Here is a 61,735-nt window from a genome sequence, read left to right on the forward strand (position 1 = left end):
TGACAGTCTACTGGCTATATCAGCAAACTTTGACTCAATTTGTAGAGTTCAGCATTCTGAACATTTCCGTTCATGCCAGATTTCTCTATTTATAACGGTTTTCAAAATAATAGACACAACTTGCATGTTACCCCTATATTTTAATTTCAGCCAAGTCGGCCATCTTTGTAATCGGGATCAACCGGGATGCTTGTTGTTATTCGTAAAAGATCTTAAAACAATTATACAAATACCTTTACAAGTAATGTTACCTGTTAGCAATCATTTCTGCTGTTACTACATATTTCTCATCGCCAGCGAGATCGTCCCTACCAGGAACATATAACCTTATATTATGATCTTCTCCTTCTAAAATGTGCACCATATCTTTCATAAACTGGATATCTCGTTCTGTATTACCATAAACAACGAAAGCATCGTACCTGTCACTTTCTTCAAAATAGAAAGAAAATAAAATGTTTCATTTAACAGTACTAATAAAAAGTAATATGTTTTATTACGGCATACTCTAATAAGAAAAGCATTTAAACGAAACAAAAAAGGCCTCATGATTTTCCCAGATACAATTTCCACAATTTCAGTACTATGCAAGGGCCATGAAGAGAGGCGAAAGACACCAGAAGGACATTCAAACGTATAAGTTAAAAACAAATTGATAACGCCATGGCTAAAAAAGAAAAAAGACCAATAGACAAACAATAGTACACAATGCACAAGTTGAACATAGACAATCAAAGTCTGAGCAACACGAACCCAATTAAATTGACGTTTTAGGGAAATCAATGATAAATACTTAAATGCTCTATTTTTAGGTATGTCAGCCATTTTGGTCGACAGGCTGTAAAATGGGAGATTTTTTATGAAATAGACACGCCAATGGTCATTGTGGCCATGTAATTTCAGAGAAGATTTTTGTGAAAGATACCGACGAGGTCAACTGGCAACTCAAACGACGGACGTCAAGTGATGGGAATAGATTATTCTGCGTTTTAGGCCAGGTGAGGTAAAAGCACAATACAAACATCTTTTCATTTCTTTTTAAACATTTCAGATATAATTTTTCATCGTCTTTTTGCTACAGAAACACTTTTTTCCTCATTTGATAGTCATTTTATCCAGGATATAATTAAAATGATACTACGTCTTACCTGGTACCTTTGGTTTTGGTGGCAATGGAGCACGAGCTGGTTGTTTAGAATGCTCTACATCTCTTCCTGAAATATTGACAAATCCGTCAATAAGACAATTGATATATGAAAAAATATATCAGAAACACGGGTAATTAAACCTTCCCCTTTATACCAATAATTACAAAATTTTGTCATGCCAAAAAAAGTAGAATATATTTTGGCCAAATGTTCCAAAAAATAAAAAGAATGAAGTGATAATTACTTTTAAAATTTGTTATTTGTAATATTTGTAATGGTGACCAAAACTTTTCATAAGTGTATTATACCTTGAATACTGTTAAACAACAGTGCAACCCTTACCATGAGGTAACGTATTTGTTATGAGCTCTACACCATAGGTATTTGGGTACAGGAATATTTTTGTAGCCTTCCCCCTTTTTTCCAAAAATCCGGTCCCATCCCCCATTAATTTCGATTATTTTTGTGTTTTACTGTATAATGTGAACATATATATACTAGAAATAACTTGTGTTTGTTATTTCCTATCAACTCCAAGTTTACTATTCACAGCGGTCACTGGTATTTTATATAGAGTATACTAGTATTTAAGTTTTTATATTCAATCAAATTTCTTTGAGCCAAAAAGTGTGGGGACATGGAGGAAAATCCGCCACACTTTCAATATTGGGAGAGGGGCAACACTATGTTTTGATAGTATGATAATAACCACCCTTGACAATCCTATGCCAGTATCATTTATATCGTGCTTCGTAATGCCCACGTCACACTGTCCCGATTTTTATGCCGATGGCAACACGATTATGGAAATTTTCAAAATCGGGACTGATCGTATCCAGATCGGACTATTCGTAGTGCCATCTTTAACCATCGTAGAACCATCGGCCACTTTTTCTAGCCTTCGGGGACAACTTCGGGAAGGGTTCTAAATTTTTTAACATGTTAAAAAATTCCCGAAGGTGCGTCCGATGTTGAGGGTTCGTATTCAGTTCGTATCACCATCCTCACCATCGTAATGTCACCGGGAATGCATCTTTGAACATCGTATTGCATTCGTGTTTCCATCGTTTCCATCGGGCAGTTTTGACATTACGATGTCTACACGAATGAATCACGAAGCTACCCGAAGGTCTTACAATGGCAACACGACTTCGTAAAGACCTCGTAATCCCGTCGTGTTGCCATCGAATAAAAGTACGAAGATGGAACTACGACGGCAATGAATTCAGTTAAATGTAAGTTAATTTTCGCACTAAAATACAATTAAAGTGTCATGCGCGATATGCACTGGTCAGTCTAATACGACAGTTAAGAAAGACGTTCACAAAACATGGAGCTCATATCATATGATTCAAAAGATTTTAACCACATTTGGTATATTGTTCCTCCTTGTAATGATCTGACCTTTTTTACGTTCAAGGCCAAAGGTCAAGGTCATGCAGATTGACTTGTTTTTTTCTCCTTGAAATAGCATAATACACAGGAAATTGGTTGCTCATTTTTTTACCTGCTTGTTCTAAAGACAATATTAAAGGTATTTCCAGTTACTGAATGTTTTTGTTGATTTCTAAAAAAATAGTTTATATATCAAATATGCATATTCAATTTACCATTTTCTGCATGTGTCATATACAAATATAGTGTCCATATTTGTCCCCAATATGTTACATACGAGGGGATGCCACGCTCGGCATTGCCTGGTTTGAACTGTAAAATGTGTGCACTAGTCTGAATAATCACCCATAATTATGCCCATATTTACTGATCTGTCTTAAAGGTAAGGTAATGGGTTCGTTGATCCCTTTTATTCAAAAAGAGCTCTTTCCAGGAGAATATCATAATAATAGAGACAAAAGGAAGGATGTTGGGGAAAGCAACAAATGCGGCAAAATATGACATATAGAAAACAAAACGGTTATGGAGTAAACATTCGTGTGACGACAACTCAGACGATACATAAAAAATCAGAATAATGAAGAAAAAGTTGGTTTCCCTATATACGTGTACCTGTAGTGTTGGTGTACGAGGCGCGTTTATGATTTTCATTATGTTACTTGATATGAAAAATTGACAAAAAATAATATTTTACTTGTAAAAGTAAATCCTGAGCCTGTAATAGCTGCTCTTCTTGTTCCATTTGAATAAATAGAAACAACGCTGTCGCCTTTCTTGTTCTCATAGAATCATATGATATGAGCTCCATGTTTTGTGAACGTCTTTCTTAACTGTCGTATTAGACTGACCAGTGCATATCGCGCATGGCACTTTAAATGTATTTTAGTGCGAAAATTAACTTGCATTTAGCTGAATTCATTGCCGTCGTAGTTCCATCTTGTCGCCTTCGTACTTTTATTCGATGGCAACACGACGTGATTACGAGGTCTTTACGAAGTCGTGTTGCCATTGTAAGACCTTCGGGTAGCTTCGTGATTCATTCGTGTAGACATCGTAATGTCAAAACTGCCCGATGGAAACGATGGAAACACGAATGCAATACGATGTTCAAAGATGCATTCCCGGTGACATTACGATGGTGAGGATGGTGATACGAACTGAATACGAACCATCAACATCGGACGCACCTTTGGGAATTTTTAACATGTTAAAAAATTTAGAACCCTTCCCGAAGTTGTCCCCGAAGGCTAGAAAAAGTGGCCGATGGTTCTACGATGGTTAAAGATGGCACTACGAATAGCCCGATCTGGATACGATCAGTCCCGATTTTGAAAATTTCCATAATCGTGTTGCCATCGGCATAAAAATCGGGACAGTGTGACGCGGGCATTAAGATTGCATAGACTTTAAATATAAAAATAACTTCAATTTAAGTACACATATAACATTCGTTTATGTGATACCAATCTTCTTGTTTATTTCTAATTTAATCTATTAACTAAGTTTGCTTAGTGTAAAATTTAAATGGCACATGTACTTCCTTAATGGTATACATGTAACAAAAGAAATATAGGACACAATCAAATTTATACGACTTCCTGAAAACATGTCGTTTGGAACTTCCTGGATAAAAAAACATATTAAATTGGAGGATAAGATTTTGGATATTAAATTTTAATATTAACATTGAACAAAAAATAATTAAGAATGAATTTTATTAGTTCACCTTATCATAAACCGAGACATACAGAATCAGTCCACCATATTTGACCTACACTAGTAAATCGGAAATACTTTCGATTTTATGTAAAACTTGAAGTGGCTAGGCATTTAGGGTAATGATGTGAATTAAATTGCACTCGGTTGGATTCAGGATAGGCTAAGGATAAATATGATGCAAATATACGCATTATATGTTATAGATATCTTATAAAACCTATGCTTTCATACACAATTAATATCTAATCGGGGTGAATATTGTACAGACAATTATAAGCTATTTTTTGTAGATAACATATTTTCTCTTCTTAACTTCTACATTTTTTGTTGTTGGGTTGATATCTGTTTGGCATATATATGATATACTTTCATTAATATATATATATATATATCTAACTGTCATCGACCAACGATTGTTCAACTTAAGTTACATACAACAAAAATATATAACTATTTATATATGAGCCTTAATTGTTGCTAATCAGCTTAATAACTGACATTTCATATGTACAGAAAACAATCACCAACAAGTGAAAACTCAAAGAAAAACGCTTACTACTTCTGCTATTTAAAACTAATGAAGAATTCGAATAATACAGCAGACTAGGAAGTAATATACACTTATTTGATTTTCTTTAATGTGTATGAGTAGTGTGTTTGTGTTTTTGTGTGTGTGTTGTAGTTCAATATAGAAATAATACGTACTTATACTTTTTTCGCTATCCAACACAACATCTGGTCTCTGTATCTCTACAAGATACTTTAACAAGGTGTCAACTGTTGGGGACATCTTTAGTCTGGTACTCCAGTCGTTAAGAAGAGCGGTAGTTGGACTTTCATGTTGTTCAAATTTTCTCATTTCCTTTGTCATGTATCCCGTTCTTTCTGCAAGTCCATACCAGTCATTACTATATTCTCCTAAAACAAACCCTTCTACATCAAGACGTTGTGACAATTGCTTTGTCGATGTCGCTCTCAATATTTTGAGCGGAACGTCTTCACAATACGCTATCAAGTTCTGAATTATTCTTTCATCATCTGAAATTGGTTCATCAGCCATTTTAATAAGATCTTGAAATAGAAAAGTTCACAGTAACCAACTTCCAGATGAAAAACGGAACTATTGTAAAAGTCTTCCGGTTTAGTTAAATATGGTTACCTCAGTGGAAATCCAAGTTATATCCGATATATATTTATCAATACGAATTTAAAGTTTTCATTACGTTATATGTCTATATTTAGTTTTGTATGCCAGGTATACGCAGAAAATTCAGTTTAAACATGTTTGGAATTAATGAGTCGAACGATTTCACTGAATATGTTTGCTCGCAACCTCCATGTTACTTTAGATGATTATTCGACATTGATTTGAAGCTGTTACAATGAAAATTAGAAAAATGAAATACGTGTATTTCAACTAAAAAGTCTTTTCTAGTACAAAAGTCAAGAATAAAAGATGGAAGAATTTGTCGGAAGTATTTCAAAAACGTGGGCGCTCATAAAATGATGAAACGGAAATAAATTCCAAATATGGGTAAAAGTCTCTTTAGTATAGGTCGCTGAAAGACACAGTTCATTCATAAAAAATATACATGTATATCCTTAATTGTTTTCTTGTTTACACAAACATTACAAATAGTTACAAACATCCTTCATAAAATTACAACAGTTGTTAAACTATTTTACTTTTCTACATTTCCTAAAACGTTTTCCTTGTTCTGGTCAATAGAAGCGGAAAATCTACAACGTGTTAAATCTGTAACTCCGGTCGACGAACTCGTACGATTATTATTGTGCCAATATCAAATGTGACTAATAATGACCTAGCTACGCAACTGGTGATTTTCTGAAAATAGCCAAATAATCGTTCCCGGCTTGCTGATGCTGAATTTAGTAAAATATTATGCTTTTGTTTTAACCTCTGAAACTAGAAAGGCATTTTTACCATGAAAATTCGATGGTACAATGGAAACGATTTGATTTTTGATTTTTTGTGTTTTAACGCTACTTTTCAGACAATTTCGTGGCGGCCAGGTTTTATTGATGGAGAAAGCCGGACTACCCGGAGAAAACCACCAACCTTTGATAGGAAACCTCAGAAGCCTTGGCAATTAAGATTGGAGTCGAGGGCACCCGCAACAGCGGGGTTCGAACTCACAACCTCAGTGTTGACTGTCATGGCTAGTGATTACAGTAAAAACTATACTTAGACCGCTTCGCATCATGTGATCAGAAATAACTTTATTTTCAATTGTGATAAATAAGGGACGACATCAAAAGTTCAATGAAGGATAAAAAACTTAATTCACATAGTTTTTTCACTGACCCCCCCCCTTTCCACACCCCCTCTTAACTTAATTTGAGAAAAATTGATTTACCTATGTGGATATATGTAAAAATCAATGTCGGATAAGCAAATCTTGCAGCCGTTCAACCCCCCACCCCAAGTAACTGCTTACACTTTAGGACAAATTGAGAACACCCCCGTTATATTTTTTTTTATTTTTCTCTCTTTTTTTTTTAGCTCACCTTGTCACATGTGTGATTTTTTTCATCACATGGCCCTAAATGACAAATTTTACTCTTTTGTTTTTATTTTTGCCTTTTTATCTTGAAAACTTTAAAAGATACAGAGAAACATTAAATTGCAAAAATGTTCAGAAAGATAAGTTATACAAATTACAAATTGTCGAAACCGTCAACCAACTCATAATTGGAGTAATTGCCCTTTGATGATGATTTTTACCAATTTTTTGCGTTTTTTGCCTTATATCTAAAAACATCTTACAACAGATGGAAAATTAACTCAAATAAGCAAAAACGAGCGCCAAGACAAAATCTATAATTAAATAAATATAAAAGAATTCGTCTGGCGTCTCCAATGTGTGTTATTGCCCATGAACAGGGGCGGATCCAGGATTTCTGGTTAGGGGGCGCAATTTTTTAAAGTAGAATTATTGAAATATTCTTCAAAATTGGTGAAATTTAGAAATCGAAGTATAGTGTGGTAAAATTAGCGAGAAATTAAAGTTTCAAGCTGAAACTGCCTCAATCCCGCACCTGACAACAAACTATAATCATCGTATAAATTTACAAGAAATATGTGAGCTTATATTCATTGAGACTACCCCCATATAGTTCCCAGAAAACGGGACTGAAGATAATAAGCTTATAGAGACAGGTCTCAATCTGGAGTACACAAGCTGACCCTCCATATAAAAAAATCTAGCGAATGTTATGTCAATGGTTGCTTGGAAAACTGGTGTTGCATTCATATATATTAACTTCAGGGGGAACATGCAATAATGACGTACTTGTAATAGATTTGTATGCTTTCTAGTGGATCATCCGGACCAAATAACAAGCGACTGACTGACGGATGGACGGACAGAGGTAAAACAATATGTCCCTGTTCCGCGGAGAACCACCAAGTTATGATGGTAAGGTCTCCTACAAATCTACAACAATCTCCTAACTTACGCACTAAGGGATTCATATTGCATATATGAGTGAGTTTATAAAGCTACAGTTATAAAGCTGCAGCCCCACAAACAGAAGCTGAAGATCATGCGAACATTTTATTTTGATTCTGTGTTTCTGTGCAAACCAATCTACAATTAAGACACCAGCACTTGTTGTAAAATTATCTATATAGCAATATCAGGTAATATCTTTTAAAACTAGACCTTGAAAGACATGGTGCTGGTAGTTGTGACATAAAGAAATACAGGAACACCACAAACATATATTATTTTGCACATGGTCTTGATGTGTCTATAGTTAAGCCATTTGTACATGGTTTCAATAATGTGAAATTTAACTGCCTTAATTAAGAATTACTTTAACACCCCATAACACCAGCCCTGCAAACTTGGTTAAGACGATGGAAATGTGAAGAGTTGACAGATATAGACGGGCGGACCGATGGACGCAAAGTGAGACGAGACAGATCACAATTGCTCACCTGACCAATATTTACTAGTATTATATTTTGCAAACGAAAATTTCTACTATTACCAGCGATTTTGAATTGTCCTTTCATAATATCTGTTTTTTTTTTACTTTTGATTTTCGGAGGTCGTGCCAGACTTTACTGTATTCTCCACAAACAACTAAAATCAGAATGAGATGCATTTACGAAGTGTTTATTTTCTTTGGATCCCAAGTATGTGATACGGTAATAATTCGGCTAAATTTTAGGTTGCAAGTGAGAAATAAATATAGACACAGGGATACAAATTAATAAACTAACCTTTCGCTTGAGACAGTATTTCTATCTTTCATTACGAATATTATGAAAGAATCCCACCTGCCGACTGTTTTCCTGACCGTGCCATAATGGAATTGTGAAAGTGAGTAAGGAATGTATTGGTTACATCTTCTGACATCAGACTCGGATTTTTCTTGAACTGAATTTTAATGTGCGTATTGTTATGCGTTTACTTTACTACATTGGTTAGAGGTATAGGGGGAGGGTTGAGATCTCACAAACATGTTTAACCCCGCCGCATTTTTGCGCCTGTCCCAAGTCAGGAGCCTTTGGCCTTTGTTAGTCTTGTATTATTTTAATTTTAGTTTCTTGTGTACAATTTGGAAATTAGTATGGCGTTCATTATCACTGGACTAGTATATATTTGTTTAGGGGCCAGCTGAAGGACGCCTCCGGGTGCGGGAATTTCTCGCTACATTGAAGACCTGTTGGTGACCCTCTGCTGTTGTTTTTTTTATTTGGGCGGGTTGTTGTCTCTTTGACACATTCCCCATTTCCATTTTCAATTTTATTTTTATTGGAACTTCATTTAACAAAGAAATTGATTTTAAAAATCGCAAATACAAGGTAGCATATGTTTTTACTTTAACTGCTAAAAACCTATTAAAGTTGTCTTCAAACGCAGCTCGATCCGCGTTTGACACCTTCCTTTGAAATAATTTATAGAACTTTAATAAATCATAGGTCAGTTGATAAGTAATCACGTTGATTCTGTTAAACTGACTGTTTTCTATACTTTGAATGTTAAAAAAAGATGGAATGGTCTCTTCTGATACTTAAACCAGATGCTCCGCAGGGCGCAGCTTTATACGACCGCAGAGGTTGAACCCTGAATGGTTGGGGCAAGTATGGACACAACATTCAAGCTGGATTCAGCTCTAAATTTGGATTGTGATGAAATAGTTGACACAGCATAGGTTTCTGACACAGAATGAATGTGGTCTAATGAACTTAAAATATTGTTTTTGCCTTTGAGCAATTCACTATGCTGTTGAATATTAATCCTCTCAAAAACATGTTTGAAGAAATTTTCTTTTTATTTATGAAATCTGAAATGAGAAAAATTTAACCCCCCCCCCCATTTTTTTTTTTCACATCCCCCTTTCCCTTTTTCTAAAACTGATTTCAATTCAAATTTCTAATGGAGTTTGCAACAATAACTACTCATTTACATACATCATAAAATATTAAAATGTAAAATAAAGTGCTTGTTATCACTGAATGGTAAAGATTGTTTTAATTTATCAGTTGGTAGTAAAAGTGAATATACATTGTATATTGTATAAAACAATAATTTAAGTTGATTCAACTACTATTCTGGACAAAGAAAGATAACTCCAATTGAAAATTTCTTGCTATTGCACAATATTGTGCAATTAGATATTTCTTGCTATTGCGCAATACTGTGCAATTGAAAATATTTGCTATTGCACAATACTGTGAAATTGAAGATTTCTTGCTATTGCGAAATACTGTGCAATTGAAAATTTCTTGTTATTGCACAATACTGTGCAATTGAAGATTTCTTGCTATTGCTGAATACTGTGCAATTGAAAATTTCTTGCTATTGCACAATACTTAATATAATAATTTTGGATCCTGATTTGAACCAACTTGAAAACTGGGCCAATAATCAAAAATCTAAGTACATTTTTAGATTCAGCATATCAAAGAACCCCAAGGATTCAATTTTTGTTAAAATCAAACTAAGTTTAATTTTGGACCCTTTGGACCTTAATGTAGACCAATTTGAAAACGGGACCCAAAACTAAGAATCTACATACACAGTTAAATTCGGCATATCAAAGAACCCCAATTATTCAATTTTTGATGAAATCAAACAAAGTTCAATTTTGGACCCTTTGGGCCCCTTATTCCTAATCTGTTGGGACCAAAACTCCCAAAATCAAACCCAACCTTCCTTTTATGGTCACAAACCTTGTGTTTAAAATTTCATAGATTTCTATTTACTTATACTAAAGTTATGATGCGAAAACCAAGAATAACGCTTATTTGGACCCCTTTTTGGCCCCTAGTTCCTAAACTGTTGGGATCTCAACTCCCAAAATCAATCCCAACCTTCCTTTGTGGTCATAAACCTTGTGTTTTATTTTCATTGATTTCTTTTCACTTATACTAAAGTTATTGTGCGAAAACCAAAAATAATGCTTATTTGGGCCCTTTTTTGGCCCCTAATTCCTAAACTGTTGGAACCAAAACACCCAAAATCAATCCCAACTTTTCTTTTGTGGTCATAAACCTTGTGTCAAAATTTCATAGATTTCTATTTATCTAAACTAAAGTTATAGTGCGAAAACCAAGAAAATGCTTATTTGGGCCCTTTTTGGCCCCTAGTTCCTAAAATGTTGGGACCAAAACTCCCAAAATCAATCCCAACCTTCCTTTTATGGTCATAAACCTTGTGTTAAAATTTCATAGATTTCTATTCACTTTTACTAAAGTTAGAGTGCGAAAACTAAAAGTATTCGGACGACGACGACGACGCAAGACGACGACGACGCCAACGTGATAGCAATATACGACGAAAAATTAAAATTTTTGCGGTCGTATAAAAATTGAAGACAACCCATGCTTTGCAAATTTTAGGGGGGCGCATGCCCGCGCCTAAATCCGCCCCTGATGAATGACGATTGTTATTGTACTTTTGAGGTTATGCATTACATGGTATAAAATAAAAGAGATACACAAACAATTCAAATCACAAACATGATAAGCAAGGCATTTTTAACATGTCACATTTCGCTTATATAGAAGGTAGGCTGTCACTCTTTATATTAAATTATTTCCGATGAAGTATCCGTGATCTTTTATTAAGGATAATTTAGTTCATGTAATAAAACAAGATGGATAAATCGCAGAAAAGTGTTCTCAATTTTTTTTTTCGTAAAAAGACTATGTCGTCGGCTACGGCAAGTGCAGAGGATGATGCACAGATCCTCGGACATGTTTCATCTGAAATTGAGCCTAGCGGAGCGATGGCTTCCACAACTGACTAACAACATAACTGACAACTAAACCACCATATCCTGATATCGTTTCCTTTGACATGAAAGACGACGTGAAAAAAAACTAATCTGTAATAGAGTGTGATCATTCCTAGGCTTATCAGTAAATTCCAGTTTCTATCTAGATCCACATATTAATTTTATTTTCAATAAAAGAACAAAGTTCCTATGTCTCCTGCATTGCACATATTTTATGTAACCAAGGAACAAGGGCAATAACTAATAAAAAATAATGTTTTTCCTTTTCCTTTTAAGTTTAATGGAGAAATAAAAGCTTCAGAGAAAATACAATGGGATTTCAGTTATAATTTATATTTCAAAATGTCAAAGCTTAGGACTTGTTTCGAAATTGTCATTGCTGATGATATAACAATCTGCATGGCAAGAATTGTACACATGAGAGTGCAAACAAGACCGGATGGACGGACACCAGGTATTTCGATGATGTCCCGCGTTAATGGGATCACTTCAGTTCCTATATTCCGAAGTGCCGCTGTGATGGTGCCGTTTTTTGAGAAATGCTAGGAAAGGGGATCACTTCAGTTCCTTTATACAGAAGTGCCGCTGTGATGGGGCCGTTTATGAGATGTCAAATATAAGATTGGTAGGAAACTTTTACATCAAATAAATAAACTATGAATTGCATTCAATTCGAGAATTTCGAGAAAAGCATTAATATATTGTTTGAAATATAATTTTATGAATTGGTGGGTATTTTGAAATTAAACAAACATCTAACCAATGACGGATTCTAGGGGAGTACATGTGCTTACAGGAACAATGTCTGAAAAAATACAATTTTCTGCATAAAATAGTCAAAAAAAAAAAATTTCGCCTCGCTCCGCTCAGCGAAGGCATCCACATCATTTTAACCCTGGCTACGCCACTGGTATTGTATTATGAAAATTATTGATGTTGTAATGTTTTTGCGCTTTGGGGTCCATAATTTGAAATAAAATCTTCCTATTCTTCTTCTTCTTTTTGAAATTACGGAGTATTTGTAATGAGACAGATATTTTTTACCAATACAGAATTGCTAACATCCATGTCATTTGAACTTTAGTGGATAGTTGTCTCATTGGAAAATCTTTTTCAGCATCATTATTTTTCCCCACGTGACTGTATGTGCCATTTCAGATACAACGGTGCGAGTCGTTTGAGCGGTTTTAATATTTTTATATAAAGTTATACATTTTTTTAAGATCCTTTCTGTTTTTTTTCACGGCTTATTGTATTCATTTTCTTCAAAATATCTCGTTTAAAGATTCAAACCATACTTACCAAATCCTACATCAACATACCAGTACCCCAAACCATGGTCCATTGAAACGTTTACTGTTCAACAGTTGTTATAAGGAACCGTTTCTAGTAACATCGAAAAAATAAGTTTCAAAGATTTGTATGGTTATTGCACTTTCTCTAATAAAGTGAACAAATCTATTTTGAACAACTATTTTACAAGAACTGACGACGCAAACTGGTCAAAAGGCAGCCTTTTATTTATTTCTGTGAACAAGTATTTATATAAATATCGCGCTTATTTTAAAATGTTAATTAATCATAGCATAATTAATCTACGTGTTTTCTACTGTGGTGACACTTACGGAGACCTGTATTTATAATAACATGTAATCTTGACATTTCCCGGTAGGTTATGAAGACATCACTGAACAATTTATTAAAGTTGTTTTCTCTACAATGTTGTAAAATACAATTTACTATTTCACCAAATCAAACAATACTTTTGATTGGTCTAAAAAACACAAGGTGTATAACTTTGTCATAATATGGAGCTTAGCAAGTTACATGTAGCCAATGATAGAAGACATGTATATATGTTTTTGTTTATTGTTGTTAATATGTTAAGTTATGTGCGTTTTACATATGACAAGCATATTTCAATCATTCGATCGGTTAGTTCTGGAGGCTTGTCAATTATGTTATTATATATATGTCTTTAACTATTAGAGTTCATTTACATTTCTTTTACGGTGCCTTGTACAAGTTTCTTTGTTATAATTGGAAGAAAACAGTTAGTGCGATGTTCATTAGTCCTAACGTACTAGGTGGGTAGTATTTCTTCGTTCATCAAAGTGTTAGAAAAAAGGTTGAACGAATACATATATTAGTGTTCTCTGTGTAGGCAGCAATTGCTTACCATGTCTACCATATCGGGTTTATTTGGCATATTCGTGTTTCAAATTATAATTTGCTTCAACAATAATGTTTATACAACTATAATTGGTTTTATCAAGATCTCTATAATCAACTGCAACTTTCAAGGTCACTGCTACTTTTACTAGACTGAAGTTAAGACATAATAAATTTGGGTTCCATATGTTGTCTTGCACTGTTTGTCCAACTTTCACTAAACGATCCCATATACCCATATTGAAGTTAAGGTTATTAGGTCAAATGTCAAGGTCACAAAAATAATTGCCAAATTTAGTTTCCTGATGTTATGCTTTGAATGTTTGTCCTAATGTGTATCAAGCTTTAATAAACATGATAAATAATGGGCAAATAAGATGAAAATACAATTGATTTTTAGGTCACTGGATAAATAATCGACAACTGATAAACTGAAATTTAGACAAAATTTGATTTCAGATCACTTTTTGATCACAGGTTATCCAAACTTATCTTGATAATTCCCATTTCGAAAGAAACGAGGCCCTATTGATTTTGCAGAAGCAGGTCTTGGTTATTTGTTCCTAAAATAAAAAATAATAAATTGCTCCACCAAGTGCAGCTACACACGACTGCACAGAGATCCAACCTTTAAAATTTTATGCAATACACTATGCTGTTGCATATTTACCCCAACCCCCAAAAAATAAATGGTATCCCCCTCCCCAATTTCTTTTTACCCCCCAATACCCCTCCAAATTTTTTTCACATCCCCCACCCTTGTTCCACAAATTTTTTCTTTCCTTCAAGTTATGGTCATTATTTCAATTTAAATTTCCATTGGAGATGCAACCATAATTACCCATTCAAATACATCTTTTAATTTAAAAGTCTTATACATGAAAATTAATACATCAGCATAAATTTAATAGTTACTTTTTAAAAGTAAATTGACAGCTAACCACCTCAAGAAAATACAATATTTCTCTATACATCATTTTAAAGCAGTTTAAGGGAGGTAATCCAACATATTATGTTTGGATTACTTTTGGATTACCTCCCTTACACTGCTTTAAAATTATCTTAATAGTCCATTAACCAAGAAACCCTTGCTTTCCCCCTTTTTTTGCCCATAATTACTAAACTGTTAGAACCATAACCCCCAAAATCAATCCCAACCTTCCTTTAGTGGTTATAAACCTTGTGTTAAAATTTTATTGATTCCTATTGACTTATACTAAAGCTTTTATCCATAAATCATCTGTCTTCGGAAAGACGATGAGGACGACGTGATACCAATATACGACCAAATTTTTTTCAATTTTTGCGGTTGTATAAAAACATGCCCAAGTATATCAAAAGTAAGATGGTGTGAAGAAATGTCCAAGTGTTAAATGGAGGAAGAGCATTAGACAGATTGGGATCTTTAGGGATTTGTACTAGAAATAAAACATTTTTACATCAAGTACATGCAAAAAATGATGTCTGCTGTCAATGTATATCTAACAAGAGAGCAAAAACTGCCCATCTGTTAGTCATTTAATTGCTTCTGCTACCTGAACTTTTGACTGTGGGGTGACCTAAATATTATTATGGAGCATTTTCACCCCAAGGTGAAACATCCAAACTTCCATAAGTCATTGGACAATTTTTATGAAAATGAACAGTTGGTAGATCTCAACTTCTTAACATGCCTATTTTTTAAGATGTTCTCTATCTTTTTAGCAGTTTTCAAGATTGGACAAAAAAAAAATATCCCCATGTTCTTTTTAATTTTTGCAAAACTCAATTGATGATACTGGATGCCAAGTGAGATGGAAAGCCAAAAGGGCAAGGTGAGCTGAAAAGCAGAATTACCATTTTTCATGAACATGAGACAGCTTATAGTTTGATAAGGAATAGTGAAATAACTCAAGTGTGCTACAACATATAGATAGGCAACAGTATACCAAAACTTTAAGTTAAGTGACAGTGTTTACAATTATTTGAACTTGACTATCAAACAATATCAAGTTTAAGAGCAACCCAATCTCTTTTTTGTGCATACCCAGATAATATTATAACATTTTCTTTTATATTCTATGTATTATTATATAATTATAGATTTATAATATCCTATAGACAGAAGAACAAAACTTACAAACATCATCTTTTTTATAATTCTGAATTATTTACAATCAAAGATTAGGATTTGACTTTTCTTAGATTTTTACCATCATGTCCTGTTTGCTGTTGCTAATCAGATTTTTTAGAGTCCTTAGATAATTTAATCATACAAATTTTGATGACAATAATTGTCACATTTATAAAAGTTCTAAAATACTTCTTTCCTACAGATCATATCTGTGAAGCATTTGAACCCTATGAGCTCAAACAGCTTCTGTGAAATTGAATATATTAATAATGATTTCAAAGGGTTGGTACTGTGAGCATTCAATTTTCAATGAACACCTGTATACAAGAAAATACAAAATAAATGTAGCACTTTTATTTTATCTATTAAACAATAATGAGATGAACAATGTTGTTATTGAACTGATGCTAAATAGTCTTTGACCTCTGGTGGGTTCAAACGTCGAAATCCATCTTTATTACAGATTCCTATTTCAATATTATCCTCAGTCATTTGTCCTTCAAAACTTTCCTTCAAGGTCAAAATAGCTGTGTGGATTGCATCTTCAAGTTCTAAATTATCACTGTATCTGTAAATTCAAGAAAGGTTATACTTAGTAAGAAATTTTTTATTAAAAAGTACATTATCATGGGCCAAACCTGTTCATGGCAATAATTTTTCATAATTTCTTGTGCCAAACCTATCAGTTAGGTTTATTTTGGAAATTTTATACAATAAAATTTAAGCAATGGGCTTTCTTTATTAATTGTCAAAAAAACAACAATACCATAGTTAAAATTCCCCCTTTTACAGTCTTCCTTTACAGTATGCTGCCTGGAACAGGTATATCTCCATCAAATTGAAAGTCTTATAGTATGAACTAAAAAAAAGGTTGCATTCAAATGGTTAAAGAAGATGGCAACATAGAATTGTACTTTGAAAAATATCAACATTTCTTGCCATCACAATTTTTCATTTTACTATTCACATTCAAGTGCTACAATTGCTTTTCAAGGGCAACTTGCTTTGTATGAACACCAACATATTGATAAACCAATTTCTGTTTCATTTCTGCTACAACCAACTCTCTGCATTAGAAATATGTCATTGTGTATTTATCAAGGATAGCTAATGCTCACTATATAACTTTAAGTACATATTTAGAAACAATAAAGAAATGACAAATAATAAGGAAACTAGATGTGTCAAGTCTGTATAACTGTGATTTTCAACAATTTTCAAAGTTGTAAACTCTTATTTTTGGCAAAAATTAACGGAGAGGAACAAAACTTAAACTTGATCTGTAACTCATCATGAGTAACTTACATACCAAAAATCAGCCCAATATCTGAAAGCGTTTAGAAAAAAAGTCTGTATAATTGTGATTTTAAACAATTTTCAAAGATGAAAACCCTTAATTTTGGCAAAAATTAATGGAGAGGAACAAAACTTAAACTTGATCTGTAACTCATCATGAGTAACTCACATACCAAAAATCAGCCCAATATCTGAAAGTGTTTAGAAAAAAAGTCTGTATAACTGTTATTTTCAACAATTTATCAAAGTCCAAAGCCGTAATTTTAACAAAAATTAGCAAAGCAGAACAAAACTTAAACTTGACCTGTATCTCATCATGGTTACCTTACATACCAAAAATCAGCCCAATATCTGAAAGCGTTTAGAAAAAAAGTCTGTATAATTGTGATTTTCAACAATTTTCAAAGATGTAAACCCTTAATTTTGGCAAAAATTAATGGAGAGGAACAAAACTTAAACTCGATCTGTAACTCATCATGGTTAACTCACAAACCAAAAATCAGCCCAATATCTGAAGGCATTTAGAAAAAAACTCTGTATAACTTATTTTCAACAATTTATCAAAGTCAAAAGCCCGTAATTTCAACAAAAATTAGCAAAGCAGATCAAAACTTAAACTTGACCTGTATCTCATCATGGTTAACTCACAAACAAAAAATCAGCCTAATATCTGAAGGCGTTTAGAAAAAAACTCTGTATAACTGTAATTTACAACAATTTATCAAAGTCCAAAGCCTGTAATTTCAACAAAAATTAGCGGAGCGGAACGAAACTTGATCTGTAACTCATCATGGTGAACTCACAAACCAAAAATCAGCCAAATGTCTGAAGGCATTTAGAAAAAATCTCCGTATAATGGTTTGTTGCGGAATGATGGAATTTCTGAATTTTGGAAAAAACGGAATTTCAGACAAGGGTAAAACTATATGGCACCGACAACTTTGTTGAGGGGCCATAAAAAATATTTTACTGCATTCCTACTACTCAACTCTAAAAGTGAAGATTTTTTTATGGTAAATTAGCAACATGTAGCAGAATCCAACACTGAAACAATCAAGGTATAGCCCATGTCCAAAAGACCTTGATTGTCAAACTTATGAAACAGTAGGTTACCTTTTCTCTAAGAAAGTTTTCCCATTTACAAAATTCTTTCCCATTGCAGTTGCTTTCCAGGCAAAATAAGCTCCCTGAAATAATATAATAATGAATACACATAAATGTTGTTTAATTGCAATATGTATTGCCATATACATTTTTGAAAAACTGTTGTATTTATGAAATCAATTGATTTGGTAAATTATTTATATTGAATATATAAGGTTTTTGAAAAGAAAGACATATGGCACCCATTTCCATTTGAGTATCTTGCATTTGGAATACTAAGAAAAATGAGAGACCTATGAAAACATAACAAATCTCAAAATTTTAATGTTTCACCAACTCCATTACTTCTAAGAAAAGTCTTTGCCATGTAGTCCTTCATTTACTTTTCCATCACTTTAACAAACAGTTAGTTCATACTACTGAATGGTTTCATTTTAAAATCTAATTCACGTATTATTTTTATAACTATATATATCCATCAAATGGTCCAGATTAGTATGAAGGCTCCATCAAATGGTCCAGATTAGTATGAAGGCTCCATCAAATGGTCCAGATTAGTATGAAGGCTTTTTATCTTAAGTCTTTTAGTATTTGATTGCATTCAAATGATCATTTACAATTGATTCAAAGTTTTTGCATTAACTCGGGTTTAAATATCCAAATCTTATTTTTTGCCAAAATTTTACAACATGCAAGGCGTCTGATGAACTGATGAATTTGTTATGGCAACTGATTAAAGCAGATTTTTTTTACTTTCTTATAATTTGAATGGACCATAGAAAAATCTTATTACTAATGATTAACATATAAATAGACATACATATCTGAAGTCTCTTACATCGACATCATTTGTTCCCTGGTTGATAGTTGTTTTATTGGCAATCATACTACATTAATATTATTTATACATATTATTAAAACAATATTTCTTCTAATAAACGTTGCTTGATTGTTGATTGTCTGAAGTACAATAAAAGAGAACCTATTAGAAAAGCTGTGGGTGACTTACTGATGGATCACACTGATAAAGGTATGGTCTTTCCTCATCTTCATCCCAACCAGCAAGTAAAAGTGAAACACCAAATGGTCGCACTCCACTGAAAATATATATGTATGAATGATTTCAGTATAAAGTATACAAAGAAATGTTGTATTATTTTTAGCTCTTTCATAATTGTATTTTTTTTTAGAATGATGGAGAGAGCTTTGAATATAGAATAAACCAAATGCATATTATTGCCATAAATGTCATAACTAAGATTTAATCACCAATCTTGAGAGTAATTTTTCCAAACAGTACAATGTCAAGTCAGAATAAACATTTTGTTTAGCAAATAAATACTGTATTCACCATGGAATTTATGTTTTACTTTTATATTATTTCATAATTTAACTTCATTTTAAGAATTCGATTGAAGTTAAAAATTCTACCTTGAGATTTTGATAAAATAATGCTGTTCAAAAAATAATATCCCTATCACATGCATGACAAGGTATTACAATTTCTCATCACAGTTGTAAAGTTAGAAATTGTGTAGAATGCACTAAAAAATGAGAATCAAATAACTAATTTATCAAAATGATATTAGAATTTTCAGCAGTTCCTATCACATTTAAACTGCATATCATGTATGTAGAATGCACTAAATATTGAGAATCAACTTTCCAACTATTTTTATCAAAACAAAATGACAATGTTCAGCAGTCCATATCACATTAAACTACATATTTTAGTTAAGCAGATTATAAAAAATAAATCTAATTTTGATAAATTGAAAAACATGTATATTTAACTTGTTTTAAAACATAAGTAATTTAAAATTTTAATCCATTTATGTGTACTAAAATAGTTTCAATTCACTAATGAAAAAGCAAATGACAAGCATAATCAAAGTTGTTATAAACACTGACGGGTAAATATTGCATTCATTTTGATGTAATAACCAAGCAATATGGAAGGCAAACCTATGAAAACTACAAGTATGGACAAAGGAAGATAACTCAAATTCTAAATATTATAAATCTGAACATATAAGACAATTCATCCTGTTGATATTTTAGAAGTATGGTCTTACACATACACCTAATTGTCAGACTGAATATATATTTCATTGATAAATTTCATAAATGTTCATGCTGAGGATGTATCAAGTGTTGCGCTCTATGCACTATGTTTTGCAGTGATAAGATCTGGAAAATTGATAACTATCAAGCCAGTCACATAATGGTTTTGAGTGCATTAATAATGCAATCTTGAATCTCCCTTCCAAAACAGAAAAGTAGATACATTTAAGTTTCAGATCATAACTTAAATATATGTATATCTTTGAATACCCTGATTGTGTATATTCCTGCATGACATTAGCTATTTTATGTACAATCTGTGCTGTGGGTATTTGTTCTTGATAAGCCAACTGATACTGCTGAGCCAACTTCCTAGCTGCTTTTAATAAGACCCTGAAAATACAAAATACACATTGAAATGTTTGTTGAATTGACCATTAAAAATCTGTAAAGATTCATCAGATTAATTACTATCATGACAACAGTCGCTTTGCTTTAACTGGTTTAAAAAAAAACAGTTGGACTCAAAAGTCAGAATATCTTTATTCTAATCATTATTTTTCAGTCTGTTTTTTTTTCTCATTTTATGAATTCTAGAGTATCTACATTAGAGGAACTGATTCTCTCTTTCCTATCTAAGACCATTAATAATGACTTATACAGCAACAGAATGAACCCTATTCCATCCCCTTATTAATATAACTGCCTCCAGTCTAGGAAATAATGGAAAAATTTCTGGTTTATATTTCATACTTTATAATGTGTATGGAATAAGGATGCATGTCTTCTACAAACCTGAAATCAGGTCCCATCCCACTGTATACCATGCCTACATTTCTAGTTATCATTTCTATTTTGTGTATACTGTTTTCATCATATAATATGGATTTCTGCTTCTTCTCGGTAGCTAACACCACTCCATTTGTTGCTAAAATAAAATTCATAAATTATTTTTACATATTTATACATTTAGTGAGTATATCATATAAACATCTGTGATGTAAATAATACTTTGACACACATGGGTGTCACTTGACTTCTGAATGAACAGTGATGACTACCTCACATAAGTATTTTTCTTCAAATTATTTTGTATGAAAGCTTTGAAAGTAAGCATTGTGATCATTACAATCACTGTTCATGGAAAGTAATGAAAAGGAATTAAACCCTTGATTTATAAATAGAGCTACATTGTAATACCAGAAAATAATAAAGAAAAACAATTCCCTTCCAATGAATTTATTTTCAAGATAAATAATCACTTTTGTATGAAAAATATGACACTTACCTTTAATACCTACAGATGGTGCTCCAGCTGCAACAGCTGCCAATGCATATTCTATCTGTACCAGTTTCCCTGAGGGACTGTAAATAAATATGTATTACAAAAAATATAAATAATGTTTGAAGAAAATCTTTGAAAATATTACATAACACACTGAACCAAGGTTATATATATCAATAATCAATTTAAAGCCACTCAATCACTCCTGATTTAGAGTAATTTCATGCCATTTGATTGGCTGATATTGTCCTAATAAATTTCAGTACAACTTTTTATTACGTCAATTGGAATTATCTCCCTCACAATATTGACCTAATAACAAAAAAAGGTTTTTTGAGTTGCTATAAAGTCCTATTATTTCTTTTTTTTTCAGTTTTATATTAAATATTAAAAGTATATTTGGTTTAAATTGTCCTAAAATTGAATTTGAATAAAGTAAGTAGTTATACTATATAACAAAATCGGGATCAATTCGTTACACAGTGTGCAGTTGTTCTAGTACGGAATTTATCGGGTCAATAAAATTCATATCAGGTTTGGCTTTGTCTAACCCGATGGCAATATGATTTTATTTACCTGATAAATTTTCGTATTAGGACAATAACATTATCAGATCCATGCATTAATAGTGTTTATTGTTAATTTTTAAATTTTTGTAATTTGGATACACATGTAGACCTTATTATATATTATAAATCAATTATGAAAATTTGAGTCAAATCGGTGAACATGAATTTGACAGCTAATGCCCCTTTAACTTGTTTAGTATATCAATAATCATTTGAACTTTGCCAAACAAAATATCATTTGTATATTCCAATAATGTTTAGTTCAGCCTTAGGGCTTTCCAAAGTAGCCGGTAGACGGCAGATTTCCGCCATTTACGCCGGCTTCAAGTGCCGGCTACTTCACTGACAAAAATGAAAAAGAAAAAAGAAAAAATATCTTTTTCAAAAGTTTACAGGCAGCCGAGAGACGTATTGTCGCAAAGTCCAATAATGATTAACAAAGATGAAAAGTCAGTGTTAACCTTGGGCTAAATATAGTTCACATGAATTCAGGTCACTGATTGGTTGTCTATTTAAAGTCAGAATGCATCGTTTCTTTTCAAAGATAACAAGAGAGACGTTCCTTCGATAATTGACTAGTTGGTTTTGGCTTTTGGAATGTGAAGACAAACAATTAGGATGACAATTTTATGTTATGGAATAATATCAGTCAAATAAAAAAAAGTGCAGTAGATCATGTTGTTCAGAATCTGGAAAACAGTATCTTTTGTAGTTCATTTTTCAAAGCATGTGGTGTTCAGAGAACCAAGGTCAAAAACAAAAGACTGTGGAATATTGTCGACTCGACCACAAATAAATAATATTTCCAAATGATGTATGTATCCGACTTCTTGAACAGTTTAAAAAAAAAAGAGAAAATCAGAGGATATATCAATTTTCTGTCAATGCTTGAGAAATAATTTTATGATTTAAATACGTGTAATAGTCTTTGGAGAAAAAAAGGGGGTCATTTGTTTGCAAATGCACGTACATTGTAGTTGTGCAAAATAAATCGATCAAGATTTCTAACAAATTGGATTATGATATAAATAAAACTCCTTTAAAAGCAAATGAATTTTAAGCATTGAAGGTAAAGAAAATAAAAAACAAACCATTACATAAAAAAAAAAAAATTAAATTTCATTTTTCCCTACAGTAAACTTGTTAATATTAATAGTGTTCAACGCGTTTAAAAATTTATTCAACACAAAACCTATTAAAAAGGTTCGAACATGATTTGTGAATGGAATGTGATTTACCTAGCGCATGCAATGGAATCATTCAATATCGACGATTCATGCTGATTCATGTGGATCTCATTGGGGTGTGAATCCGGGTCCGTCCGCCCTGATTTCGCTCTAGTTCCGTTTCGCCCTGAGACCGTTCGCCCTGATACCTGTTCGCCCTGATTTTTATTTTTTATTATAGTGTTGTGTTGTGTGTACTTAATTGAATATGTTGAAGTCAGTCTACAATTTCGCCGAATATTTATGATTTTTATTTTTTAGTATAGTGTTGTGTGTATTTAATTAAATATGTTGAAGTCAGTCTACAATTTCGCCGAATATTTACGATGTATTATGTTGTCTACAGCTAGCTGCTACTAGGTTATAAGTTCATGCCTAACAATTTGTACATCAGTGTTTTTATCCATCCAAGCTGACTATTTTATTTGAGAAAAATGTTATTTTCATTATTAATTCATCAAAGGCAATTCATATACCTATCAGTGATATCAAAGATTTCAAATCATACCTAATCAGCAATAAAAATTCAATCAACAGTAATTAAAAGTAATTATAAAATAAAGTGTAACAATGCAGCCAAGAATTTAATTTAATTAATATTCTGTATTTAACTGTTAATAGATATACATAAATCTTAATATATATAAATATATATTTCTTTCATTAATGTAACATATACATATCATAAATGAAAATAGGGCGAACAAACCCAGGGCGAACAGATTATTTCAATAAAAATATGCATTTTTCCCAATAAAAAACGGTAGAGGTAGTTTTGAAAAAAGACAACAATATCACTGGACACAGGAAATTACATGCGCTATTCTGGCAATGAGAAGCAGGATCCGGAATCAGACCCCATGCCCCTACACTCCACCAAACAAGTCTACAAGACCCCATTCATGGCAAATTATAATACTCTATCAGTATAAAGCACTGAATTGTCAAATGTTAAGACTACAAGGGGAAAGGCTGTCGATTTTATATAAAATGTCCATAACTTATAAGTGTAGTATAAAAGCGACAAAAGGGTTCATAATCCTAATACGAGCATAATGTATGATGTATAAATTTCATGACGATGACAATGCAGAACTGAAGTCAACAAGAATACATCACTGTCATTCGTTTTACTGAAGAATTACATTAGACCCCATGAAGTTGTATTCGTCTACGTAAACAATACACTTTTAAACAGACATTTTTGGAAACATATTCTTATCAATAATTCTCACAATACCTAAAAGTTGTGAGGGAAAAACTGTATCGCTCAGACATTGCTGTATTTTGTTGGGAGACCGGCAGAAATGAAAGCAAATCGTCGATTGGACCAATTAAGAAAATTGACCAATCAACAGAAGTCTTCTTTCGGCTTTAGAGGAAATACTGGTTCAATTTTAATTAACTTATCGTCGTTCGGATCCAGTAGAAATAAATATGAGCTTGCTATCACGGCTTCATCTTTCAGTTCAAAGACTTGAGCTGTATTTACAAAAACTAACAGCAACGTACATAAATAACCAAAGTAAGAATTTAAAAAAAATCCTGATTGGTCTTTGCAATCTCCTTTGATAACAATTAAGACAGTGAGAAAATTCACCAAGGAAAGAGCCTAGAGGCCGTTTCGGCCTTGTTTGATTCGTCCTTGGTCGTTTCGGCCATGAAATAATATTTTGCTGTATTAAGCCTTTGAGCAGTTCTCATGAAACTTTGGTGAAAGTTTTATATTTATTTACCGTAAATAAGTATTTTTATAAATTGGTTTACTAACTTACATGACTTAATTTTGGCCCTTAAAATCTGAAATATTTTCACTATATAAATATTAATGTAGTGGAAACTTGATTACAAATTACAATATATGTGAACTGTCCTATTGTTTCAGTTAAAAAAAAAATATTTTAACAATTGCGTCTGACATTAGCTTTGTAATAACTAATTGTGATGTCATAATGAAGGAAAATTTCGTAAAATCCTGTTAATTTGCAGTATTCTGCAAATTTGATGACAGTTTTCTGCAAAATTAGCACTGGTGCCACCTTTTGCCCACAAATATTTTAGCTGAAATATTTAGTAAAATTGAGAAAAGAAATGGGGAATGTGTCAAAGTGTGAACAACCCGACCATAGAGCAGACAACAACCTGACCATAGAGCAGACAACAGCCGAAGGCCACCAATGGGTCTTCAATGTAGCAAGAAACCCCTACCTTGGCGTCCTTCAGCTGGCCCCTTAAAAAATATGTATACAAGTACAGTGATAATGGACGTCATACTAAACTCTGAATTATACACAAGAAACTAAAATTAAAAATCATACAAGACTAACAAAGGTCAGAGGCTTCTGACTTAAAAAAGGCACAAAATTGCGGCGGGTTAAACATGTTTATGAGATCTCCCCCTCCCCCTCCCCCTATACCTCTAGCCAATGTAGAAAAGTAAACGCATAACAATACACACATTAAAATTCAGTTCAAGAGAAGTCTGAGTCCTATGTCAGAAGATGAATCAAAAGAAAATAAATAAAATGACCATTATACATAAATAATAACAGACTACTAGCAGTTAACTGACATGCCAGCTCCAGACCTCAATTAAACTGATTGAAAGATTATGTCTTCATCATATGAATATCAGGCACAATCCCTTCCGTTAGTGGTTTAGTATCATACTATCATAAAATATATGAGAAGAACATAACTGGTGTCATGCCAACAAATGTTTTTTAAATCAATGTTTTTAGTTCCGATGCAAAGACCCTATAAGTGAATTAATATTAAAGCCAAAATATGCAATCTTTAATGACCTAACAACAGTATCGTAACTATATCCCTTCTTAATAAGTCTTTTTAAAGGTTTTTTAAGCTTTTGAGGTGAATACTGACATTTTTGTGCTTTGTAAAGAATATTACTATGAAAGATTTGATGTGAAATACCTGAACGTATAAGCTTGTTGAGTTATATTTACGAATTATTTCCTTATACCAATGATAAAATTAAGTAAATATTTTGACTAGTTTGTGATAATGAAAAACCATGGTGTAATAATTTTTCAGTAATACATAAATTTCTCTCGCTAAAATCTAATACGTTGTTACAAACACAAGCGAATCGTACTACAAAGTGAGATATATAAACACCATGAGATGGTGACAAAGGAACATCACCATCTAAAAATGGATAATTAACGATAGGAAATGAAAAATCATCTCTTTTATCATAAATTTTTGTATTAAGCTTCCCGTTAATGATATAGATATCAAGATCGTGGAAAGGCAGTGGTCATTGTTAGTATTAGCTTTATTTAAAGTAAGTTGAACAGGATAAATTTCTTTAGTATACATACTGAAGTTGTCATTATTAAGAGCCAATATATCATCCAAATACATTTGTATCTAAAAGTATTGTTAAATTTTTGTATCAAATGTTGTTTCGATGGGTCTTTGCTAATTTTAGTAATAAATTGTAACTCATAACAATACAAAAACAGGTCCGCTATAAGTGGTGCACAGTTAGTCCCCATTGGAATTCCAATAACTTGACAATATACAGATTCTCCATAGTGAACAAAGATGTTATCAAGTAAAAATTCAAGCGCATATATAGTATCAAAGCATGTCCAATTGACATAGTTCTTTTGTTTATTGCTACTAAAAAATGACCTAAAAGAGTTTGAACATACATTGTATGTACTCGCATTCTGACTTTTTAAATGCCCAGTTAATAAGGGATGTGAATTTTTTCTTAATAAGAATATGAGGCAAAGTGGTATATAGGGTAGAAAAATCAAAACTTTGAACAGATTTAAAATCACCAATATATGCATGCTATTTATCAAGTACTTCCAGTGAGTTTTTGACACTCAAAAAAAAAATTAATTCCACTATTTTCAAAGGTCTTATTTGAACAATTTATTATCAGGGTTTTGATTGTACCAAGTGTACTAGTAAGTAGAATAGACAATTTAGTTGTGGAACAATGGCTTGAAGATGAAATAAATCTATATTTGTAAGGTTTTTTGTGTAGCTTTGGAAGCCAGTACATAGTTGGGATTTTCATTGTATTTGGTTATGCTTGTAAAGAAGTAGCTAAAAGTTTGTGTTTGTTGCAGATGTCGTTTTCTGAAAATGAAGTCAGTTGGAATGTTGGTGAATTGGTGATTTCCTTTTGCAGAACCTCAATATAATATTTACGTCAAACAATAATGATGATATTATTAGAAGCTTTATCAGCCGGGACAAAAACAAATTTCTTACTTTTCAATAAATAGTTCAATGGTCAAGAGGTGGGGCCACATACAAAATCGTTAATGAGATGGAAAAGTAAATCTTTTCCTATTTTAAGCTAATGTATTTATTTAATAATTTATACATGTTATTTATATGAAGCAAATATACAACTTCTGTTTTATACTTTTAAATATCATACATTTTGCAATGCATACAATGTACCTATTAGATTTACTTTAATAACTGAAGTTAGAAAATAACACCTTTACTGGACCGTTTATTTTGGTTCCTGGCTTCACTCCTTTCTGATATGATATTGTGGGGTTATTGAAGTTATTTGTTGAAAAAGTGAAGGGCATATCTTGCACTCAAAGTGCAACTGTTTATTTAGTTTTCTACACACAGTTTATTTTCGAAATAATTTTGATCCTTTGTGTTCTGTTAATATATTATGTATATCAGTATATTTATATGATTTCTACTTTCAGCACATTTTGGCTTAGCTCTAGATACACCTCCAACAAATGAAAGACTAGACAATGGCAACACTCAGCAAAGGTCGATTTTGGATCAAATTTTTTCTCCAATAGATTATGCAGTACCTAAATTTAGACGATCTCGTGAACGTAGAATGACAAGACAGTTTGGTAAACATCAAATGGAAAGATATATTGATATCAAGAAAAGTTTAATCATGTGTCTTGAATGTGGTCATTGGCATGAAAAGAGAACAATTTGTGGTAAGTTGTGAAGGTAACGCAAGAAGAGGAATACTCTGGATTTATTTATTTTTGTGGGTATCATTATTTTTGGATTGAGTAAAACCTGCATATTTCATGGATATTTAATTTTGTGGATTTGAAAAAAATCTGTATACAAGACTATAAGAAGTTTGTTATTTGTTGTGCATTTAATTTTGTGTTCACCTGTAACAACGAAACCCATGAAAAATGGTATCCCATGAATACTAATAAATCCACAGTCAAATGACAGTAGATGTTTTATTTATTCATGTTGTTCATGACACAATTAAAAAAGAAAAAATAGCATCACTTTTATTTCTGTTTTTCATCTCAAAATTACAGTGTGGTCTTCTGCTACCTCAAAGCAAAAGCTTACTTGAGACACCTAGCATCTGTTTAAGTTGAAGTTTTGAGAGATGGCCTTGCCACTGCCATGCAGATTAGAAACAAAAGAATGAAAACAAACATTTTGAAAACTATGGAGCACCTTAAATTAATGCAAGATAATTTTCAATGACCTGGGCATAAAATACTGTATCAACATGATCAATAGAGCAAATAATTTGGATGGACTGTTTAACAAACATACAGACCAAAATTTGAAGTGGAATGTATATGTATTTCAATAATATAAGTATGCCATATATATAGCAGTAAAATTATGAGATACAACAAGTATAGTGCCACTTTCCACAACAGTCAAACAGCATATCAGACAAACTCTGTCAATGTAATGAAAAAAGAAGCAATATGGTGTAGGATTTATCTGACAAAATCCCTACATGCTCTTGCTAAGATGAAATGAGTAATCAATTATAAATTTTATCCTGTATGTTAAGGATAATATATATCCTGTTGCTTTTTTCAGGTAGTTGTTATGAAAGAGTTAGAGAAGAAACAAAAGAGATGAAAAAAGAATTGGGTGAGGCCATGGAGTATACACCTGATCAGAAAGAAGTCATGTTTGTTTACGATGGTGAAGATAAACCACCTACATTCGAAGGAAAACATATTGTGGAAATGAAAAAGCCTAGACCCAAGTGGTTTGCAGATGCTCTGTTGACAAAAGTGAAACCATCAAATAATTAAAAATAGATCAAATTTTTATTATGTTTTACTTACGCATTTACCTATCTGACTTGGAGATTTTATTTCCACTATACTTCATACTTGCTATATATTTTATACATGTATGTCTGTCCCTTAATATTCATATTCATTAGGAGTGTCTGCATATTTTATTTTCTGCCAAACATTGTCTAAATGATTAACTTTCTTCTGGCTGTGATTAATTTATGTTCATAGTTCTGAATGACCTATTTATGTTCAAAACAAAAAACCAAATGATATTTTTATGATATTATAATCACAGCATATTGTTCTAGAATAACCTTCATCAGGTACGCTCATGTCCAAAAGTTTGGATAAAGCCTCAGGGTAGTTGATGCTTCTCTTTTAAGCACACAGTTTTGCGGATTAAATCAACCTAATATACCAATCTCTGGTAACAAGACCACTGGACGTTAAGTAACCAACAATCAATCAATCAATCAAATAACAAGTTGTGATTAACTTTGCATGATGGGAAACAGATTTTCTCACTGTGTTGAAGATCCATTGGTGACCTTTGGCTCTTTTCTGTCCTTTGGTCGGGTTGTTGTCTCTTTGAAACATTCCATAGTGCCATTCTCAATTGTATTTACCAATTAATGTTACTACAGTACCAGTATACATAAAGTTATCAACTGACTGAACAGTTCTAAATGTAGGTCAAAAGAATCATTTCAAGGTTCAATGATAATGCTTACTTATTTGCTAGTTTAATCTCAGGTTCACTGTGTACTTTGATATATATAGGTCAGAGCTATAGTGTGACCTAGATCTCATGATTAATGGTTGTCAGAGGTTTTACCTTAAGTAATATGTAATCAATACAAATTTCTAGTTTGGGATAATACTGAGGTATTCAAAAACATAGGTTATAATCATGGTTCAACCATTTATTAACTGATCAGTATAAAAATGTAAAACCTTTATAGAATTGATTTGAAGTGCTACAATGTATGTGTAGCATTAAACAAAAATAATTGTCTTTTTGTCAAGCCTGCGACTTTTGTGGCTTAAAGCTGAACATAGGGATAGTGATCCAACGGCTACAGTTAACTTCTTAAAAGCTTTATATTTTAGAAGGGAGGTGGAAGACCTGGATGCTTCATTAATTGTATATAGGTACGTCTTGTATTACAACTCCAGTTTCTGGTGCATGTCAAAACATGGAGGGAAACAAAAAAGTGCATTTTTTTGTGATTTTTTTTCTGAACTCAATTTTTATGCCCCACCTACGATAGTAGAGGGGCATTATGTTTTCTGGTCTGTGCGTCCGTTCGTTCGTTCGTCCGTCTGTCTGTTCGTTCGTCCGTCTGTCCCGCTTCAGGTTAAAGTTTTTGGTCAAGGTAGTTTTTGATGAAGCTGAAGTCCAATCAACTTGAAACTTAGTACACATGTTCCTTATGATATGATCTTTCTAATTTTAAAGCCAAATTAAACTTTTGACCCCAATTTCACGGTCCACTGAACATAGAAAATGAAAGTGCATGTTTCAGGTTAAAGTTTTTGGTCAAGGTAGTTTTTGATGAAGTTGAAGTCCAATCAACTTGAAACTTAGTACAAATGTTCCCTATGATATTATCTTTCTAATTTTAATGCCTAATTATATTTTTTATCCAATTTCACGGTCCATTGAACATGGAAAATGATAGTGGGAGTGGGGCATCCGTGTACTTTGGACACATTCTTGTTTCTGTTTGATTATAGGTTTATGCTGAATTGAAACATATATATAGACTTTAAAAAAATCTTGCCTCTTTTGGGGGATATCAATCCAGGAAAATTGAAGGATATCATGTTTACTGGAAGTGCTGCGGCCTAGTAAAAACAGCAAACAGAAAGAAGAAAATAAATTGTTTTGATTTCAGGATTACGTAACTTTTTATTCTTCGTGGCTTGACCCACTTTTTTTTCAATTAAATCACAACTTCACATTAGTACATACATGATATGAACATGAAAAACATTTTCTATGTAGCATTTTTTATTTTTTTTTTTTCAAAGATCAGCTGTTTTGCATGTAAGCCTATGGAGCAGTCAATTACAAGACTGCAACCTATAGATGCCTTATGTTAAGAACTTTCCATCTATCACATGTCCATTGTCCTTGGCCTCATTTTCATGGTTCAGTGACTACTAGAAAAAAATTTCAAGATTTTTTGTAATTTTATTTTCTCTCTTATTGTGAGCAAAAAGATCGCTATATTTTATTGTGGGTACCTTTCTAGGTGTAGGTCCTCATGCCCGTCAGACACTTCACTTGACCTCAACCTCATTTCAGGAATCAGTGAACAAGGTTAATTTTTGGTGGTTGAATCTATCTCAGATACTATAAGCAATAGGTGTAGTATATTTGGTGTATGGAAGAATTGTCAGGTGTACATGTCCAACTGGCAGGTATCATCTGACTGTGACCTCCTTTTCATGGATCAGTGGTTATAGTTTAATTTTTTGTTTGTTCTGTTTTTGGAAAGATTGGAACTTGTTCTAAATCTTTCCTTAGGCACTGGCCTCCCTAACAACATGACAGGTTAGCTACTATTACTGCATGTATTCACACTGAAATATAGTTCTCATGTATGTGCACATAATGCACATATAAACTGTGTAAAAATGGGTATATTTGTGGAGCAGTTCATTCAAGAATGTATGTAATTACGGTGTGTTGATGTGCAGGCTTTTTAATAGCATTTAGATACGTTAATTGAGTATTGATACTAGTTTGATTGACAACTGTCATTATCACCAAACAATCAGGAACAAAGATGGACCTTAAATTACAATGCCCACCTCCTAAACTGTCAATTAAATTGACCACATTACTTATCAACATCAGTGTTACATAATTGTACAGACCCAATAAACATCTCAATACACAAAAATTTGACCTCAATTCAATACACAAATGTATATATTAGATTTTGATATATAAGGATGATAGATTTATTTATTGCTTATTACTTTTGGTCTACATTACATAAAGTGATTCTGTAAATTATGTTTGAAAGATAAAGATTTATTAAGGATTAACAGATCATGAAATAAAAATATATAAAAGGTATTCAAGTAAGACCTATAATTTACTTGATAAATTTCCAATAATTATCTGTAATAAATTAACAATTTAGGTTAGTTCACTATTTTTTTTATCAGAAATTGGCTTGAAACAGTTTTAAAATTTTAAAAAATTTATTTATAACAGAAACCATTTTTTATAAATTCATTCCCCATCAATCATTATGTCTATCTTAGTCATTTGAATTTTTATAAGAAGTGAATATATATTTTTGCTTTCAAGCAAAATGTGCATTTCAATAAAATAAGTTTTTTAATTTGTTAACGTTGAAAAAGTACATTTTCAATGCCCTGTGCTGAATAAATACTTTATAAATTGATCAAAAGGAACTCTACAACGGTGTCTTCCTAGAATGCCAACATTTTATATGTTACCTATTCCTTGAATGCCAACAAAAATATTTCGATAGATGTTTATATAATAACAATAGGTGTTTTTATAAGTATTTAACTGTTTCAACTAACAAAATGCTCCAAAACAACATTTTTAGATTATATTTGTTGACACTTTAAAGTTCTTAGCTGTTGGTCTAGAACTTATGTCTTACAAGGAATTGGCAAAATTTACTAGAAGAATTTTTGATTTGCATTTTTTTTTTTTTTTAAACATTTTCAAAACAGGCAACATTATTTGGAGAAGATATAAACTGCAGTTTAAATAAAATTGTGCAAATTAAGAGATCCATATTATTTAATTTGAGCTCATTTTATCTTCATACTGAAAAAAAACACTTTTATTCCTGCTAGAACCCTGCTGTTTATGCAATTTTCAGCAATACTGTTTTATTAATGTTCTTTTGTCCCCACCATACCTTATTATGAAATTATTCAAACTACTCTTCCAAGCTTTCCACAGGTGCTGTCCAGCACTTTGATTCCTATACTGTATGTAATAGGTCTACTATATTTGGTGTATGGAATGATTGTTAGATGTCAAAATGGTGGTTGTTATCTGACCTTGACCTCAGTTTCATGGTTCAGTGGTTTTGAATTTTGGTCTTTTTTTCTCATACTTTATGCAATAGGTCAACTATATTTAGTGATATGGAAATATTGTTAGCTGTATATGTCTGTCTGGCAGGTATCAGCTGACCTTGACCTTATTTTGATGATTCATTGGTCACTGTTAAGTTTTCTTGGTTAAGTCTGTTTCTTCAAAACTATGAGCAATAGGTCAACTATATTAAGTGTATCGAATGATTGTAAGGTGTACATGTATTTTTCATTTGGATTATCTGACCCGACCTCATTTTCTTGGATCATGTGCAAGTTAATGTGATTGTTGTAGTAAAGCTTTATATTAAGGACTATCAACATCTTTACTAACTATCTTTAGTAAGTGTTAGTAAAGAAGTCGAGACATTTCTGTGTTTGCACTGTTGTTTCTATGTTGTGCTGTCTTGTAGGTCTCACATAAATCTACCCTTTACCACATTTTTTTCAAAATTGCATTACTTCCTTAGCATGCATTGATAAAAATTATTCATGTGGCAAACTGTCTGGTAATAACCTAAAATACATGCATACCTTTCACTAGCATGGCAGATGGAGAAAGCAATAATAAAATTTTAACATTTTATTCAGGTTAAATGACTAGATCAATATATGTCATTAGGCCTTCTACATAAAATATCTCTTTAACAATTGAAGAAAAAAAGGTTAAACAATGCACTTTTTAATTATGAGCACCCATACTTCACAACTACTCAAATTCCACTTCACACATTTCTCAAAAACAAAAAAACTGTCCATTACAAAATAAAGGTAATTTAGTGGAGATATCGTCATAAAATATCATACTTTCCCATTTGAATCCTTGTAATTCATTATTATTGTAGTAAAGTATAAATACACATTAAATAGTATGTCTTGATCTTAAATAATTAAAAGGACAGATAATTTTAATTTCAAATGATGAACAAGGTTTGTCAGAATAAGAGTTAGAAATGTTCATTTGTGAAAAAATTATCATTTTGTGACAATAATTTAAAGCCAACCAGATACATGTAAACATGTATATTATTGGTTACTGTAAATACTTGGCTGCTTATATCATTCTGCAGACAGGAAAATTCATAAGTAAAAGAACACATTAAACTAATCTCAATATACTTCTTACAAATAGATATTTAATTAACTCTGAACAAAAATTCATAACGGGTCCTGCGGACTCCTGTGTGTCGCCTACAATTGCTGCTGTCAGTGTAAAAGTGTAATGTTGTATTAAAAAGTGAGTCCATTTATCAGTAAAATACAATATTTACAAAAAAAATCCAACTTTTCTTTTTCTTGGTCTTGAGGACACACTTCTGTCCAAGTTTCATAACAATCAATGAAGGTAAAAAAATAATCATTTGAACTTAAATTTTTGCAGAGCTAATTGATGTAAAATTACTGAAATATTGTTCGTTAAGCTGAGGACCCTGCAAGCTTCTGTCCAAGTTTCATAAAAATCCATGAATGTTTGACAAAGTCATTGATGTTTAAATAAATCTTTACACCACAGACTGAAATTAAAATGTTGATTCTACTGACACCCACAACAGAATCTAGGATTGCTAAGTTTTGCTTTCATAAAATAAATTTCACAGGCTACACAAATATAGAACCTGACATGTAGCTATACCTAGGTTTGGCATACAAGTTAAATCTGAGGAAAAAGTCATCTACACAATTTTACCTTATACTTTGAAATGACTGAGAGTTAATTTTTTTAACCATTTTAAAACAGTGATTACTACTGCACAAAATTGTACTTCTGTTTGTTACTGGCCTTATATTTATGTACAGGATAACATTATTTTATATATATTTTTGAATAGTCAAAAGTAGCAGTGTGTAGCTTTTTAAGATAAAATTGACACAAAATCAGGATCTGGCAAATAATGAAAGCACAAAATAGCATAAATTAAAAAAAAACAATAATATAGATCCACCATTCAATATTTCATTAAGAAAATGAATGAACACTTTAGGCTTTCATCAAATTTAAATCCAATGGAATATATAGGTTTAGACATAATGGAATTTGAGTTTTTAGTTAATTCCTTTAGCCACCATGTTTTTACTTTTTAATTTTATTGGACTAACTGAATTGGAAGATGCAATACAAGCAAGTCTGAGGAGAGATCCCTAGTAGATCTGATTAGTTAAGGCTTTAAAAAAAATCAAAATTGTCCTGAAAAAAACAACTTTTTCTAAAGTTTAGGTCAGTATAACAATATGATTTGGTTGAGCTTGAAGAAAGTTGTGTACATTGACCTCCAACATGGTAACAAATGTCAATATAACCAGATAAATTTGGCTGACTGTGAAAGAATAGATGCACATTGACTGCCAATATGTATATGGTGACAAAAGGGGAAATAACCCCAACTTAAATTTCATCTGACAATCAAAAACTATCAATTTTTCAATACTCAGAAAAAATTATATAAATGCATTGCAATATATTCATAAAATAAATTAAATGCTTAATACATACATGTAGGTACATTTGTGTGTAAGTCAAAACAAGTTTATATGGTGGTAACTGATTGAATACAAATAAATTATGTACTAAGTTATTTGTATTTAATCATGTTAATTATAATTAGTTGGCATACACAAATTAATAAATAAATGTAAAGTAAAACTGCAACTAAAAACATAAAACATAAAACACAGCACTTAAGAATTCATAAAATACTAACAGTTATTCATAAAATACTAACAGTTTCAGACACACACACATTTGATATATTCAGGTAACAGGACATCATTTTAACTCTTTTCAAACAATCAGATATTGCTTAATTATTTTTTATAATAGGGAAAAAAAAAACAGATTTTGTTTATATATAAAAACAATTACAACAACTTCTGTTCATCATCTTAATAGCTAATTTTAGAAATATTGCTTAAATTTTTTCTTAAAGATTAATCTAAATAAAAAAATTTAATCACCTTTTTCTCTACTGGAACTTTAAAAGCAATTTCCCAAACAGTTTTAAAATCTAGGTTTATTTTTTGTTGCTTTCCTGAAGATATTAAACCGTAAATCTTAATATTTAAACATTTCTCATGGTAAATTCAAGGTATGAAATTCATTAATTATTGTGATATTTTAAATTTCTGCCTTCTAAATATTTCAAAATTATATTTTGAGACACAAAAATAGCAGAATAAATTGTGTCTGTAAATTAGAAAATTATTGCAATGTTTTCAATATATAATAATGTGAAAAATGGAACATTGTCAGGTTCACAGTCATAAAAACTAAAATACATAATTTCAGTATTGATTTTCCTTAAGAAATTTTTGCAATTACATTAATTAGATCTCCAAATTTTATCAGTTATCAGTTATTTTAATAATAAATATATTATAATTACTACACACATTTAATTCTGAATTATAATATTTAACTCTAAATATACATGTAATAAAGGTAAAACCATGTGTTTAGTTTTCTTAATGCATTTACCCTATCATCAGACATCTAAAATAAAGGATTTCTAACTTATGGATTTCTATGAATGACTTTCAGCAGTTTATATAGCGAAGTACATGTATTAAAATATACAATTAATTGAAAATATAAACAATTCTAACACAATGTCACTACACATGTGTAGTTATGTACATAAATGTCAAAAATGAATGTAGCATATAAAGATCATGCAGATAAAAAAATAAAATTAATGCCAGAATTTACAGCAGTCTACAAATAAAATAAGTACAACCATTCCCAAAAAATAATTTTAAAATATGGTATAAATATTCAAAGCAATTCATTTTGAAAGAGGTTTACAATAATGGTAAGACACAGGGTACAAAGTCAGTAAAAATTGAATTTCATGTGAAGGTAAACAATTTTATTTTTTTATGTGTGTTCAATTTTGAAAGTCATGAGTGTACTGTCAGTCAGTCACAACTTGTTGGTATCATTTAAATTTGATGTATCTTTTTTTTTTATGGAATACATATTTTGTTATTGTCACCTTTTAGTTGAATTTATAGAAATTATAAAATTTCAGTTGAAACATTTTGTCATGTTTGTGCAATGTGTCAATACATTTTTTTTTGTAAATCCTGTGAAAATCATTATCCCATTTAATTGATCCTAGTTCATAGAAATTCTGATGTTTTAATTGTTAATCTATCCAGCAGCTTAAAGGATTTTTTTCTGTGTTGAAAATTAAAAAAAAGATATTTAAGGAATATAACAGTGAATAATTCCTTAAATTGAAATGATTTCAACATTAATACATTTTCTAAAAAGCATTTGTTGAAGCGGTCAAAAAGCATTTGTTGAAGCGGTCAGAAAATAAATTAATAACAAATAAAGTTGAAATGTATAAAGTTTTAGAGTCACCCTTCCTCTCCAAAACCATTAAAAAAACTATTTTTTTCTTAAATTTATTTCAATTTATTTGACCATTATTTAACCATATTCTGATGCATATGTTGTACTGATCGAAGTATGAGTAAGTACATGTATATAATATATGTATATCTTACATGTCAGGGGATCTACTTTTTGTAAGGAGAACCAATGTTAAAATAAGAATCAAATTTGACAAACTGAACAACAAATAATCTTCAAATATAAAATATATGGTCTATTTTCTAATAACAGTAGAGTTACCTCCACTATTATAAAATCTTATTCTATCTTGCCTACATGTACTTATCTATTTTAACAGTTGTAAAATGTTCTATGAGTAATGACGCTTAAAATCCTTGTTAAATTTTTCAAAGCTCTTGAACCAAGAAATATGAGTCATGAAAATTTCATATTTTGGCACATTGTCTCTTTCTCTTCAAGATGCATATCTGTACTCCATATTAATGGCTGTATGTTTATAATTACCATGTAAAGGTATTAAACACATTTTTTTTATATATATAAAATAAACTTTAACTCTCTGACATATATTATAATCTTTAGGTAAAATTTTACATTAAAACAGAATACTCAGATGGATATTAAATTTCTTTTTCTCTTTGTAGAGTTTCCCCCAAAAAACAACCAATAAGAACAATAAAATAATGAATCAAAACTTAACTTAACGCTATTGTATAATAACCAAAAAGTAACAGTTTTGAATGTTTTATCATATTTTGATTTCTTTAAACGGCTGATTCATATGTTACAGATGTCCTTTTAGGATGCTGTGCTGGTAATGGAATAGGAATTTCTTTATTTGGACTTTGAGGGCTCATAGGAGATGGTGAGCTTGAACCTTTAGACAGAAAACTACCATTTCCTGGGCTTGAAGGAGTATTTGGTTCTGATCCTGATCTTGATCTTTTAAAAGAAATTTTTTGTGGAGAAATTGAGAGTTTTCCTAATGATGTTGGACTTAATGGAGATTGTGGTGATGTGACACTTAGACTTCGTAACCTTGAAAACAATTTCCTGGGACGAGAAGGCTTGGAACCTGAGAGACCATGATGTGAGTGTCTACGACTGCTATTAGAATCTGGTGTACTGGTTACAGAACTTGGTGATTTTGTTGTTAAAGGACTTCCTGTCAAGGGAATATTTTCCAAATTGTCATGGTAAGTTCTTCCTAATTCATAAGCAACTATTGAAGCATGATCTAGTTTTCCTGGTGCTTTTGCCATTTTCTTCTTTATTTCTGAATCTCGTATCTGTCTCTGGTCTTGTGTCATTCTTCTACGTTTATACAAAGAGGGATTTTCCAAAACTTTACGTTTAGAATCAGTTAGCAGAAGTACATGCTGGACAAGAGTACTACACAAACTTTGTGCAGTACATTGTTCTTCTGTGACTAGTTCTTGTTCATTAATAACCCGTTCCATTTCCTTCATACCATATATATGTCTCTCACCTGGTTCCATTTCAGGTTTAATAATTACTTCTGAATTAGAATTATCTTGTGCACTTTCACCATTAACTTGTCTAGGTATGGCTACTTTTGTGACAACAGGATCAAAATTGTCAGAAATGCCATCAGTAGTTAAAAACACAATATCTCCTTCACTTGCAAACGTCATAGAGCAAGTGAGATTTTGTAATTCTGGGTCGCTACCATGAACTGGTCCTATTGCTCCACCAGCATCCCGTATATCTCGTTCAGAACTAATGTCATGTGACCCTACCGTTATTTCTCTTATCCCACGTCTTTCTCCAAGAATATAACCATAACTGTCTCCAACATTTACACAACATACTGAAAATTCTTTTGAACCTTTCATGGGACAGATCATACAAGCACACATTGTTGTCAGTCCACCATCTTTTGACAGAATAGTTTGATGAGCTTGATCGAATGAATTCCTGAGAATTTCTACCACTTCCTACAGTGAAAACATATGATTTTATTTAAAATACTGTTATGGAAAGAAAAAAAAGTATATATTCAGATAGTTTAAACACCAAAACATGAGTTTTTCAAACACTAATAGAAAATACTCTGTTTTACATTACCAATCATGTGACATTCAGTCAGTAGATCTGCATGTGGATCTTCATAATTATTTGGCAAAACTCAATTGAAGGGAAGGGATTTTCAAAATTCTTATGGATTCAGAAAAAGAAATCTGTATACTTTTTGGCCAATAAATTACCTACCTGACAACTATTAAATTTCCTCAAAGAATGTTAATATGGATGAATAGGTTTATTCAGTGGTTGTATTTCGATTCTGGATATCATAAATGTTTCCTCATTTATTGTTTTGTACATAAATATTGTTAGTTGTTTCGTATGAAATGTTTCATATTTTTCATTGAAGGGCCTTTAGAAGCCTACTATGTGGTAAGGGTTATGTTCATTGTTGAAGGCCATACACTGATCCAATGGTTATCAACTTCTACATCATTTTGACTCTGATGGAGAGTTGTCTCATTGGGAATCATACCCAATCTTCATATTTTTATATAAGTCATCAGCTAAATTGTATTGCATTTGAAAGTCATGATAGTAGTACACTTTGTGTTGATTGTTTACAATAAGTTTAAGTCTTTTGACAGTATCTAGGTTGTGATTATTTAAGGGTTGATTTTATAATGTTAAAATTAATCTATATATTTTATCTGGGTTTTGATGGGGTATCCAGAATAAAGAATAATGCCCCCCCCCAAAAAAAAAAAAAACAACACAAAACAACAACAAGGAAACCTACATTTCCACAAATTATGATGGCACAAACGAGTGGCTTTATTTTTGCATAAAGTTACTTGCCTGAAATTCACTTAAGTGTAAAATTTTCACCAGTGTATTAATCCTGATAAACATGTAATTGGAGAAATCTTTAGTAGTCATTCCACTACTTCTTCATTTAATCTATTTAGCTTATGTCACAGTCATGAATGTTTTCATTATGATTAAATTGATTTACTATGATATTCATGATAAATTTGTAATGTAGTACAATTTGAACATGTAAATTTGGTGCAAATGTAAGGCATGCAAGGCACAGAGGAAAATGAGGAGAAAAATAGGGAAAAAAATAAAGAATAAAGAATAAAGAATAATTGAGTGCAAATTAAAGTATAAAGAATAATTGTAGAAAATAGAAGAACTAGGTAATATTATATTGAAACAGATTTGAATGATGTACAGAATAAGAAAATCTTTTAATTACAGAAAAATGTAATGGTAAAATCTATTTTGTGAGAATTTTACGGAATAAGCATTATTTTTGAAGATGAAGAAAAATCTCCTAAAAATTTAAATAATACAGAAATAAAGTATCCCATCTAGACATCTTTAATTACTGTACATGTTGCGTATATAATATACATACATACAATGTATACTTCATGACTTTTAACTTTATAATCATTACCCTTGTATTTCTTGGTTGATTAAGTTTATCATACACATGTTTGTTGAGGTATTTCATGGCTCCATACAGAGCACATCTGGCTGCAAGTCTTGACTTTTCTCCCCAGTTTACACCATCAGCTATCAGCAGTATGCAATTATTTTTCCTTGCACAGATGGCAAATGCATCAGCAATTGGATCTCCTGAAAATATAATTAGATTGAATAGTTTGACAGCTTAATTCAAAGAATCCATTAGAATAACATAAGTCATTGGTGAATGGTAACTTTTCAACCATTTACATCTTCAACAATATTTATAGCAAAATAAGAAAAAACCTGAACCTCAACTCAAATGAGATTGATAAAAGGGAGATGCATAAATTTAAATTTGTAAAATATAGCTGTAAAGATGTTGAACGTGTTGAAGAGTCTTTTGTCTGAAGAAATGTCAACAAGCAAATGCAGTTTTTACTATGGCTGCTATCATAAAATGATAACATAAACTGTTATCAAAGAGATATATGGATCACCTGTGCAACTTAGTAATTTCCTTTAGCAAATTGGTAATGCTGCAAACACCAGATTAAGAGATGGGGCAATACCTTTTTATGTTGACCTGTTTTGGCCTTTTTTAAGGTGTTGTTAACTGTTATCTGAGATAAATTGAAACTGTTAACTGTTTTCAACCCACTGTGTTAACTGTTATCAGCCTCTTTGCATTTGTTGTTAACTGTTTTTGCCAAAATCCAGGTGTTGTTAACATGTTAACATACCCCCTATTGCCCCCCCCCCTTTTCCACCCACACACACACAAGTTAGTGAGTGAGACTCATCAGAGGTTAAAATGCATTGAATAAACTGGAATTTTACAGGGACCAAGAAATTACCCCAACTCATCAGGGTTTTTGACACCATGAGATTTGACTCCATATTCACATCAATTATGGCATACTTTTGTTCAACTCCCCTTCTATCTATGCATTCTATGTGTCCTGATTATGCTAGCTAATATTTGATATAGGGATTTTGACAATCTGTAATGAAATGTTTTGTTTGAACTAAATCATACAAACTCCCTTCAATTTTTTTAGTTGTTTTTTTTTTTTTTGCTGTTGTTCTTAGACTTTTGTGATAGGAATCTGACAAATTTCTTGATTGAACACAAGTGTATCTCTTGACAAAATTTTTAGTTCAACAAAGAAGGTCCAGTTTAATAGTAGTTGCTTATAGGTTAGTTGTTCTATATTTCATTTAGTTTTTGGACTTAATCATGAAAAATGTTACCATTTGGAGAAATATATCATAATATATGAAGAGTTTTCAAATTGAAATCATATATAGGACTTTATTTTTCAGAATACAAACATAAATTGAGGTGTCTTCCACACATTTCAATTTTAACCTTTGTCTCATCTCATGATCAGCAATGATGAAATTGTATTACAACTAGGATATGCTTACTTTTTTCCATTGTTTTCATACTTTTAGATTTGTTGTGGCTAGCAGCGATAGGACTTATTCCTTTTATCTATCATTGTGTCCAAGATGATAATAACTTATATTTTAAGTTAATAAATGCTATTGTTAAAGAATTGTCATTTTAAAACTGTGATTTAGTTGTGTCTTACCTGACATTTTTCCATTGACAGGATGTTGTTCATAAAGAGAGATACAAATTCCATAACCTTTCTCCGACTTCTTTCTCCAATCTGTAATTCCCGCCACGTCAACACTGTTGAATCCTGTATTTCCATCTGTTAAAATAAAAATACAATTTAAGTTTCTTAGCTAATTGGAATATATACAAATGATATATGGTATACAAATAATACAAGTATACAATATCAACACTTTTTTTCGTTGGGAATTGTAAACATCTTATTATAATTATGAAATATTCATTGTTAAATAATTGAGAATAAAGAACTTTGAATTAAAAATGAACTAACATGTTCACCTAAATATTTGTTTTTTTACAAAAAATTTAAATCATCAATTATTGCATCATCAGATTTTTTAAGAATGGAAAACCTAGTTATACATGTTATAAATAAGTCTGAAGACATACCAATTTTCCACAAATCTGTGAATGGAAATAAACTCCAAGTCAGAAGCTATTTAAGTTACGCGTATTTACATTGTGTTAAAGAGATTCTAGTCTCTAGAACAGCAAAATTGAGTTCTTTTTCAAAGGTTTAAATTTATTCAGTTTTACCTTTTTATAAGGCATATATGGGTCATTTTCAAAAAATGTTGAATTTTAAAATTGAAAAAAATATTAAAAGTTACTTATTCAAACAACCCTCTACATAAGCAAATCAAAACAAACAGTACTTTAAGAACAACATATTAAAAAATGCAATCTTAATGAGGTCCTACAAGAATATCTTGAAATGTTTTTTGCTCGGTGGTACAATATTTTGTCTATCCTGTTACCATTTTCGAAAGAAATTTTGGGTTATTAAGAAAAGGTTTAGATAAAATGTTTAAGCTTGTTTTACGTAGCCAATTAGATGGTTTTCAAGAGAATAAACTTCTATATATATTCATTCTGTAAAATAATAGCTTATTTGCCAATTTTCCAGGTTGTACTGAAAAATGCCTCTAAAAATTGGTTTTCAAAGGTTGTAAAAATTACCACCAGTAATGCAAGTCTAAGATAGCAATTTGTATTGTTCGGCATTTTTTTACCCTTTCAAATAAACCCAACATCAAGTAAATCCCTCATAAGTTAGTTTACTTTTCTCTTTATTTCATTGGTAACAGGAACATATGTTTCTGATATATCACTATATAAAAGTCTATCCTGTTACCTTTTTGTCTATCCTGTTACCGATATCACTATTGCACCTGCAAATGCTTAATTGGGAAGATTAAGACGTTATAACCTTAAGATGAGTTCAAACAACAAAATATTTCATTCGTTTTGCACCTTTAGGTTAAGATAAAAAATTTAACGACGTTTTTTTCTACAATTGTCTATCCTGTTACTGTAACCATAGCAACCATAATAACAGGATAGACAAATATCTTCGTTTTTGATTGCAGTTGTGAAATAACTACTCCCTTTGGTGAAGTGATTATAGTTTTCTATTGTGAATTTGGTTTCCAACACGTTATTGCACTTTTTACAAGCATACTGTTGGTGTAATTAATCAAAATTGTATAGACAGCATAGACATGAAAAAAAGTACTCTCTATTTTTTTCACTAAATGTTTTGAAATTTCTTTTCTCTACACTGTTGTTCAAGAAACTAGGCGTTTTAAATGTAAAGATTACTTAGCACTTTTGAAATCAACACTGACTGATTCAATATTCATAGGAAGAATAATTTAACGGCTGATTTAAGTAGCGGTAAGAGGATGGACATGAACCTCCCATACGCTGATTGAATTTAGTTTGTAGATAATATGTTACATACAATGATAAATAAGCTACAATTTTTCGTTATCAAGATATCAAGGCGATCAGAAATCGGAAAAAAATCATTTGAAATGTGTTTTTCTAAAATTGTTCGCACACAAATACCCCCAAAATTGGACTTAAATGCAGTTTAATCTTATCAAAATAGATGTAAGGTGTGTTTATTATTAATGTTCTGAATCACAAATACGACAAGCTCATTTAAACCATTACAACTGAAATTTCCATTAGAAATAAAAATTTTAGCATGGGTGTACTGAAAATGTCTAGAAATAAAGATCTAGATAATTAGACTCTTTGGACCCCTTTCCGTTCCTTACATGCATATCATCATTTATTCATGAATTTTCAGGACTTAAATAACAATACTTGTTCAGTACATTGACAGGAATTATGAGGAATATATCTGTCTAGTTTGGTTTGAATGGTCTAACTGTTATTAGTAAGATGTTTTTCTAACTTTTACAGATCAGAAATTAAAATCGGCCTATGCAGACATGCTTGTTGACTAATTTAATTTGTACAGAGAAATTACATACATATGTAACTGAAGTTCATACATGTACAACAAAAGATCATTATCACTTAAACAAAAAATAACAAAAGTTATTATATTTTGCTCTACTTTAGTCAGTTGAAATCTTGTAAAAACATGAGTGGAGTCAATTGGTTGGGGTTATTGCAATCAAACAAATGGAAAAACAGTTTTAAAATCAACTGCTGATAGTTAACAATAACTAGATATCATTGAGATGGGAGCCATCTCTGTGGGCCCCGCTGTGAATAATGTGCATTAAAAAATTGTATCTTTACCATAAGACATGGGTTTGTCAACTGAAATCAAAGTTTTTGACCTTGACCTTTGACCTAGGAAGTTGTAAATAAATTATGACACACCCTTTGGTGTTGGTTTATAAACATGTCAAGTATAAACTTTGAAATGATAACGGTTCTCAAGATATAGAGCGGACACGATCTTTACCATAGGACATGGGGTTGTCAACTGAAACCAAAGTTTTTGACCTTGAACTTTGCCCTAGGCAGTCGTTCATAAATTATGACACACCCTCTGGTGTTGGTTCATATACATGTCAAGTATAAACTTTGAAATCATAACGGTTCTCAAGATATAGAGCGGACACGATCTTCACCACAGAACACAGGGTTGTCAACTGAAACCAAAGTTTTTTTACCTTGACCTTTGACCTAGGAAGTTGTACATACATCATGACACGCCCTCTGGTGGTGGTTAATAAACATGTAAAGTATAAAGTATGAAATCATAATGGTTCTCTAGATATTGAGCAGACACAAAGTGTTACGGACGGACGGACGGTACGACAGACGGACGGACAGACGGACGGACAGACTGATCACTATAGGGCGACCCGCCTTTGGCGGGGCCCTAATGATCATGATTATGTTTTTGATAAAGACAATTAAAAAGAGCTAAAGACTCCAAAAGACATTTTGAAATTAAATATGTTGGTGGTTTTATTTAAAGAATACTTAGGCCACACCAAATTCCTTGGCTTGCACCTAGTTATTACAAATTACAAAATAGAAGAGAAAAAAAAATCAATGTTCCAGCTTCCCTCATCTGGAAATGTAATCATGTCCATTTTCCCTATCGTTATTTTTTTGGAAATACTATAAAAAGATATTGACACTTGTTTTTAACTGAGTATTGCCTGTATATAATGTTTTCAAACTTAAAAGCATCCCTTCACACTGTGTAAATATCTGTGTAAATATTTGATGAAGCATGAAACCATACATGCCATATATCCCGAGTGGGAGTGCTCCGATATATATATATATATATATAACGGGAAAATACCTGTTAAAAACAGAACATTGGTTTTCTTCCCCCTTACTTTTTAAGACTTACATTTCCCATCAAAATCATGCGAATTTTCGATGTTAAAATAAAGTACGCAGAACTTTTGAAGAAGAAAAGATGCCTTCAACTGGAATTATATTGTATGACGGTGAAACAAAACTGTCCATACCCACTGCATCTTTATGCACCTGTCCATATTCAGGAGAGTGTTTTTCAGTAGCCAAATTAACGTTTGTTGTTGTTGTTGGTTCATAGAAATTTCTCTGTTTGTATACAGATTAGATCGTTGGTTTTTCTGTTTGAATTGTTTACGATAGTAATATTGGGATCCCTTAACTTGCTGTTTGTTCTGGATCAAAGCCCTGTGTAAAAGGCAGTACTATGTCTATGACCTGGATTTGTAATTATCAGGTTGGGAACAACCCTCCCTCAGACAAGAGGTCATTTTACTGTTGTACATGTAGAAAAAAAAAGAAAGTAAATATAAAAATATTAAAAGGGGGAGAAATACATCATACTTCAGTCAGAGCTCAGACATTAGCAAGGTGATTTTTGTTTTTGACTTAAAGAAGTCAAAACATGTATTTATTATAAAAATGTGTTTTCAATTTTAGAATTATCTAAGTCAGAAAATGACAGACTTGTTTAGGTCTATTTATGTTGATAAAAAAAACTTTAATTTTACTTGGTGGCCAAAGTACACCACCTAGCCCTATGACAGTACAAACCTGTCTGAGAGTTTACAGGGACTTGAGCTATCTATATTTAGTTATCTAATTGGACATCCTTACTAAACACAGATGTTTTACCTCATTTAGTGTGGTTCCAGGTGGTTGCATTGTAAGGTTAGTTAACATTATCTCTGACTTTTTAGACTCTCATTCATATTTTTCTTTAGGAGACATAGCATTGTCTTTCAATGTTGTCATTATTTGATTCAGATGCATAACCTTTTTATAAATATGCGTGGGTGTTGAAATTAACCAATTTTGATAACTTAGCGACTTGTAGGAGTCGATATTTGAAACTTTTTGATTCTGGTCAATTATTTCTTGCTTAACAATATTTGACTTATTAAAGTTGTATTTTGTCTTGCATTAAAGGGAGACTAATCCTAAAACTTAAAAATTTAGACCTCTATGAGTCAAAAGCAGATTAAGACTCATTTATGTCCGAGCTCTGACTGTACTTGAAACAGCTTTTCTAAAAGAGGGATCTACTTATTTTGAATAATAAAATAATAAAAGGAAATGATATATGATAAAAGTCCAGTCACACATGGACTCAGGGACTTTCTATACTTAGTATAGAAGTCCCTGATGAAGTCCTGATGGAATATTACAAAAATCTTGGGCATGTCTTGACCATTTAATATCAGATATATAGTTCTTTGACTTTGGGAAAATATGAGCCCATTTATACTAAAAAAAGATTTTTTACAAACAAACTTATAACTTAAATCGACTCCTCGTATAAGTTATATTATATAACATGTATAACATTGAGGGGTTGTTCCAAACCTGATTATGAATTTGATAAAGACTATGTCTCATTGACACACAATGACATACATGTACCACATCTATTCTAATTATTCATTTATTTCATGGTGAACAGGGAAAACACTTCATAAATTAAAAAAATATCAATGAACAAGTGATAAATCAAGTTTGATTATTATCAAAACCTATTATTTTGTATTTGCCAAAAAAAATTATAATCAATGCTCGTCTTTACTTTTCAAGCTTTGCCTAAAAAATTTGCAAATTAAATATTTAAAAAAAAAAAAACAAATCACTCGCTCGCCCAAATTTTTGGAGTCCAAAAATCCACAGAACAAGAAATTAAATTGGTGTGGCTTAGACAGCTAAAACATAATGTTTTCCAAAACAGAAGTAGGTTGAAAACTAACAGATTCAGTCATAAAATTGGGCTGTAGTGTATTGATACATAATGGAGTAGATTGTAACTACAAATCATGGAATGTATATTTTTTGTAACCAAGTGAAAACTATAAGAGGATGTCATCTTTATACTTTGTTCTCTGACAGGAAATGCTAAGCCATCATCTGGTCCTGTGTAACTTGCTGTTATTTCATCATCCAACGTGTCTAATTCCAGCACAGGAATATCCTCTGGTATCTTCCCTGAGTAAAGTTCACGACTATAACTTGCCATCCTAGCCCTGTGTAAACATAATATCACAAATTTATTAATAAATACTTTTATAATCTAAAATTCTAGATTAAGAAAATTATGTGTTTTATCGTATATATTATTTTCATGGCTGCCTTTACAAACATAGAATATATTAAGTTTAATTCAATTTGCTTCAACTTTGCCATTTAAGGGGAGATAAACCAATAATGTAACTGAATTTACCTTTTTTGTTTTGTATATGTACATGTATGTAGCATAAAAACAAGTCCTTTGACAACAACTTTTATTTTTCATTTCAAGAAACACATTATTTTAAAAACACAAAATAAAAATAATTCCTGGATCCCCAAAAGGTCAATCCTGAAATCCCAAGCTTAAAAACACCTGATCCCGGAGTCCCAATACAGTCATGTATCTTTAAAAAAACAAAAACAACCTATGACCATGATGGCTCATCCTTTTCGAAAAAGTATGATAAAAGCTACATTGTGGAATTTTTTGAAATCATATATCAACTCCCTTAACACATTCGCACCCTATACCAAGGGTCCTGAAACTGTCATATATGCCAGTCTTGTCCTTAGTCTCTTGTAGTTGGGATTTAGGTCAAATTTTATTTTTCAACAGTAATAATTTTGGTCATTTCATTGAGATTGTGTTTTAAAATCACCGTTTTGAACATATTTTTGTTTTGTTTAAAAACCCGATGATTTCTTGTGAATTTGAAAAACAAAACTAATCCTGGAAATGAGTCCAAAATTGTTTGTTTTAGAATTGTGGCATTACATCCGGTTTGAATTTTGACTTCAGAATCAAAAGAAACGTAAGGGATGACTGAGAAAATTTTCGTTTTGAGTCATTAAAATCATTTTATTTCTAAAATTTTGCCTTCCCTTAATTGCTCTGGGAAAATGGTAGGATAAATCATGAAGTAAATGCAATGCAAGCAGCAACACTGAGCATACTCATGCAGTAATAAGATTTTGACAATTTTTTTTTTGAAAAGGAGCACCAACTTTTAAGTTACAGTGGAGTCCCCGGTGTCCGCGTGGCCCTTGATATCGCGCATTAGCTGATTTCGTCATATCAACACAGTAACACAAACAAAAATCGTTCTTGTTATTGTTTTAGACTTTCAAAGGGATAAAAAAAGACTAAAAGTTTAAGAGTTTATTAATGACTGCAATCCCATAATTTACTACTGTGAATTCATTTATTTTCGTGGGTATCAATTTTTGTGGATAGAGAAAAAAGACGTTTCGTGGTATACGTAAATTCGTGGATCGCTGAATACAAAAAAAAATTATATACGTTATTTGTAGATTTCTTTTTGATTGAGGAGATCATATAAACTCCTTGGTTTGATCAATAATAAAACGAACAAAAAAGAAGGACTTCATTGAAAATGTTTTGAATTTTCAAAATCTTTGCTTGGTCATTCTAGGTTAAAGTGTTCATTGATAACTTCTATTACAATAACGGACAGAGACAACTAATTATTTGTTTGTTTTACAATTTGTAAATTCTTGTCGGAATTCTATAAGGCATTCAAAACTTTATGATTGAAAGCTCATTTCTAATCACGATATAATGAAAAGTCATATAAGTATAAGGTGTGAAAATAAATGTTCCTGTCATAAACAATATTACCTACGGGCAATATCCCCGTACTTAATCCTATTGATTTTTACTCACTAGTAAACCAAAGTATGACACGGTAATTAACAACTTGCAGTTATTTTCGATGAACAGTTTTAATCAATTTTAGAAAGTAAATTATCACTGATATTCAATATATTTATTATTGATTTAATTAAAATACTTGTATCTTCTTTCAATAAAAAAACATGTGTTATGTTACAATGTTTATCGCTAGTCAACACTATACTAGAACTGCATAACATAACCAAAAATAAACATCCAACTCCATACACATTTCTCGTGATTATTCTTCGTTGAATTCTTAAATTCGTGGTTCGCTGTGACCCACGAAACCCACGAAAATTGGTATACCACGAATAAAAATGAATCCACAGTATATTTGGCCTATTTCCATTAAAAACAAAATACATCTTCAGATAAAATTTGTTTTATTTAAGTCTGATTTATATCAGATTAAAATAATTTTTGTTCTGCATCCTTGGCAGTATGTTTGGTTCAAACTCAGCTATATTTCGTAGTATAAACATTGATAAAATTGTTTCTTTATTCAAAATAAGCTATTTTTGGAAGGCATGCGCGAAATCACCAGACATTGGAGGAACTCTCAGAACAGGGGTTTCCCTAATTTTGGACACACATTACACAAAATCTAGGAGATGAAACCATACAAACAGAATATTTTATGAAATAAAAGTATGTTATGAATGTGTTCACACTTTATCCAATTATTGGTTTTATCAGTTGAATGAAGTGAAGTCATAAGTCTTAGGTGCACGGATACACCAGACTGCACCATATATGAAAATGACCGAAATTGGGTTAAAAATATACGGATCCTTGCCCTTTCACATTTGCGTCCTGGGTACTTTCGCATCTACAAAACTCTTAAACATGTTTTAAATGCATCTAAACATTAGAAAATGTATGATTCATACTTGAAGAGATAAAGTAGAAAAACAGATTTGTAATTTTTTGCAAGATCTGTCCTCCAAATTTGGTTAAAGGAAGATGGGCATGTGTAGTATATTGTAACAAAATTATGTCAATGAGACATAAAGAGATAAAGAATGACAAGAGATTCAAATAAACAGATGAAATAATGCAGTACCGATGTAAACATTACTAGGTTTGTCGTTTCTTCTTTGTCTTTCCCATATGGCGATTTCGTGTAGTTTAGAGATAAACAAAAATGATGAATAAGAACTCTGTTTATGTTAATTTTCCTAGCAATCGAAGTTCGTCTTTATCTTTATCCAATCAAATTACATTTTGATACGAGAGTATAAAATTTCAATTTTGTAAATCACATTGATGATGAAGACAATGTCCTTGACCTACAGAGTATCAATTCGTCCTATTTCAGTTTCTCAAGTAATGTCGGCCTTTAAAAAGGGACGACACACCTTGTGGTTTAGAAATTTTTATATATTCTTTTAAAATGTGAAATGAAATATATATATTTTTTTTAATATTAAAAATATTCATATTTCAACGAAAAAAAAGTAACCACAAATATAATGGTACTGAAGAGAAAAATACGTTCAGTTCGCGGGTTCTAGTTTGAAATTTCGATAATTATTCTTTAATTAAAATATGTCCGAAGTGAGTGACAGTGGCATGTCTAGGATTTATTTTTCTACCAAAATAATGCAACTCTTCTTTCTATATTATACCAGAGACATATAATACAAGCGATTGGCAACTCGGCGAAATCCCGTAATATCACACGGCCATATTTAAATCTCGCGAGATCTCTTTGGGTAATAGAGTTATTATCAAAGTATTAAAAGTACTCGGGGTAATGGTGAATGTTTAAGCATAAATTAACTGTTTCAGTGTTAAATTTAACATAATTAATTAAATAATTTGAGTTCATACATTCATAATTATTTATTCCAATGTCCTTTTAATTTTTATTTGTATTATTTGCATTATTGAAAAAGAGACATAATTTGATATTGAATTAAAAAAACAATATTAAATAATTAACACTTAATAAATTGTATCAGAGTTCATTTTATTTGATACTTTCACAGTGGGTTTCTTTTAAATATACACCTGTCTCGGACACTTAATTTCACAGTGTAACATGTATATTAGGCTTGAATTATTCGATGGTCAGGTAAATCACAACCTGTTAAAACTGAAGAGTTTTATTTGACAGCTGGTACACAAGAAGTTGTTTCACCACAGGTGTCCACACTATTTCCGAAAATACTATTTACAAAATATATAAAATTAATTAATGTCAGTGTAGAAAAAAATAATTAATTTGGTTGTTTGTCGTTAATCATGATCGACTTCGTCTTATATTCATAATTTGTATAGATCATTAAAAATTGAATACTTATTGTGTTCATTATTATTTGGGCTTGTATTAAGTTTTTTTCTATGATTGTCGGTAAATTGTTTTCTAAGTGTGTTTTTTTTTTTCAAAATCTACATTATGAGCTTGCATTGAGTTTTTTTTTTTTTTTTTTTTTTATGGTTGTCGGTTTATTTATGGTTTCTCCTTTTCACGGATTGTGTATTTAGGACTTACATTTAATGATCATTTAATAGAAAATGGCAATATAAGTCTCACTTTTGACCTCGAATAGAAAGAGATTAAACCATATTTTAAGTGTAAGGAACTGATAAATATACGATAAAGATTCAGAGCAGCAGGTGTTGCTGCCTTTTCATGTAACAATTTTTGTAAGAAGAAACATTTTACTATGTTATACTTCTGTCAGCTTGGTAGGTTGACTTCAAAGCATACCCCTTTTTCAATGCCACATTGATATCTAAATGTTTCGAAATGTACACTTTTCCCTTCTTTCTTTCTTTTTAACTTTTGGACTAGTTAAAATCTCCTTTTAGTTTTGAAACGGACATGCACATGTGTAAATAGTTTTACAACTATTTGACTTGATTTGTAAGTTAAAACCTTTTTGTTTTACTTTATACAAACTGCACGAAAATGCGCCTACCTTTGTTGTTGATCAGGCTGATTTAATTGATGGTTGCCTAACGTCCAGTGGAAAATATTGCATGGCATATTTTTAATATATTGATGTGCGAGTGTATGACATTTCTTTTCTGTACAGTATATGCAATATAATATTGAATCTCCACAAGAAACCAAATGATAGACATTAACAACTGTAGGTAACCATAAGGCTCTTAGCAATGAGTAAAATTCATACTGCACTGCGAACTATACAAGGTCTATTTACATGTATGAAAAAGGTTTAACAATTCAAACAAGAAAACTAACCGCCCGATTTATGTACAAAATAATCCAAATATGATATACAGCAACAAACCACAAGTGAATTACAGGCTTCTTACTTTGGAAAGACACAAAGATAATAAAGGCATGATAATATATTTCACCATTATCACAAGCCGTACAATTTTATGTTTTTGTTTGTTTTTTGTTTGTTATGTTTTTCCCCCCACAGTAAGCATCTATAAATCATATAAACCAATTAATTTGGTGTGGCTTTTGGATAAACCAAATTACATCATTCTGTATAAAACCACTGTCATACTTCCCATTATTCTGAAATGAAAAGGACCTGTCAGACTGAGAATCAGAACAAGTATTTATGTATACAATATATCTAGACTATCACTACACATCATTCCATCCTTTTTCAATAATTAAACCAAGATATAAGAGAACAAAACTCATTCCAGGTATAAATAATATTTTTATTATCAAACATTCACTTATAATGTTACGTACTGTAAATGATAACTGAGAGCTTTGTGCTAATTTCCCTGCAACTGATCTGGTACAGTTCAACTGTATGCAAATTTCGGTATCTGTACAGCTAAGGATATATGTACATGTATCATTGATGCTAACTTGTAATAAATTGCATAAAGTCTGAAAGGGAGAATGGGAGAAAGGCAAGGTTCTTCATGTTCATTGTGTGTCTCATTCACTGCAAATATCTCAATAACAAATGTATTGTGTAATCAGTTGCTCTGTGCCTTCCAGTGGTGCAAGAAAAAAATCAGCATGGCAATCAAATTCAAGCGTACATATTTTTTCATTCTCAAATGGCTGTTCTTTTGCTGCATAAGTGTTTTCTGAATTTTCATCTAACAAGAGTTCTCCTTTGACTTCTTCTGATGTAATAGAAATTTCCTCAGAACCAGAGATGTGTCATAATTGGATGATCCTTTTCATCTTCAGTGTGGATTGAAACTGCAACAGATATCTCCTCCATAATGGTATCAACAGCTGTCCATGGTCGAGGATTGTAACATTTCTTTTTAACTCCTTTTGTTAACTTACTACATCTTTTCCTCTATTGGCATTCTAAATTAAAAAAAAACATAATTTTAGAGTTGAAAAGAAATTTGAATTTGTAGAGCCTATTATACAACGTCTATTTGTCTTACTTTTAAACTTTACTTCCTACATGTATGTCATACAACATTCTGCAGGTTTTTATTATGCTAAATCTATTTTAAATTTCATTTTGTCATGTATGGACCTTTCAAGCTTGCTATTAGGAACAAATATTTGATATATTTGTCAATTGTTAAACATCGTACAGTGAACATACGTAACAATGTAAGTTGCTGACATCAACTTTACTTAGTGTCTGCTTCTATCTCATGAGGGTCTGGAAGCAGGGGCGGATCAACCCAGGATAAAGGGGGTTCCAACCACATGTCCCCATTCAAATTCATTGATCATCCAAAAAAAGGGGCTGGATCTGCCAATGGGAAGGTGTTTACAAAAGGTAAACGGACAGAAAGTCACAAATTTGGTAGGACAAAAAGTCACAAATAATCCGTTGACAATTGTTTGTATATATAAGAGAAATATCTTTAAATATTTACTTTTTAATACATATATTCATATTAAAGTTTAATAAATGTGTCATTATATTTGAAAAATGAAGATTTATTTAATTTTAATCATGCAAAAGAAAGATTTCTTGGCACCATGAAGCCATTTAAGTGCCAAACCAGTTTGACATTTTGTTTTTTCAACAATTAGGCCACCCTTAAAAAATTGTTTGTTTGGCATTGCCGACCCACACTATCAGCAGGTGGGTAGGTAGGTAGGGATTTTTTTTTTTTTTTTTACATTTAAAAGCCTTATACATGTAAATCATGAAGTCTCCAGATCAATGTTGTCTAAAGCATTGCAGCATTGTTGTGTGTACATGCTGGTGGTTTCTTTGAAAGGGGTCAACCATCAATGTCACATTCTACATCATATGGATAATTTCACGTAAGACAGTCGGTTTTATTGGCAAAGTTAACCAAAGTACCCAGAAAAAAACACAGAACTGAGGCAGGAAACTGACAAATTAACCATATAAAATGTATGACGTGAAAATTGAACTTTTATTGTGGGACTGCCCATTGAACAGAGGCCTGAAGTCACATCTTAAAGTTGTGGTCACAGCTTGGTAAAATTACCATAAGTTAAATGGCTCAACCACTACGGCTCCTTGTACAAATGGACAAAGATTTAAAACTTTGATTGTTTGCTTTGGTTTTATAAACATCACTTTCTACACCATATGGGTAATTTCATGGCAGTCAGTTTTAGTGCCGTACTAAACCGTAATACTTGAAGGAAAATGCCAACCTGTGGGAGGAAATTGACTAACCTTATCACATCTGACATGAAAATCAAACCTTAATTTTGCAACTGCCCAACTAGGGCTCAAACCAATACCTGGAGGCTAGTAATCATACATGTAAGGTGTGACGAACTACCATACAAACACGCCTACTTCCCCTGATAAGTTTTGAGGATTTAAAGGATCTGTTCCAAATTAGGATAGCAAAATATTAAAAATTTGGAAGGTTGGCACAAATAGATATGGTGTTTATACTAATATTATCCAAGTGCAAGGTTTTTCAGGGATAGGTTTAAAACGTATGATAAATTCAAAATGGAAATATGCAGCAGGACAGACAATTTTTGCAGATAAATAAATTATGGGTTGTAATGCTTGTTTGATTAACAGAAATCTGGACATGAATACAGATAAATTAATGAGCCCTTAGAATTGTGGAAAAGGAGGGGATTTTATTCATCACTAGTACACTGGATACATTTATAAATATGTTTCTGTCAGTATCTTTTATGTTTTAAGAATTATCTTATTCATGTTAAGAAGAAAGGCAAGAAAAGGGGGAAGTACTTCAATTGACACAAGATGCTAGTCTTTAAAATATGTATGTTTTGTTCCAGGCTAGCATCTACTGGTACAAAACTACTATAAACCTGTAAATCATTATGGTCTTTAAGCTTTGGTGCTTACAGCCATAATTATCTTGAATGCATCATTGTGGTTCTGACTACAGTAGATACTTTGTTCTCTGGTTCAAGGGAAAATTTGTCAATGATTAATTTCAAATATTTAATAAGTTCAACAAATGTAAGAGCCACGCATATTTGTTCTGTGATGTCCCGGTGAAAAACTTCTATCTCATGAAGCGACAAAGTCAAGCAGAAATCATCTGTTTCTGCTTTACAAAAGATAAAATTGAGTCCTCTACAAGGTCTCTCAGAACGTTTCTTTCAAAGAATAGCTGAAATTTGATTTTTGATAAAATCCATCTCCCTTAACCAATGCATTGCAGCATATGGAGATGCCTTCCCCTGCCGGCCTCTTTGACATTACTTTTGGCAGACTTTTTCTATTCCATGTCATTTAAATGTTTGCTCCCAATACAGTGTAAGGCAAGCGCTTTTAAGATCATGATTTGAAATAAGTAAAGTCAGGAACAAACTCGGCGGATACGATCAATTTCCGGCACATTTTCGATTTTTTTATTTTTAGATAAAAAAAAAAAAAATTTCTGAAACACAAATAAAATTATTTGGGCGGCAAGTTTTTCAGTAGGTCGGGCGGCAATGCCAAACAAATGAAATTTTATTTTAGGCCTTATTTGATCATTTTTTAATTGTTTTTGATAATTTTTGTTTACAAAGTTGGTTTATATACAATTGTTCAAGAATAGAAATAAGCGTTTTTTTGTTTAAAGAAATAATCAGAAAAAATGAATTGTGACTTTTGCCCTGTGACTTTCTGACACTGTCCTACATTCATACAATAGGAGTATTGGAATAACTGCATAAATTGAAATCAGAAAAGTAAAGACAAGAGGAAACATTTTATCAAAATATCAAGATTGGAGAATGATGGGGTGCTAAAATAAATAAAGAATAGAGAATAATGGGCAAAATTTATAAAGAAAAGAAAAATATATTGGGAATGTGTACATGTCCATAGTATACACATATATGCCCCGCTGATCTTATTTTAACAAGATAACATTTGGAATTTATACAGGCTCATCAAATTGCATATTTATTCGATAATTTCTAAGTTTTACGAAAAAAAGGTAATCTTCGCATAGCAAGATTTGGGTATCAATGTGAAAAAAAATAAATCACCTTTGATGGTATTTTATGAAAACACTATTTGATAAAAATATATGAAAATAGTATTATTTTAACGGGATAACAATCGGGAGTAGAATAACACTTTAAAATTGTATATAAAATCGTAAATTTTAAAGTTTTATGGAAAAAAAATGGTGGGCCACACCGGTTCTACAGCAATAAAGAGGGGAAGCTGAATGGACCGAATTTAAATTGGTCTGCATTTGATTATTATCATCATCTCAGCACATTATAGTATAAACATATTGGTAGAACTAGTTAAATGTATCTTTTGAATATACTTACATGCTTTAGCTGTGAAAGCAATCGACATAAACGAGAAAACAAATCTGTAAGCGTATCGTCTCTTTTTAACAACAATGGCGGAATTTTCTCATCTCGATCCTCCTTCATCCCAGGTCACATCATAATCACAAGCACTTCCGGTGGCCAAGTGATTTCATTGGCCGTTATATAGACTCTACTAGAGTTGCCAATCTCTTGTATTATATGTCTCTGATTATACGAAGGAGGTTATATATCTCATATAACCTCCTTGATTATACATGTAGAAATGGTTCTCAGCTAAATAGATTAAAGTATTTAAAAATCACATATCATGTTATATAATAGTTGTTTTTAGTGCAGTCGTACGTACCGTGCCGGGCAATATATTGAGTTAACTTAAAGCCTTTTTACAGTTGTTCGTATGTTGACAATGTGATGTTACACCACTGGTATAGACTAGCGGAGGGTTGTGGGCTGAAAACGTGACATGCGTGCCTGTTCAAACTTCAGGAGGCGGCCTGCCATTTATTGGATGTCGTTGTTTCATATCTCATATTTTGATTATAAAAAAGTTAACAATCACGGATGAAATAGTAAGTAGCAAGCAATTGAGTGATGCATGTTCTCTTATGAAATTTAGAATTCCTGTTCTCTAACCCTATTCTACAGTTGGTAAGTTTGTTTTATCTTCTATCGTTTATATTTTAGTACTCTATAATGGCCGGTTTATAATTGGATGGAGAGTTGTCTCATTGGCTCTCCAGCATACCACATATTCGTATAACTAATCACTATTTTCTCTTGTGCAGAAGGTTATCAAGTAAACACGAATTTACAGTTCCTTTATTTGACCAGATCGAGAATCGATTACTCAACGTCACACACTCCAAGTCAGTTTTTGTACTGAAACTACAAAAACAACAAATCAAAATGCTGGATTTCCTGTTTCAAGCATGTTTTTTTTTTTAATTATCATGTTCCGAGCACTGAGCAAAGTTTTATGAATTCAACCTCAGGCGAGAACGCAACAATCACGCCATTCAGTTAGTCCTAATGACAGAATAAACAAACGCAGATGTGCCAATGAGACTATCAACCAGAGTTCAAATGAAGTGGATGCAAGCAAATGTAGGTCACCGTCGGCCTTCAACACTGAACAAAACACATGCACCCGGTATAATTGGATACAAAAGGCCCGATATCAAAAATTTAAAACAACTAAAAACACCAACGGTAGGCTTTATGATAAAATTACAACAACTGGTCACGTTATTACTGGCGATTTAAACATTGTCAATAACACTTCTATTCCGGCAAGCGTGTTATCCAACACCCCGATTATCGCGAGCTTAAATCCATCATTTAAGCCCCAGTCCCACTAGACCACAATCGCACCACGCTTACCGCGATCTAAAATAAATTCAGTTCGTGGTAAGGTCGCGGTATGAGCGGCATGAAAATGTAAATGTTCGTTGATTTCACGATGCTACGACGTCCTCATTACGTTTCAGCAACGATCCCGTTACGATTATACAACGTTCTCACCACACTTATTCTGCGACCTTACTACGCTGATCAAGATCGTTCTACGCTCTTCACGTTCTTACTACGATCATACCACGATTTATCCGATTGCAGCACGATCTTACCACGCTTCTTCTGCGATAATAGCACGTTCTTTCCACGATTATACTACGTTCATACCGCGATCTTACTACGTTCCCAGCAATAACGTCAATATCGTGTTCCATATCAAAACAGATCCATTCCTTCATTTCTGATTAATACGCAGATTTCTCTGAAACAATACAGTCATGCCACCAAAATCTGCTAGAACACGTGGGCGTGGTGCTAGAGGTTGGTGTAGAGGCAGAGGGAACAAAGTAACGAATCCTGATCAATTCAACCTAAATTATAATATATTACTGGTCCATAAAGCTCAAATGACGATATTTTAGTGAACGATAGCAGAGACGACACAGATTAGTCAATAGATATAGGAAGATTTGGTATGATTGCCAATGAGACAACTCTCCATCCAATAAACAATTCATAAAAGTAAACCATAATACGCCAGTTCCGGCCTTCAACACGGAGCGTTTGCTCACATCGAACAGCAAGCTATAAAGGGTCCCAAAAATTACTAGTTTAAAGCCATCTACACGGGAAAACCGATGGTCTAATCTATATAAAAACGAGAAGCATGGTTGAGCCGTTAAAACAAATGGATAATTTAGTTACATACAGACTAACAAAATCTAGTGAGCTTTTTTATATATTTTTTGTGAAAAAGACAATGAGAATGATGGTCGTAGTATGAACGTAGTCAGGTCGTAAGAAGAGCGTGATGAGGACGACAAGGGCGAGTTAGAATTGTACTATGGTCACAAACAGCGTGGTATTGTCGTAGTGGAAGCGTAGTTGGGTCGCGGTGAGAACGTGGTGGTCGTAGTGAGGTCGTAATAACGTCGCTGTGAGATCGTATACCGAAGTCTCTCCGATTGGAATCACGCTTTCGCTACGATGGTACAGCGACCTTTGCGATCTTACTACGATATTAGTACGCTCTCACTACGCTTCTACTACGACCTGATTTCGCCACGACCACGATTGTTTTTTTCAAAACAGAACATGTTCAAAATTGGCCACGCTCATCACGATCTTGAAGACCTCACTACGACCGTGATACGACCTTACTGCAATCTACAACACGATCGTACTACGATCATCAAAATTAGCACTTTTTTAACAGATCGTAGTGCGATCGTGGTCTAGTGGGACTGCGGTATTAGAAACACAACTTCCAAATAATGATGGATTCAGACGAGGGTCACTAGTATGCCAGGCGATGGACTAGAAGTAATATATACTCTTACCGAATGGGCTAAGTCGTTGGTTCACATATGTGTATAAGTTTTGGCTCTGGTCCAAATGTACTAAGAAAATGTCTTACCTCCATGACAATATTATGTTGTTTTACCAACAGACAAAGCCCCAAACAACATAATTTTGTGCGTAAATAACTTGCACTGATTGACAAAAGAAATCAGTATTCACAATGGAAACTTAACATATTCTCCACGACACTAACGAAGGAAGAAATCCTGATTAATCACAGGTCTATGCTTCTTTGGGCCTGTAACAAAGCTGTATTAATTTTAATACCTGAATTACAAGTGCTACGACGAATTTTTCTTCTTCTAAATCAGTAATGTAAATGTTATCAGCAATGAAGGTTATTGTGAAACTACCTACAATGAACTACAGTGGCGATACGAATAAGATATGGACTCTAAATAGATCTAAAACATACAATCAATGTCTCTAGCCTCTTGCATTACCTTTTAAAAACAAATTTAAAGATCTAATTGGTCCTGCTTTGTTTTACAATACAGAATGGCAAATTAAGATATGTGAAGATATGTACAAGTTTCTTTTCTTACTTAGGGATAAGTCATCCCTTGTTAAAAAAACCTACTCTGATTCAAAAAAAAAAAATTTCTCTGATTCTGACATTATCACAAGTCGCTTGAAATCCTGGTTGGTAAGACATTTTTCCCGTTGTAGGATGTGTTTTATGACACAAACAATCGGCATTACAATGAGAATCATTTTTATTCAAGACAAAATGAGTTAGATGATTT

At 32.0% G+C, this 61,735-nt stretch overlaps 4 protein-coding genes and 1 long non-coding RNA gene across 6 annotated transcripts in view; 1 reads left to right on the plus strand and 4 right to left on the minus strand.

Annotated features, from left to right (window-relative positions):
• Positions 1-6,526, minus strand: part of LOC139512712 (myeloid differentiation primary response protein MyD88-like) — an 8,636-nt gene extending 2,110 nt beyond the window's left edge. Inside the window, exons 1-4 of the mRNA XM_071300576.1 lie at positions 6,271-6,526; positions 4,968-6,168; positions 1,149-1,214; positions 252-432 (exon numbers count right to left, since the gene is read on the minus strand). Of these exons, the coding sequence (XP_071156677.1) occupies positions 252-432; positions 1,149-1,214; positions 4,968-5,322 (602 nt within the window). The 5' untranslated portion in view covers positions 5,323-6,168; positions 6,271-6,526. The remainder of the gene's footprint in view (positions 1-251; positions 433-1,148; positions 1,215-4,967; positions 6,169-6,270) is intronic.
• A 9,635-nt stretch (positions 6,527-16,161) lies between these two features.
• On the minus strand, positions 16,162-24,742 carry LOC139512721 (proteasome subunit alpha type-2-like). Its single transcript, XM_071300587.1, has 7 exons — positions 24,607-24,742; positions 21,575-21,651; positions 21,082-21,214; positions 20,557-20,679; positions 19,232-19,319; positions 18,232-18,305; positions 16,162-16,390 (listed from the first exon to the last, which is right to left on the minus strand). Exons 1-7 carry the CDS (start codon positions 24,642-24,644, stop codon positions 16,216-16,218), a joined length of 708 nt encoding a protein of 235 aa, XP_071156688.1. The 5' UTR covers positions 24,645-24,742; the 3' UTR covers positions 16,162-16,215.
• On the plus strand, positions 24,743-29,443 carry LOC139512722 (large ribosomal subunit protein bL32m-like). Its single transcript, XM_071300588.1, has 3 exons — positions 24,743-24,891; positions 28,082-28,333; positions 29,205-29,443. The coding sequence occupies exons 1-3, from the start codon at positions 24,804-24,806 to the stop codon at positions 29,423-29,425; spliced, it is 561 nt and encodes a 186-aa protein (XP_071156689.1). The 5' UTR covers positions 24,743-24,803; the 3' UTR covers positions 29,426-29,443.
• An 8,020-nt stretch (positions 29,444-37,463) lies between these two features.
• On the minus strand, positions 37,464-51,718 carry LOC139512723 (PP2C-like domain-containing protein CG9801). Of its 2 annotated transcripts, none has more exons than XM_071300589.1 (5): positions 51,498-51,718; positions 48,604-48,752; positions 42,929-43,054; positions 41,320-41,501; positions 37,464-39,826 (listed from the first exon to the last, which is right to left on the minus strand). In XM_071300589.1, exons 2-5 carry the CDS (start codon positions 48,743-48,745, stop codon positions 38,633-38,635), a joined length of 1,644 nt encoding a protein of 547 aa, XP_071156690.1. In that variant the 5' UTR covers positions 48,746-48,752; positions 51,498-51,718; the 3' UTR covers positions 37,464-38,632. The 2 variants fall into 2 exon arrangements, with proteins under 2 accessions (XP_071156690.1, XP_071156691.1); XM_071300590.1 differs by having other exon boundaries at positions 37,576-39,826; positions 51,513-51,648.
• A 2,401-nt stretch (positions 51,719-54,119) lies between these two features.
• Positions 54,120-58,316, minus strand: LOC139512714 (uncharacterized). Its single transcript, XR_011662324.1, has 2 exons — positions 58,110-58,316; positions 54,120-54,704 (listed from the first exon to the last, which is right to left on the minus strand). It is a non-coding gene; the product is annotated as an uncharacterized lncRNA (long non-coding RNA).
• Positions 58,317-61,735: the final 3,419 nt, after the last annotated feature.

The sequence above is a fragment of the Mytilus edulis genome, chromosome 2 (assembly GCF_963676685.1).
Source record: "Mytilus edulis chromosome 2, xbMytEdul2.2, whole genome shotgun sequence".
In the NCBI taxonomy this organism is placed as follows: domain Eukaryota; kingdom Metazoa; phylum Mollusca; class Bivalvia; order Mytilida; family Mytilidae; genus Mytilus; species Mytilus edulis.

Excerpts from the sequence above, each read along its gene's own strand:
- LOC139512721 (XM_071300587.1), bottom strand. The coding sequence starts at position 24,644 with ATGTCTGAGCGATACAGTTTTTCCCTCACAACTTTTAG. Across the intron at positions 21,215-21,574 it reads ACCATCTGTAGGTATTAAAG|CAACAAATGGAGTGGTGTTA; the intron begins GTAAGTGTCATA and ends ATTTTATTTTAG. Across the intron at positions 16,391-18,231 it reads AAAACTTTCTTAGAGAAAAG|ATACAGTGATAATTTAGAAC; the intron begins GTAACCTACTGT and ends TTGAATTTACAG.
- LOC139512722 (XM_071300588.1), top strand. The coding sequence starts at position 24,804 with ATGAGCTTGCTATCACGGCTTCATCTTTCAGTTCAAAGACTTGAGCTG. Across the intron at positions 24,892-28,081 it reads AACGTACATAAATAACCAAA|CACATTTTGGCTTAGCTCTA; the intron begins GTAAGAATTTAA and ends TTCTACTTTCAG. Across the intron at positions 28,334-29,204 it reads TGAAAAGAGAACAATTTGTG|GTAGTTGTTATGAAAGAGTT; the intron begins GTAAGTTGTGAA and ends TGCTTTTTTCAG.
- LOC139512723 (XM_071300589.1), bottom strand. The coding sequence starts at position 48,745 with ATGGCAAGTTATAGTCGTGAACTTTACTCAGGGAAGATACCAGAGGAT. Across the intron at positions 41,502-42,928 it reads TGTCAATGGAAAAATGTCAG|GAGATCCAATTGCTGATGCA; the intron begins GTAAGACACAAC and ends TTATATTTTCAG. Across the intron at positions 39,827-41,319 it reads ATCAACCAAGAAATACAAGG|GAAGTGGTAGAAATTCTCAG; the intron begins GTAATGATTATA and ends TTTTCACTGTAG.